The sequence below is a fragment of the Carcharhinus amblyrhynchos genome, chromosome 7 (assembly GCF_965287045.1).
Source record: "Carcharhinus amblyrhynchos chromosome 7, sCarAmb.v2.hapA, whole genome shotgun sequence".
NCBI lineage: Eukaryota > Metazoa > Chordata > Chondrichthyes > Carcharhiniformes > Carcharhinidae > Carcharhinus > Carcharhinus amblyrhynchos.
In genome coordinates, this window is record NC_137330.1 from 1,013,213 (window position 1) to 1,084,140 (window position 70,928).

The window sequence follows — 70,928 nt, forward strand, 5'->3', positions numbered from 1 at the left end:
TCCAATAATTTCCCCTACCTCTGATATTAGACTCACTGACCTGTCACTCCCTTTTTTCTCCAGACTTCGCATTTTGAATAATGGTTCCACATTCGCTTCCCTAAATTTATTCTTCTCTGGGACATGGATGTCACTGGCTGGGCCAGCATTTATTGCCCATCCCTAATTGCCCCTTGAACAGTGTCTCAATTGGTGGTTTCTGTGGTTCGGGAGTCACATGTAGGCCTGACCGGGTAAGGACGGCAGATTTCCTTCCCTAAAGGGACATTAGTGAACTGGATGGGTTTTCCAACTGTAGTTGGAACTACAAATGTAACCCCTACATTCTTCATCCACTGCATTACATGGAGCTGGGGCTAAGGGGTTAGAGGAGCTTGCAGAGATAGGGATGGTCAGGGTGTAAGGGAGGGAGAGATACCCCATGCCCCAAGTATTGCTGCCAATGATCCCGTTTCACCTTCAACAAACCCTTCAAGTAGTACTGGTACCTTGAATGAGGTTAAAAGTGTAGCTAAGAACATGAGATCATGACAATAGGCCATTCAGCCCATCGGGCCCTTCTGTGCCATTTGGTAAGATCATGGCAGATTGTGGTCTCAGCTCCCCCCTCCCGTCTGACCCCTCCCCCCAATGACCCTTGGCCCTCTTGTCAATCAGAAGCCTCTCTAATCTAGCCTTGAACATATGGAGAGTCGCAGGGGGTGGGGGGGTGGGGGGTGGAATGACGGGGGGGGGAGTCAGGGAGTATTCCTGCAGACTAATCAGTTACAGTTTTAAACTTTAAAATTTATTTATTAGTCACTTAGTAGGCTTACATTCACACTGCAACGAAGGTACTGTGAAAATCCCCTCTGAGAGAAGAGATTCCTCCTCATAAAAGCACTCAGGGCTCCAAATTTGTCCAAAATGTGGAGATGTCAACAGTGCAGCACTCCCTCAGTACTGGCACCGGGGGGGAGTGTCAGCCTGGATTATGGAGCTCAAATCCTAGAGTATATACATCTACCCCCGACAGTGCAGCACTCCCTCAGTACTGGCACCGGGGGGAGTGTCAGCCTGGATTATGGAGCTCAAATCCTAGAGTATATACATCTACCCCCGACAGTGCAGCACTCCCTCAGTACTGGCACCGGGGGGAGTGTCAGCCTGGATTATGGAGCTCAAATCCTAGAGTATATACATCTACCCCCGACAGTGCAGCACTCCCTCAGTACTGGCACCGGGGGGAGTGTCAGCCTGGATTATGGAGTTCAAATCCTAGAGTATATACATCTACCCCCGACAGTGCAGCACTCCCTCAGTACTGGCACCCGGGGGGAGTGTCAGCCTGGATTATGGAGCTCAAATGGCTCTCGTTCTCTGTAACTACAATTGTCTCATTCTGATCTGAGAGTTGCTGATTCATGGCTGAAGTGTATTTTGCTGAATTCCTTTGGAAGGGTGTGTTTGATTGGAATGTAATGTTCGTTTTCACTCAATGCCCTCATTTGGAATTCTCACCCCGTGACTGCAGGTCCAGAGGAAGTGTCAAAGTGGAACGCACACACAGTTACAGTGGATGAAGGGACAGGGCCTCTGCAGGGTTACAGACTCTCACGGTCTGTTTCTTTCTCCCTCTCTCCAGCTCCAGTGTCACAGAGATAAAGAGAACTGGGGGAGTAATGGATAGAGAGATTGAGGGAGAGAGAGATTGAGAAAGAGAGATAGGAAGATAGGGAGTTTTAGGGAGGGAATTCCAGTGCTTAGGGCACCCCCCTCCCCCCAGTCAGCTAAAGGTGGAGTGATGGGGATCGGGGGATGCTTGAGAGGATGGAATTGGAGAAGCACATATAAAAACCAGCTCAGTTGATAAAATGATGAATGTAGATTGTAGAATAATCAACTAAAATAAATTAGAAGTGATCTTTTTCTTTGTTTCATCGATGGCGCTAGTACTGAGGGAGTGCAGCACATCTCATAGGATGTGGGTGCAATGGCTTGGCCAGCATTTATTGCCCATCTCTAAATATCCCTGTCTCACTCAGTCATGGTGTGGGTATGCCAGCGTTGGACTGGCGTAAACACAGTAAAAAGTCTGACAACACCAGGTTTTAGTCCAACCGATTTATTTGATAATAGACTCACAAGCTTTCGAGGTTACCCTCTTCGTCAGGTGAATGGAGAGTTCTGGCCTCAGACAGAGCATATAAAGCACAGACAGTTTAGAGATTACTGATTAGAATGCGAATCCTTCAACCTAACCTGCTGTTCAAGACCTGAAGTGGCTGACAATGTGAGTGGAAGGAGCACTGATCACAGGTTAAAGAGGTGTGTATTGTCTCCAGACAGTACAGTAAGTGAGGTTTTGCAAACCCAGGCAAGTCACGGGGGTTACAGATAGTGCGACATGAACCCAAGATCCCTGTTGAGACCGTCCTCATGTGTGCGGAACTTGGCTATCAGTCTCTGTTCAGCGACTCTGCGCTGTCGTGTGTCGTGAAGGCCGCCTTGGAGAATGCTTACCCGAAGGTCAGAGGCTGAATGCCCGTGACCACTTGCCTGGGTTTGCAAAACCTCACTTACTGTACTGTATGGAGACAATACACATCTCTGTAACCTGTGATCAGTGCTCCTTCCACTCACATTGTCAGCCACTTCAGGTCTTGAACAGCAGGTTAGGTGTAAGGATTCGCATTCTAATCAGTAATCTCTAAACTGTCTGTGCTTTATATGCTCTGTCTGAGGCCAGAACTCTCCATTCACCTGACGAAGAGGGAAACCTCGAAAGCTTGTGAGTTTACTATCAAATGAATCGGTTGGACTAAAACCTGGTGTTGTCAGTCTTTTTACTGTGTTCACTCAGTCATTTCAGAGGGCAGTTCAGAGGCAGGTTAGGGAGATTGGCCATGGTAAATGCACGGGGATATGGCGGGGTAGGGGATGGCATGGGCCTGGGTAAGATGGAGAAAGGTGGGGACTCCGTGGGCCAAATGACCTTCTTCTGCGTTGTAGAGATTGTACGATTCTATTATCTGGGAAAAGAGATGTTTCATTTTTTGCCTTGCAGTCATCAGGTTGATCACAAGGATGTCAGCGTTGCTCTTTCGCGGTGCCATTTGTACCATTATGAAACGTCGTGATGAGTGCAAGTGGAAAAACTTCTACAAAACCAATTTTTTTGTAATATTATCTTTTTTAATAAAATCATCATCTCAATATTTAATATTCTGCATATATATTGCAGATAAATCCTATAGATATACAGGCTGTGTTTTAAAAGTGGATAAATGAGCTGTTTTAACCATTTGCAAGAAAATATCTTTTGTTCTTTTCGCCACTATTGTCCATTCTATTGTTTTAAAGGAGAGTTGCAAGTTTGCTCTCTGATTGGTGGAGAAACCTGTCAATAAAAAGATGCTGGCATACTATTGGACGCTTCACAATGTCCTCACCCACCCATTGGCTCAATGGAGGGCGGCTCATTCAGCAGAGCTGAGGCAACACGACGTCGGATTGGTTGATGTCCCACAGTGGGCGGTGCAAAGTGAATCACCAGGCGTTGATTAGTCCTCATCCACGTCCATCATGGATTCCCACTCTGTGATAGGTCAGAGGCGCGACAATCAGGAGTGTCCCGCCCCTCCATCCTCCGCGAGCGAAGTCGGAAAAGGGCTGATCCTCTGTCTCGATTGGTGCAGGCGGCCATCAATCAACTGACTTCCATGTGTATTGGGCCAATCCAATTGTCAATCACGATATCTTCCCAGCCTCCTGTCCCGCCCCGCGCTTCAGCCGTTGGGCGGGCGTTCGCGCGAGCTGAGAGGCGGGACCTAACGCAGACTATTGTCTGATTGGCGGAAGACCACGTCCATTAGGACGGACCGAAAGTGGATTGGTGGACCTAGCGCGGTGGCCGTCGGCGATTGGAGTAGAGGACTGTCCATCACCACTTTCCCCGCCCCCGGCCCCTCCTCTCCCCGCCACAGCCTCTGGTTTCGGTGGTTTCGGGGTTGCGGCCACTTGGTGGTTTCCGTTTCCAGTCTGCGGCGGGCGGCCGATCATCGGCAGATCGGAGAGCGTGGGTAGAGAGAGGGGGAGGGGACGGAGAGGAGGAACGCCTGGGCCCCGCACTGGGGAAAGGCGCCCGGGCGGCGAAGCCGGCCATGGAGGACAGCTGTCTGAGTGAGTGAGGGGGGCGGCGGCGGCGGCAGCGGGGTGGGAATGAAAATTGGGCGTGAACAATGGAGGAGGGTTTTAATCGTGACACCCATTGATTGTAATGGGGGAGGGAATTCAGAGTGACACCCATTGAGTATAATGGGGGAGAGGATTAGTGGTGACACCTATTGACTTTAATGGGGGAAGGAATTCGTGGTGACACCCATTGATTACAATGGGGTATTGGAAACAGGACTTGCTGGAAACCTTGAGCTGCTCTGGCAGCTTCTGTGCATTGTAGTCATGATGTAGAGATGCTGGCTGGGATCAGCGCAGTAAGAAGTCTCACAATACCAGGTTAAAGTCCAACAGGTTTATTTGGTAGCAAAAGCCACAAGCTTTCGAAGCGCTGCTCCTTTGTTGGTAAATGGGAGTTCGATTCACAAACAGGGCATATACAGACACAAACTCAATTTACAAAATAATGGTTGGAATGCAAGTCTTTACAGGTAATTGAGGTTTAAAGGTACAGACAACGTGAATAGCGAGAGCGTTAAGCACAAGTTAAAGGATGTGTAGTGTCTCTAGACAGTGTGACATGAACCCAAGAGGACGGCCTCAACCGGGATCGTGTGCGGAACTTGGCTGTCAGTCTCTGCTCAGTGACTCTGCGCTGTCGTGTGTCGTGAAGGCCGCCTTGGCGGGAGTTTACCTGAAGATCAGAGGCTGAATGCCGGTGACTGTTGAAGTGTTCCCCAACAGGAAGAGAACACTCCTGCCTGGTGATTGTCAGGTGGTGTTCATTCATCAGTTGTCGTAGCATCTGCATGGTCTCTCCAACGTACCATGCCTCATGGACATCCTTTCCTAAAGCGTATCAGGTGGACTGTTGGCTGAGTTGCAAATTGGCTGAGTACCTGGTGGATGGTGTTCTCACGTGAGATGGTGGCACCCGTGTTGATGATCTGGCATGCCTTGCAGAGTTTGCTATGTCAAGGTTCTGTAGTGTCATAGTCACTGTTCTCCTGGAGGCTGGGTAGTTTGCTGCAGACAATGGTCTGTTTGAGGTTGTGCGGTTGTTTGAAGGCAAGAAGTGAGTGTGTGGGGATGGCCTTGGCGAGATATTCGTCTTCACCAATGAATGTTGGAGCCTCTGGAGAAGATGTTGGAGCTTCTCTGTTCTGGGGAAGTACTGGATGACGAAGGGTACTCCGTCCGCTGTGCCCCATGTTTGTCTGCTGAGGAGATCAGTGTGGTTTTTCGCTGTGGCGCGACGGAACTATCAATCGATGAGTCCAGTGCCATATCCTGTTCTTATGAGGGCATCTTTCAGCATCTGGAGGAGTCTGTTGTGGTGGTCCTCATGTGAGCAGATCCTGTGTATACAGAGGGTTTGTCCGTAGGGATGGCTTCTTTAACATGTTTAGGGTGGAAGCTGGAGAAGTGGAGCATTGTGAGGTTATCCATGGGCTTGCGGTACAGTGAGGTGCTGAGGTGACCGTCCTTGATGGAGATGCATGTTAAAGAAGCCATCATATCGTTGCTTCAGATTGTTCACCATGAGTCCAAAGGAAAAAAAATGTCATTGATGTATCTAGTGTATAGCATTGATTGAAGGTCCTGTGTGATGAGACATCAACAAGCTCCATCCCACCATCACACTCACCGTGGACTACTCTGCAGAATTGGTTGCATTCTTGGGCACATACATCTCCATCAAGGATGATCACCTCAGCACATTTCGCCAAGGTCATCCCCACACCCCTGCTTCTTGCCTTCAAGCAACCGCACAACCTCAAAAAGACCATTGTCCACAGCAAACTACCCAGTCTTCAGGAAAACAGTGACCATGACGCCACACAAACCTGCCACACAACTTCTGCGAGACGTGCTGGATCATTGTCACGTTTGCCATCATCTCACTTGAGAACACCATCCACAAGTATACAGTACGTACACTTGCAACTCGGCCAACGTTGTCTACCTGATACGCTGCAGAAAAGGATGTCCTGAGGCATGGTATGTTGGGGAGACCATGCAGATGCTACGAAAGTGGATGAATGAACATCGCTCCACAATCACCAGGCACAAATGTTCAGCGGTCACAGGCATTTGGCCTCAGACCTTCGGGTAAGCGTTCTCCAAGGCGGCCTTGACAACACACGACAGCGCAGAGTTGCTGAGTAGAAACTGATAGCCAAGTTCTGCACACATGAGGATGGCTTCAACCAGGATCTTGAGTTCATGTCACACTATCTGTAACCCCCACGACTTGCCTGGGTTTGCAAAATCTCACTAACTGTCCTGTCTGAGACAATACACAACTCTTTAACCTGTGCTTAACCCTCTCTCTACTCATTGTCTGTACCTTTAAGACTTGATTACCTGTAAAGACCAGTGTTATAAAGTGACAGACCCATCCCCACCAGTATGTACCCCAGTGTTACACGTTGACAGACCCGTCCCCACCAGTACTGTACCACAGTGTTATTACAGTGACTGACCCGTCCGCATCAGTACTGTACCCTGGTGTTATAATCTGACAGACATGTCCCCACCCGTACAGTACCCCAGTGTTATACAGTGACTGACCTGTCTGCATCAATGAGACCAGATCTGGAATATTGCGTGCAATTATTTTGTAAATTGAGTTTGTGTCTTTTTATGCCCTGTTTGTGAACAGAATTCTCCACTTACCTGATGAAGAGGCAGTGCTCCGAAAGCTAGTGGCTTTTGCTACCAAATAAACCTGTTGGACTTTAACCTGGTGTTGTGAGACCCCCCCCTTCTATTACCCACGATCAGAAGCCTCTCTAACTCAGCCATTGCTCTTGGAGTGGGGGGCAGTAGGAGAATTCCATGCATTGACCGCTCCCCCCTCCCAAAAAAAGGAATTACTCCTCTTCGTCCTCAATGAGAGACAGACCCCCTTATTCTGAAACACTGCCCACTCTGCCTCGGCATTCTAGATGCTCTTAATATCCTGCTACTCAAACACAACCTCTTCCCCCTCAGCACCTGATGCATTTCAGTAAGGTCTGCTCTCATTCTCCTAAACTCCCAGTGGGTTCCATGCCCCAAGCTGCGCAAATATTTTGTGCTGTGATAACCAAATCCCCCAATCTGAGGAATCAGTTGAGTGAAAATTCTTTGAACAGTGTCTAACATCCTTCCTTTAAATAAGGAGGCAAATACTGCACACAATGTTCCAGATCTGGTCTCATTGATGCGGACGGGTCAGTCACTGTATAACACTGGGGTACTGTACGGATGGGGACAGGTCTGTCAGTTTATAACACTGGGGTACAGTACTGATGGGGACGTGTCTGTCGACGTGTAACACTGGGGTACAGTACTGGTAGGGATGGGTCTGTCACTTTATAACACTGGGGTACAGTACTGGTAGGGATGGGTCAGTCACTGTATAACACTGGGATACAGTACTGGTAGGGATGGGTCAGTCACTGTATAACATTGGGATACAGTACTGGTAGGGATGGGTCAGTCACTGTATAACACTGGGATACAGTACTGGTAGGGATGGGTCAGTCACTGTATACGTGAGAGTGTGATACAAGCTGATTGACTGGAGAAGGTAGATGTTCTGAGGGAAGATGTATTAGCAATGTTGAAAAGCTTGAGTGTTGATGAGTCCCCTAGGCCAGATGGGCTATCTCCTAGGATTCTTCGGGAGGCAAGAGAGGAGATTGTAGAGGCTTTGGCTTTGACCTTTGGGTCCTCACTGTCCACAGGGATAGTGCCAGAGGACTGGAGAGTGGCGAGTGTTGTTCCTCTGTTCCAGAAAGGAAATAGGAATGACCCTGGTACTTATAGGCTGGTCAGTCTTACTTTGGTGGTTGGTAAGTTAATGGAAAAGGTCCTGAGGGATATGATTTGTGACCATTTGGAAAGATGCAGCTTAATCCAGGATAGTCAACACAGATTCGTGAAGGGGAAGTCTTGCCTCACAAATTTGATTGAATTCTTTGAGGAGGTAACTAAGTGTGTGGATGAAGGTAGAGTAGTTGATGTCGTATACATGGATTTTAGTAAGGCGTTTGATAAGATTCCCCATGGTAGGCTTATGAAGAAAGTAAGGAGGTGTGGGATAGAGAGAGATTTGGCTGATTGGAAAAGTAAGTAACTGCTGTCTCATAGAAATCTCAACACCAGGTTAAAGTCCACATGGTTTATTTGTAGGAAATGCCACTAGCTTTTGGAACTGGCTGTTCCTTCGTCAGGTCGGTGGGTGTTCTGATCACAACTTTGTGATCAGAACACCCACCCGCCTGACCAAGGATCAGCCAGTTCTGAAATCTAGTGGCATTTGCTACCAAATAAACCTGTTGGACTTTAACCTGGTGTTGTGAGATTTCCTACTGTGTTTACCCCAGTCCAACGCCGGCATCTCCACATCATGTCTCACAGAAGACAGAGGGTGATGGTGGATGGAAAATTTTCAGACTGGAGACCAGTTACCAGCGGTGTACCACAGGGATCAGTGTGGGGTCCTCTGCTATTTGTGAGTTTTATCAATGACTTGAAGGAAGGGGAGCTGAAGAGTGGGTTAGTAAATTTGCTGATGACACCGAGATTGGTGGAGTAGTGGATGAAGTGGACGGCTGTTGTAGGCTGCAAAGAGACATTGATAGGATGCTGAACTGGGCCGGAAAATGGCAGATGGAGTTTAACCCTGATAAGTGCGAAGTGATTCGTTTTGGTAGGACAAATTTGAATGCGGATTACAGGGTCAACGGCAGGGTTCTGAGGAATGTGGAGGGACAGAGGGCTTCATATCCACAGATCTCTGAAGATTGCCACTCAAGTGGATAGAGCCGTGAAAAAGACCTACAGCTTGTCAGCATTTATTAACAGGGGCTTAGAGTTTAAGAGCTGTGGGGTTATGCTGCAACTGTACAGGACTTTGGTGAGACCACATTTGGAATATTGTTTGCAGTTCTGGTCACCTCACTATCAGAAGGATGTGGAAGCATTGAAGAGAGTGCAGAAGAGATTTACCAGAATACTGCCTGGTTTGGAGGTTAGGACTTATGAGGAAAGGTTGAGGGAGCTGGGGCTTTTCTCTTTGGAGCGGAGGAGGATGAGAGGTGACTTAATAGAGGTTTATAAGATGATGAGGGGGATTGATAGAGTGGGCGTACAGAGACTGTTTCCTCGGGTGGATGTAGCTATTAGCAGGGGGCATAACTATAAGGTTCATGGTGGTGATATAGGAGGGATGTCCGAAGTAGATTCTTTACTCAGAGAGTGGTTGGGGTGTGGAATGTACTGCCTGCTGTGATGGTGGAGTTGGACACTTTAGAAAATTTCAAGTGGTTATTGGATAGGCACATGGAGCACACCAGAATTATAGGGAGTGGGACAGCTTGATCTTGGTTTCAGACAAAGCTCGGCACAGCATTGAGGGCCGAAGGGCCTATACTTTGCTGTGTTTCTCATTTATGCAACACTGGGGCCGGGTCTGTCACTGTATAACACTGGGGTTCAGTACTGGTGGGGACGGGTTTTCACTGTATAACACAGGTACAGTACTGGTGGGGACAGATCAGTCACTGTATAACACAGGTACAGTACTGGTGGGGACAGATCAGTCACTGTATAACATTGGGGTACAGTACTGGTGGGGACAGATGAGTCACTGTAGAACACAGATACAGTACTGGTGGGGCCGGTTCTGTCACTGTATAACACTGGGGTACAGTACTGGTGGGGACGGATCTGTCTCTGTATAACACAGGGGTACAGTACTGGTGGGGACAGATCAGTCGCTGTATAACACTGGGGTACAGTACTGGTGGGGACAGATCAGTCGCTGTATAACATTGGGGTACACTACTGGTGGGGACGGGTCTGTCACTGTATAACACAGGTACAGTACTGGTGGGGACGGGTCTGTCACTGTATAACACTGGGGTCCAGTACTGGTGGGGACGGTCCTGCCACTGTATAACACTGGGGTACAGTACTGGTGGGGATGGGTCTGTCACTGTATAACACTGGGGTACAGTACTGGTGGGGACAGATCAGTCACTGTATAACACTGGGGTACAGTACTGGTGGGGCCGGTTCTGTCACTGTATAACACTGGGGTACAGTACTGGTGGGGCCGGTTCTGTCACTGTATAACACTGGGGTACAGTACTGGTGGGGCCAGTTCTGTCACTGTATAACACTGGGGTACAGTACTGGTGGGGACGGGTCTGTCACTGTATAACACTGGGGTACAGTACTGATGGGGATGGGTCTGTCACTGTATAACACTGGGGTACAGTACTGGTGGGGACGGGTCTGTCACTGTATAACACTGGGGTACAGTACTGGTGGGGGCAGATCAGTCACTGTATAACACTGGGGTACAATACTGGTGGGGCCGGTTCTGTCACTGTATAACACTGGGGTCCAGTACTGGTGGGGACAGATTAGTCACTGTATAACACTGGGGTACAGTACTGGTGGGGCCGGTTCTGTCACTGTATAACACTGGGGTACAGTACTGGTGGGGACAGATCAGTCGCTGTATAACACTGGGGTACAATACTGGTGGGGACGGATCTGTCTCTGTATAACCCAGATACAGTACTGGTGGGGCCGGTTCTGTCACTGTATAACACTGGGGTACAGTACTGGTGGGGACCGATCAGTCGCTGTATAACACTGGGGTACAGTACTGGTGGGGACGGATCTGTCACTGTATAACACTGGGATACAGTACTGGTGGGGACGGATCTGTCACTGTATAACACTGGGGTACAGTACTGGTGGGGCCGGTTCTGTCACTCTATAACACTGGGGTACAGTACTGGTGGGGACAGATCAGTCACTGTATAGCACTGGGATACAGTACTGGTGGGGACGGATCTGTCACTGTATAACACTGGGGTACAGTACTGGTGGGGACGGGCCTGTCACTGTATAACACTGGGGTACAGTACTGGTGGGGCCGGTTCTGTCACTGTATAACACTGAGGTGCAGTACTGGTGGGGACGGGTCTGTCACTGTATAACACTGGGGTACAGTACTGGTGGGGCCGGTTCTGTCACTGTATAACACTGAGGTACAGTACTGGTGGGGACGGGTCTGTCACTGTATAACACTGGGGTACAGTACTGGTGGGGACGGGTCTGTCACTGTATAACACTGGGGTACAGTACTGGTGGGGACAGATCAGTCACTGTATAACACTGGGGTACAGTACTGGTGGGGCCGGTTCTGTCACTGTATAACACTGGGGTACAGTACTGGTGGGGACGGGTCTGTCTCTGTATAACACTGGGGTACAGTACTGGTGGGGATGTGTCTGTCACTGTATAACATTGGGGTACACTACTGGGGGGGACGGATCTGTCACTGTATAACACAGATACTGGTGGGGCCAGTTCTGTCACTGTATAACACTGGGGTACAGTACTGGTGGGGACAGATCAGTCACTGTATAACATTGGGGTACAGTACTGGTGGGGACGGATCTGTCACTGTATAACACTGGGATACAGTACTGGTGGGGACGGATCTGTCACTGTATAACACTGGGGTACAGTACTGGTGGGGCCGGTTCTGTCACTGTATAACACTGGGGTACAGTACTGGTGGGGACGGGCCTGTCACTGTATAACACTGGGGTACAGTACTGGTGGGGACGGGTCTGTCGCTGTATAACACTGGGGTACAGTACTGGTGGGGATGGGTCTGTCACTGTATAACATTGGGGTACACTACTGGGGGGGCGGATCTGTCTCTGTATAACACAGATACAGTACTGGTGGGGCCGGTTCTGTCACTGTATAACACTGGGGTCCAGTACTGGTGGGGACGGGTCTGTCACTGTATAACACTGGGGTACAGTACTGGTGGGGACGGGTCTGTCACTGTATAACACTGGGGTACAGTACTGGTGGGGATGGGTCTGTCACTGTATAACATTGGGGTACACTACCGGGGGGGACGGATCTGTCACTGTATAACACAGATACAGTACTGGTGGGGCCGGTTCTGTCACTGTATAACACTGGGGTACAGTACTGGTGGGGACAGATCAGTCACTGTATAACATTGGGGTACAGTACTGGTGGGGACGGGTCTGTCACTGTATAACACTGGGGTACAGTACTGGTGGGGATGTGTCTGTCACTGTATAACACTGGGGTACAGTACTAGTGGGGACAGATCAGTCACTGTATAACACTGGGGTACTGTACTGGTGCGGCCGGTTCTGTCACTGTATAACACTGGGGTACAGTACTGGTGGGGACGGGTCTGTCACTGTATACACTGGGGTACAGTACTGGTGGGGACAGATCAGTCACTGTACAACACTGGGGTACAGTACTGGTGGGGCCGGTTCTGTCACTGTATAACACTGGGGTACAGCACTGGTGGGGACGGGTCTGTCGCTGTATAACACTGGGGTACAGTACTGGTGGGGATGTGTCTGTCACTGTATAACATTGGGGTACACTACTGGGGGGGACGGATCTGTCTCTGTATAACACTGGGGTACAGTACTGGTGGGGCCGGTTCTGTCACTGTATAACACTGGGGTACAGTACTGGAGGGGACAAATCAGTCACTGTATAACATTGGGGTACAGTACTGGTGGGGCCGGTTCTGTATAACACTGGGGTACAGTACTGGTGGGGACAGATCAGTCGCTGTATAACACTGGGGTACAGTACTGGTGGGGACGGGTCTGTCACTGTATAACACTGGGGTACAGTACTGGTGGGGATGGGTCTGTCACTGTATAACATTGGGGTACAATACTGGTGGGGACGGATCTGTCTCTGTATAACCCAGATACAGTACTGGTGGGGACGGGTCTGTCACTGTATAACACTGGGGTACAGTACTGGTGGGGACAGATCAGTCGCTGTATAACACTGGGGTACAGTACTGGTGGGGACGGGTCTGTCACTGTATAACACTGGGGTACATTACTGGTGGGGACGGGTCTGTCACTGTATAACACTGGGGTACAGTACTGGTGGGGACGGGTCTGTCACTGTATAACACAGGTACAGTACTGGTGGGGACAGAGCAGTCACTGTATAACATTGGGGTACAGTACTGGTGGGGACGGGTCTGTCACAGTATAACACTGGGGTACAGTACTGGTGGGGATGGGTCTGTCGCTGTATAACACTGGGGTACCGTACTGATGTGGATGGGTCTGTCTCTGTATAACACTGGGGTACAGTACTGGTGGGGATGGGTCTGTCACTGTATAACACTGGGGTACAGTACTGGTGGGGCCGGTTCTGTCACTGTATAACACTGGGGTACAGTACTGGTGGGGACGGGTCTGTCACTGGGGTACAATACTGGTGGGGACGGATCTGTCTCTGTATAACCCAGATACAGTACTGGTGGGGCCGGTTCTGTCACTGTATAACACTGGGGTACAGTACTGGTGGGGACAGATCAGTCGCTGTATAACACTGGGGTACAGTACTGGTGGGGACGGGTCTGTCACTGTATAACACTGGGGTACAGTACTGGTGGGGACGGATCTGTCACTGTATAACACTGGGGTACAGTACTGGTGGGGCCGGTTCTGTCACTCTATAACACTGGGGTACAGTACTGGTGGGGACAGATCAGTCACTGTATAACACTGGGATACAGTACTGGTGGGGACGGATCTGTCACTGTATAACACTGGGGTACAGTACTGGTGGGGACGGGCCTGTCACTGTATAACACTGGGGTACAGTACTGGTGGGGCCGGTTCTGTCACTGTATAACACTGGGGTACAGTACTGGTGGGGCCGGTTCTGTCACTGTATAACACTGAGGTACAGTACTGGTGGGGACGGGTCTGTCACTGTATAACACTGGGGTACAGTACTGGTGGGGACGGGTCTGTCACTGTATAACACTGGGGTACAGTACTGGTGGGGACAGATCAGTCACTGTATAACACTGGGGTACAGTACTGGTGGGGCCGGTTCTGTCACTGTATAACACTGGGGTACAGTACTGGTGGGGACGGGTCTGTCTCTGTATAACACTGGGGTACAGTACTGGTGGGGATGTGTCTGTCACTGTATAACATTGGGGTACACTACTGGGGGGGACGGATCTGTCACTGTATAACACAGATACAGTACTGGTGGGGCCAGTTCTGTCACTGTATAACACTGGGGTACACTACTGGGGGGGACGGATCTGTCACTGTGTAACATTGGGGTACAGTACTGGTGGGGACGGATCTGTCACTGTATAACACTGGGATACAGTACTGGTGGGGACGGATCTGTCACTGTATAACACTGGGGTACAGTACTGGTGGGGCCGGTTCTGTCACTGTATAACACTGGGGTACAGTACTGGTGGGGACAGATCAGTCACTGTATAACATTGGGATACAGTACTGGTGGGGACGGATCTGTCACTGTATAACACTGGGGTACAGTACTGGTGGGGACGGGCCTGTCACTGTATAACACTGGGGTACAGTACTGGTGGGGACGGGTCTGTCGCTGTATAACACTGGGGTACCGTACTGATGTGGATGGGTCTGTCTCTGTATAACACTGGGGTACAGTACTGGTGGGGATGGGTCTGTCACTGTATAACACTGGGGTACAGTACTGGTGGGGATGGGTCTGTCACTGTGTAACACTGGGGCACAATACTGATGGGGACGGGTCTGTCTCTGTATAATGCTGGGGTACAGTACTGATGGGGATGGGTCTGTCACTATAACATTGGGGTACAGTACTGATGGGGACGGGTCTGTCACTGTATAACACTGGGGTACAGTACTGGTGGAGACGGGTCTGTCTCTGTATAACGCTGGGGTACAGTACTGATGGGGTCGGGTCTATCATTATAGGACACTGGGATACAATATACAGTAACAGGAGTACAGAATATATTGCTAATGGAAGGACTCTTGGTAGTGTTGACGAGCAGAGAGATCTCGGTGTACATGTGCGTAGGTCCCTGAAAGTTGGCACCCAGGTTGATAAGCTTGTTAGGAAGGCATACGGTGTGTTCGCTTTTATTGGTAGAGGGATTGAATTTCGGAGCCATGAGGTCATGTTGCAACTGTGCAAAACTCTGGTGCGGCCGCACTTGGAGTATTGCGTACAGTTCTGGTCGCCGCATTATAAGAAAGATGTGGAGGAATTGGAAAGGGTGCAGAGGAGATTTACCAGGATGTTGCCTGGTATGGTGGGAAGGTCTTATGAGGAAAGGCTGAGGGACTTGAGGTTGTTTTCGTTAGAAAGAAGAAGGTTGAGAGGTGACCTAATTGAGGCATACAAGATGATCAGAGGGTTAGATAGGGTGGACAGTGAGAGCCTTTTTCCTTGGATGGTGACAGCTAACATGAGGGGACATAGCTTTAAATTAAGGGGTGGTAATTATAGGACGGATGTCTGAGTTAGGTTCTTTACTCAGAGGGTAGTAAGGAATGCCCTGCCTGCAGTTGTTGTGGACTCGCCAACTTTAAGGGCGTTCAAATGGTCAGTGGATAGGCATATGGATAACATTGGAATAGTTTAGGTTAGAGGGTCATTAGATTGGTTCCACTGGTCGGCGCAACATCGAGGGCCGAAGGGCCTGTACTGCGCTGTAATGTTCTATATTCTAATATTGGTGGGGATGGCTCTGTTGTATAAGATTGGTGGGGATATTCTGTGTGAATACTTGGTACAGTTAAGGAGTTTTGAGTGCTGAAACTGTGAAGCAGACACAGATACAAAAGCGTTGGTGAGATCGCTTCTGGAGTATTGTAGATAATGTTGCTCTCCTTCCTTAAGGAAAGGTGTAAAGGTGTTGTAAACATTTCAGAGAAGGTTTTCCAGACTAATCCCAGGATTGGGCAGGTTGTCTGATAAGGAAAGGTTGGGAGAGGCTGGGCTTGTATCCGCTGGAATTTAGAGGAGGAAGAGGTGACTCGATCCAAATCTTTTAGATCCTGAGGGGGTCTCAACAGGGTCGGTGTGGAGAGGATGTTTCCTCTTGTGGGAGAATCTAGAACTGGGGTGGGGGAGGGGTCAGTGTTTAAAAATAAGGGGCAGCCCATTTCAGATGGAGATGGGGGAAATGTTTTCTCTTGGGGGGAGGGGGTGAGCCTCTGGAACTCTCTCCCTCAGGAGGCGGTGGGGGCAGAGTCTGAATGTTTCTAAGGGAGAGTGGGATAGATTCCCGATTAATGAGGGGGTGAAAGGTTATTGGGAGGAATATGGGGACAAGGTATTGGCCGCAATCTTATCAATTGGGGTAGCAGGGCTGGAAGGGTTGATTGGCCTACCCCGATCCAAATTCAACTGTACATGCACCAGAAGTTTGAATAGAGAGAGAGAGAAGCTGTCCCTGGTTTTTGGTGTGAATGTCTTGCCTACTACAAACAATAAAGGCTTTGAGAAATTTCTTGAGAATTCTCCCATTCCCATCTCTCAGTGACAGAGGAAGGACTGTCTGTATAGAGAGAGAGAAACCCTTTCACACCCCCTCCCCCCTGTGCTGTTGCAATAGAGACACAGAGAGGTCTGTCTAGAGAGGGATTCAATATTGTCATGAAAGCATCGAGAGTGTGAGGGGACAGAGAGATGGTGGGGGTGAAATAGACAGAAGGTGTTTCTCTGGAGAAAGTGGTGGGTGAACTGCTGCTTTGAACCCACTGCGCTCTGTGTGGTGTAGGTACACCCACAGTTCTGTTAGGGAGGGAGTTCCAGGATTGTTATTGGATATCAGTCAGTCTGTGTGGTGTAGGTACACCCACAGTGCTGTTAGGGAGGGAGTTCCAGGATTGTTATTGGATATCAGTCAGTCTGTGTGGTGTAGGTACACCCACAGTGCTGAGCTTGCATGTTACTTTTTTGTGATTAGCGCATGAGGATCCCCAAATCCCTCCGTGCTGGAACTTTCTAGAAGTTTTACTGAGTTTGATGTTTCTGCAGCTGAAATAATAACAATCCTCAGCTGCCTACCAAAGTGAACAACACCATATTTTCCCATATTATATTCCGTCTGCCAACTTTTTGCCCACTGCCTTATTCTGGCTGAACACTCTTTGTGTCATCCCCTCCACTTGCATTCCCAGTTATTTTGTGTTGTCCACAAATTGGCAGATGGCATGTTTGCCTCCTTGACAATCCTGGTTCCTGTTAAATGTCAGTTTTGGCTCAATGTCGAGCAGTGGCCTGACTGACACATGACATGACCGGAAGCTGATTCAGTTCCACATGTTCTGGGATGCACCTGGTGTTTTTTCTGGATTTGCTTACTCACCAGTCCCTGGTTATAGAGCCATACAGCACAGAAAAGACCCATCCAGTCTGCACCATCAACTAAAGCTGCACTAATCCCATTTTCCTGCACCTATCCCTTATCTTTCAGTGTTATATTTAGGCTGTTCATCCAAATATTTTTTAAAGGTTGTGAGGCTTCCGGCCTCCATTACCATCCCAGGTAGCCCGTTCCAGATTCCACCACTCTCCTGAGTGAAAGAACTTTTTCTTAAATCCCCTCCGAATCTCCTGCCCCTCACCCTAAAACTCTGCCCCCTCGTGACTCACCCCTCAATCAAGGGGAACAGCTGCTCCCTGCTCCCCGTCGCTACCCCTCAGAATCTTATATACCTCAATCATGTCCCCCCTCAGCCTTCTCTGCTCTAGAGAAAACAATCCAAGCCTCTCTCTATAGCTGAAATGCTCCAGCCCAGGCAACATCCTGGTGAACCTCCTCTGTACCCCCGCTAGTACAGTCACATCCTTCCTATAGTGAGGTGACCAGAATTGCACACAGTGTTTTAGCTGTGGCCTGTCCAACACTCTGTACAAAGATCAGTGAAAATTACAGCACAGGAACAGGCCGTTCGGCTCTCCAAGCCTGCACCGACCATGCTGCCCGACTGAACTAAAAGCCCCTAATCTTCCCGGGACCAGATTTCTCTTTTCCCACCCTATTCATGTACTTGTCAAGACGTCCCTTAAAAGTCACGACTGCTTCCACTACCTCCCCCAGCAGCGAGTTCCAGGCAACCACCACCTTCTGTATCAAAAATCTGCCTTGTACATCTCCTCTAAACTTTGACTCTCACACCTTAAACCTGTGCCCCTGAGAAAATCTATCCACTCTGTCCATGCCCTCATAATTTTGTAGACTTCTATCAGGTCGCCCCCTCAACCTCCAATATTACCACCTTGCTCTTATATTCTATTACCAAAGAAGTCTCACAACACCAGGTTAAAAGCCAACAGATTTATTTGGAATCACGAGCTTTCAGAGTGCTGCTCCTCCACCTTGCTGTGTCTACCCCAGTCCAATGCCGACATCTCCACCTCACTCTACACCACAACTGACAAGGCATTTAGAACACTTGCTTTTAGCTATCCTAGTCAGTGCTCTGCTACCTTCAGGAATCCAAATCATAGAATCCCTACAGTACGTAAGGAGGCTGCTCGGCCCATTGAAGGCAGCATGGACAAGTTGGGCCGAAGGGCCTGTTTCCATGCTATGAACCTCTATGACTCTATTAGTCTGCATCAATCTCAATCTCACCCAGGCCCTATCCCTGTAACCCTGCTTGTCCCCCTGACACTAAGGAGCAATTTAGCTTGGCCAATTCTCACACCTATGGACTGTGGGAGGAAATCCACGCAGGCACGAGGAGAACGTGCAAACTCCACACAGACAGTGACCCGAGCCAGCAATCGAACCCGGGTTCCTGGAGCTGTGAGGCAGCAGTGCTAACCACTGCGCCACCTCAAGAGTTACAAAGTGAAATGCACACAAACGTACTCAGGATCTGCTGTTTACTAGACAAGCGCTTTAACCAGCTACGCCCCAATAATTACCCCAAGATTCATCCAGAGAGGAATGCGATGGTTCCGTCTTCCCTTTCTTGTTGGAACGAATCACCATGTTAACGGCTGCTCCCTGATCATGTCAGTCACCCGTTTAGGTGATTCCCGCCTGCAGCTTCTCTGTCGCTGGCGGGGAAAGGGCCCAGGATGGATCCCACGCTGGCACTGGCTGGGGAAGCACCCCCCCCCCCCCCCCACCACCACCTCCAGAACTGGCTCCCGTTGTTGGTCGGGCCAGTTCGTTGCTTGACTGAAGCAATTCTCCCCTCAGAATTCTTTCTCGATTTGATTTATTACTGTCACACGTATTATTATACAGTGAAAAGTATTGTTTCTTGTGCGCTGTACAGATAGAACATACCCTTCATAGAGGATTCTCATCCCCAGCTCTCTCGCCCTTCTGATGTCGAGATAGGTCTAATGTAACGTTTCTCTTTCTCTCCCCCCTTCCTCCCCCTCCTCCCCCTCGGCAGTCCCACCTGACCTGACGCCGGAAGAGAGGCTGGAGCTGGAGAACATCCGACAGCGGAAAGTGGAGCTGATGGTGGAGATCCAGAGACTACGCGATGAGCTGAAGGAGGCCATGTTCGAAGTGGAAGGGCTGGAGATTAATGAAGGAAGGTGGGCGAGGGCTGGAGGAGATGGAGGGAGGGGTGTGATGAGGGCTGTGTGCCAAATGCTCCTCCTGTGTAACAGAATTGAGGGGCTGAATGGCCCCCTCCGGTTCCTGTGTAATAGACTCGAGGGGCTGAATGGCCTCCTCTTGTTCATGTACAACAAGCTCGAGGGGCTGAATGGCCTCCTCCTGTTCCTGTGTAACAGGCTGGAGGGACTGAATGGGCCTCCTCCTGTTCCTGTGTAACAGGCTCGAGGGCCTGAATGGCCTCCTCCTGTTCCTGTGTAACAGGCTCGAGGGCCTGAATGGCCTCCTCCTGTTCCTGTGTAACAGGCTCAAGGGGCTGAATGGCCTCCTGTGTGTGGTCCCTGGAGATTATTAAAACTGTGGTGGAGATTTTGCAGAGGGACAGTTTTCTTGTGTGAGTGTGTGTGTGTTCTACCCACAGTAAAACTCTACAGAGGAACAAACAGGTTGCAATGGGACGGAAGAAGTTTAACATGGACCCAAAGAAGGTAAGTGAAAAGGTGGGGAGGGTTGATGCCACCTCTCACTGCCCCCCTCATACTATTCACCAGCCCCTCAATCCATTCCCCACCCTCCCGCCCCCATCCCTGAACCCACAATCTGTGTTGGACGGGACAGTACAGTGCAAATGCTGCCCTTTCCTAACTGAGCCCCTGGCCCCATAGAGGGATTGTCAGTGTGGCCTTTCCCTCCCCAGATCATTGCCTGGATCCTATTTCCTCACCTGCCCCCACTATAACCGTGCCGGTTTGATTGCACTGCCTCCCTCTCTCTCTCTCTCTCTCTTCCCCCCTCCCCCCCGCCCCCACACCGGTTTCTCTCTTCTTCCCCTTTCTCTCTCTCTCTGTCCAGTAAACCTTCCAAAGTCTATGGTCCCCCTCTCCCTCTCACCATGCCAAACTGTAGCTGTCACCTGCCTGCCCAACGCTGCTGTCTCTCTGCTGCACACTGTCCGCTGTGTCTCAGCAAACACTCCCTACGAGTGTGTCCATTCTGCTATAACCGATACATAGGATCCCTACAGCAGAAGGAGGTCATTCGGCCCATCGAGTCAGAACTGACCACAGTCCCACCCCAGCCCTATTCCCATAACTCCATTTACTCTGCTAATCCCTCTGATATTTAGGGGTAACTTACCATGGCCAATCAACCTAACCAGCACATCTTTGAACTGTGCGAGGAAACCGGAGCACCCGGAGGAAACACGGGGACAATGTGCAGACTCCGCACAGACAGTGACTCGAGGCTGGAATCGAACCAGGGTCCCTGGCACTCTGAGGCAGCAGTGCTAACTGCTGAGCCACCCCAATTTTCTCTCTCTCTGTCTGATTGTGTGTGTGTCTCTCTCTCTCTCTCTCTCTCTTTCATCCTTTCTGTCTCCCTCTGTCCCGTCTTCTCTCCATCGGTCACTTTCCCCTCTGTTGCGCTCTCTTGTGTCTGACTGTCTTCCTGCTCTCACTCTCTCTCTTTGTTACTCTCTATTTGACTCTCTCTCTATTACACTTGCCTTCTCTCTCCCTGTCTGTCTCTGTCAAATATACTTTCTCTCTCTGTTACTCTCTGATTCTCTCTCTCTCCTTGTCTAGTACACTTTCTCTTACTCTCCTGTCTAATGCTCTGTCTCTCTCTCTCTAATACATTTTCTCTCTCTCATTCTCTCTGATTCTCTAGTACACTCTTTGCCTATTATTCTGTCTGTCTGATTGTCTAACACACTTTCCCTCTCTCTTTGTCTGATTCTCTCTTGCTCTCTCTGAGCTGCAGGGTATCCAGTTCCTGGTGGAGAATGAGTTGTTGAAGAATGTCGCTGAGGATATCGCTCAGTTCCTCTACAAGGGTGAAGGACTTAACAAGACAGCGATTGGGGACTATCTGGGGGAGAGGTAAGAGGGACAAGGGGAAGAGTGAGAGGGGTGACATGGGGAGACAGGGGGTCTCATGCGGGGAGAGGGGGTGACATGGGAAGGGTGGGTGCAGAGATGGGACGTGCTGTATTAGCCACTGGGCGTAGGGGCGTCACCGGGCAGCCAGAGGGGGTGGGGATGGGGATTTTTCGACCTGAGTCTGTGTGGGTCAGAACTTGTGATTTTATCATGCTGGTTTAAACTCTGTCTCTCCCTCTGCCTCACACTCTCCCTTCTTCCCCCACCTCCCCTTCCCACCACTGTCTCTCTCTGACAGGGATGATTTCAACATTAAAGTATTACACGCCTTTGTTGAACTCCATGAGTTCACGGATCTGAACTTGGTCCAGGCTTTAGGTGAGTGAGTGCCAACTGCTCATTTGATTCCAGCGCGTGCCACATCACCCGCTACTCCCTCCCCAGCTCGTGCCCTCGCATTCTCCCCGTCCCCGCACCCGCCCCGCTTGCCCGCGCCTCCCCGCCCCCCTCGCGCCCGCCCACGCCCTCCCCGCCCCCTCGCCCCCTTGCCCGCCCCCTCCCGCCCCCCTTGCCCGCGCCCCCCTTGCCCGCCCCTCCCCGCCCCCCTCGCCCGCGCCCACCCCGCCCCCCTCGCCCCCGCCCTCCCCGCCCCCCTCGCCCGCGCCCTCCCCACCCCCCCCTCCCCGCCCCCTCCTCCCCACCCCCCTCGCCCGCCCCCTGCCCACGGCCCCTGCCCCCCCGCCCCCCTCGTGCGTGCATGGGTCCCCCCCCGTCCCCCCCGTCCCCCCGTCCCCCCGTCCCCCCTGGTCCCCCCCGTCCCCCTCGTCCCCCCCGTCCCCCCCGTCCCCCCCGTCCCCCTCGTGCGTGCATGGTTCCCCCCCCGCCCCCCTCGTGCGTGCATGGGTCCCCCCCCGTCCCCCTTGTGCGTGCATGGGTCCCCCCCCGTCCCCCTCGTCCCCCCCCGTCCCCCCCGTCCCCCTCGTGCGTGCATGGTTCCCCCCGTCCCCCCGTCCCCCTCGTCCCCCCCGTCCCCCCGTCCCCCTCGCGTGCATGGGCCCCCCCGTCCCCCTCGTGCGTGCATGGTTCCCCCCCCGTCCCCCCGTGCGTGCATGGTTCCCCCCCCCGTCCCCCCGTGCGTGCATGGTTCCCCCCGTCCCCCCTGTGCGTGCATGGTTCCCCCCCGTCCCCCCCGTGCGTGCATGGTCCCCCGTCCCCCCTGTGCGTGCATGGTTCCCCCCCCGTCCCCCCCCATGCGTGCATGGGTCCCCCCGTCCCCCCGTCCCCCTCGTGCGTGCATGGTCCCCCCCGTCCCCCTCGTGCGTGCATGGTGTCCCCCGTCCCCCGTCCCCCGTCCCCCGTCCCCCGTCCCCGTCCCCCGTCCCCTGTTCCCCAGCGTTTGCTGCCCCTCCCCCTTCTCCCCCCCTCCCCCTTCTCCCCCCCCTCCCCCTTCTCCCCCCCTCCCCCTTCTCCCCCCCCTCCCCCTTCTCCCCCCCTCCCCCGCCGATCTGACTGTGTGTGTGTTGCAGGCAGTTTTGTGGAGTTTCCGTTTGCCTGGGTGAGGCTCAGAAGATTGATCGAATGATGGAAGCGTTTGCCCAGCGATACTGTCACTGTAACCCCGGCGTCTTCCAGTCCACAGGTACATGTTGCAGCTCACTGCCCGCTCGGATCCGTGTCCATCCTCTGCCCTTCCTCTGCCCCACTGTGTGTCTCCACCTTTCCCCCCCATCCCATTATCCACCCCATGTCCCAGTGTCTCCCCACCCCTCACCTCCCGTCCCCTCGATTCCCCGCCCCCCGTCCCCCTCGATTTTCCCCCCGTCCCCCTCGATAGCTGGAGTACTGTGTGCAGTTTTGGTCGCCACACTTACGCAAGGATATTTTGGCCTTGGAGGGAGTGCAGAGGAGGTTTACTAGGCTGATACCGGAGTTGAGGGGGTTGAAATATGAGGAGAGGCTGAATAAACTAGGCTTGTACTCGTTAGAGTTTAGAAGAATGAGGGGAGATCTCATTGAGACGTATAAGATGATGAATGGGATGGATAGGATAGAGGTGGAGAGACTCTTCCCGCTCAGAAAGGACAGTAGGACTAGAGGGCACAGCCTCAAGATAAAGGGGGTGCGGGCTTAGAACGGAGTTGAGGAGGAACTTCTTCACTCAAAGGGTGGTGAATCTCTGGAATTCTCTGCCCGTTGAGGTGGTGGAGGCTGCCTCGCTAAATATTTTTAAGACGCGGGTTGATGGGTTTTTGATAAGAGAGGGGATTAAGGGTTATGGGGAGAGGGCGGGAAAGTGGAACTGAGCCACAACAGATCAGCCATGATCTCATTGAATGGCGGGCAGGCTCGAGGGGCTGGATGGCCTACTCCTGCTTCTATTTCTTATGTTCTTATGATTTCCGCCCCCCCGTCCCCCTCGATTTCCCCCCCCCCCGTCCCCCTCGATCGAAGCCCACCCCCCTTGCCCCACACCCCCCAGCCCCCCTTCCCCCCTTTTCTTATTCTGTAATCTCTCTCTTGTTCTCCAGTCTGTCTCTCTGTCTCGTTCCTTGATCTCTCTCTCTCTCTGTTCACTAATCTCTCTCTCTCTCTCCGCACAGATACCTGTTACGTTCTGTCCTTTGCGATCATCATGCTGAACACCAGCCTCCACAATCCCAACGTCCGAGACAAACCCACTGTCGAGCGATTCATCACCATGAACCGGGGGATTAACGATGGCGGAGACCTCCCTGAGGATCTGCTGCGGGTGTGTATGAGGCACTGAGTGGGTGGAGAGGACCCGGGACAGTCCAGAGCATGGGCTCTCCAACTCTGAGATGTCTAGGTGGGAGGGAGGGAGTGAGTGGAACCAGCCCATGCTGTCTGACTTGGAGGAGGAGAGGCAATCTCATTCAAATGGATCAAATTCCGAGTCCCCACCCCCCCCAAAGCCTGTCCACCATCTACAAGGACACAAGTCAGGAGTGTGATGGAATACTCTCCACTTACCTGGATGAGTGCGGCTTCCAACAACACTCGAGAAGCTCGACACCATCCAGGACAAAGCAGCCCCTGCTCGATCGACACACTAACCCCCACCTTCAACATTCACTCCCTCCACCACCGACACTACAAGATGCACTGCAGTGACTCACCAAGGCTCCTTCCACAGCACCTTCCAAACCCGCCACCTCTACCACCTAGAAGGACAAGGGCAGCAGACACATGGGGAACACCACCACCTGCAAGCTCCCCCTCCGAGCCCCACACACACCATCCTGACTTGGAAATATATCGGTCGTTCCTTCACTGTCACTGGGTCAAAATCCTGGAACTCCCTCCCTAACAGCACTGTGGGTGTACCTACACCACACGGACTGACTGATATCCAATAACAATCCTGGAACTCCCTCCCTAACAGCACTGTGGGTGTACCTACACCACATGGGACTGGAGTGGTTTCAAGATGGTGGCTCACCCACCACCTTCTGGAGGGCAGTTAGGGATGGGTAATAAATGCTGGGCCAGTGATGCTCACACCCCTTTCGAAGGGCCGAATGGCTTCGTATGCCTCAGGCAGTTTTGGCAAACCTATCTTTATGTTTCTGCTCTGCTCCTCAGAACCTGTACGACAGCATCAAGAACGAGCCCTTTAAGATCCCGGAGGATGATGGCAATGATCTGACCCACACATTCTTCAACCCCGACCGCGAGGGCTGGCTGCTAAAGCTGGGTGAGGAAGGCAGGGTAGGGGACGGGCGCGTGGGGGTGGGGGGCAGGGAATGTCCAGCCTGCTGTAGGCTGGGTGAGGAAGGCAGGGCAGGGGATGGGCGCGTGGGGGTGGGGGGCAGGGAATGTCCAGGCCCTGGCCACGGGCACTGGAGGCAGATGGGGCGGGGGTAAAGGAAGAGCCCTGTGCGCGTGCCAGACGCGGATCCTGCCCGTGAAACCCCGCAGTGTCGAATGTCCCGAGGACTCTCTCTGTCTTTGGCTCGGCCAGGGTGTTTCGTAGCATCGATGGGGGCATGGGAGGGGTTGGAGGGGGACAGGTCCCAGGTGAGGGAGAGGGGTGTGAGAGTCCTCCGCCTCACATTCCCCTCGCTGACCCCACCCCACTCAGAAATTCTCCATCCTCGCCCAGTCCCTCATGCCTGCTACCCCTGTGCCCTCCCTCCCTCCAACACCCCCTCCCAACCTTACGCTATTGAACCCCCCATCCATCCTCTCCTGGCCATCTACCACTGCCCCCCACCCCTACCAACTCGCATCTGTCCACACCCATTCCCTGTTCACCCATCCTGCCCCGCACCAACCTGCCCCGATCCCACTCCAGCCCCAGGTGAAGAAGGAGGGAGAACCCCTCCCCGGGACTGCCTCTGTCTACTCGATAATCCCGACTGTCAGGTCTCTCATTTGCAGCCAGTCAGTAATGTGGCCCCTTTTTACCCTTCTTGTAAACTTTCACCTCACTCTTATACTCCTAAAGCTGGGTGTGAGTGTGTGTCTGTAAGAGTCTGCGTTTAAGTACGGATGTGGTTGTGAGAGCTTGCGCACTGTGACTGTGGAATAGTCCAGCTTGAGGTCACATGGGAGTGTGCATGAGTGATCCAGTGACCACTTTCCTGTCTGCTGCACTTAAAAGAAGCAGGTGTGTGAGAGAGAGTGTGAATGAGAGAGGGGGGGGGGCGCGTCACAGAGAGAGGGGGGGGGCACGAGTGGGAAAGAGAGAGAGAGGGGGTGCAAGTGAGAGAGAGAGAGTGTCGCAAGTGAGAGAGAGGGTCGCAAGTGAGAGAGAGAGAGGGTCGCAAGCGAGAGAGAGAGAGAGGGTCGCAAGCGAGAGAGAGAGAGAGGGTCGCAAGCGAGAGAGAGAGAGAGGGTCGCAAGCGAGAGAGAGAGAGAGGGTCGCAAGCGAGAGAGAGAGAGAGGGTCGCAAGCGAGAGAGAGAGAGAGGGTCGCAAGCGAGAGAGAGAGAGAGGGTCGCAAGCGAGAGAGAGAGAGAGGGTCGCAAGCGAGAGAGAGAGAGAGGGTCGCAAGCGAGAGAGAGAGAGAGGGTCGCGAGAGAGAGAGAGAGGGTCGCAAGCGAGAGAGAGAGAGAGGGTCGCAAGCGAGAGAGAGAGAGAGGGTCGCAAGCGAGAGAGAGAGAGAGGGTCGCAAGCGAGAGAGAGAGAGGGTCGCAAGCGAGAGAGAGAGAGAGTCGCAAGGCGAGAGAGAGAGAGAGGGTCGCAAGCGAGAGAGAGAGAGAGGGTCGCAAGCGAGAGAGAGAGAGAGGGTCGCAAGCGAGAGAGAGAGAGAGTGTGTATGGGAGAGAGAGAGAGGCTGTCTGTATGAGAGAGTGTGTGTGTGTATGGGAGAGAGAGAGAGAGAGGCCGTGCGGATGAGAGAGTGAGTGTGTGTATGGGAGAGAGAGAGAGAGAGGCCGTGCGGATGAGAGAGTGAGTGTGTGTATGGGAGAGAGAGAGAGAGAGGCCGTGCGTATGAGAGAGTGAGTGTGTGTATGGGAGAGAGAGAGAGAGAGGCCGTGCGGATGAGAGAGTGAGTGTGTGTATGGGAGAGAGAGAGAGAGAGAGGCCATGTGGATGAGAGAGTGAGTGTGTGTATGGGAGAGAGAGAGAGAGAGGCCGTGTGTATGAGAGAGTGAGTGTGTGTATGGGAGAGAGAGAGAGAGAGGCCGTGTGTATGAGAGAGTGAGTGTGTGTATGGGAGAGAGAGAGAGAGGCCATGTGGATGAGAGAGTGAGTGTGTGTATGGGAGAGAGAGAGAGAGGCCGTGTGTATGAGAGAGTGAGTGTGTGTATGGGGGAGAGAGAGAGAGAGAGGCCGTGTGTATGAGAGAGTGAGTGTGTGTATGGGAGAGAGAGAGAGAGAGGCCATGTGTATGAGAGAGTGAGTGTGTGTATGGGAGAGAGAGAGAGAGGGGCCATGTGGATGAGAGAGTGAGTGTGTGTATGGGAGAGAGAGAGAGAGGGGCCATGTGGATGAGAGAGTGAGTGTGTGTATGGGAGAGAGTGAGAGAGAGAGGCTGTGTGTATGAGAGAGTGAATATATGTTGGATGGTGCAGAAGGGAAAGGTGCTGTCCGGTGTGTGGAGGAGAGACTTGGTTGGGGCGGGGACTGTGGGGGTGGGGGTGCGAACTGTCAGACTGAGCAGGACCCTCTTCACTCCTCATGTTTCGGGGTCACTCTCGGGGGTCACACTCACTGGGATTTACGACCCCCTTCCCCTCCTGTCTCTGTCCAGCTCCCTCCTATCCCACAGTTCAGTCACACCTCCCCCTCAGTCCCTCCCGCTGTTACCAGGAACGAGTTTGTAAATTAGCACAAGATTTTGGCTAATGAATTTCTGTACCCACTTCTTCTTTTTTAAAATAACTTTTCTTTCTCTTTCTTTCTCTCTCTCTGTTTCTATGTGCCCTTCCCTCCCTTCCCTTCATTCTTGTCCCGTGTGAATGTGTGTCTGTGTACATGTGTCTGTGTATGTGTGTGTGTATGTATCTGTGTACGTGTGTGTGTATGTGTATGTACATGTATCTGCATGTACGTGTCTGTATGTGTGCACATATATATGTTTGTGCATGTATATGTGTGTGTATGTGCATTGTGTACACATGTATTTTGCACTGGGTCTTGTGTGTGTGTGCGTGTGTGTGTACATTTGTGTGTACATGTGCGTGTTCATGTACATGTGTACATACATGTGTGTGTGTGTACATGTGTGTGTATACGTGTGTATCTACATGTTTTGCATTTTGGGTCTTGTGTTCCCTGCATTTCCTCCCTGCCACTCCCCGTGCCTCTCACCCTGTCGTTGCTGAGGAATGGCTTCCCTCGCTCTCTGTGTGCTCTGTGCTTGCTCTTTACCTTAGGAGGTAGGTAAATCTGCAATGAAACCTCACATCAAACCCCAACCATCTTAGCAGCCTGCACGCACCCGCACGGCCCCCTCTAATCCAATCCACTACTATCTCTCTCCTTCTGTCTCTCTCTTTCCCTCTGTCCTTCTCACCCTCTGCCCCCTTTCTCTCTCTACCTCTCTTCTCTTTCTCTCACCTTCTTCCGCTCTCTCTGTCGCCCGCTCGCTCGCTCTCTCTGTCGCCCGCTCGCTCTCTCTGTCGCCCGCTCGCTCTCTCTGTCGCCCGCTCGCTCTCTCTGTCGCCCGCTCGCTCTCTCTGTCGCCCGCTCGCTCTCTCTGTCGCCCGCTCGCTCTCTCTGTCGCCCGCTCGCTCTCTCTGTCGCCCGCTCGCTCTCTCTGTCGCCCGCTCGCTCTCTCTGTCGCCCGCTCGCTCTCTCTGTCGCCCGCTCGCTCTCTCTGTCGCCCGCTCGCTCTCTCTGTCGCCCGCTCGCTCTCTCTGTCGCCCGCTCGCTCTCTCTGTCGCCCGCTCGCTCTCTCTGTCGCCCGCTCGCTCTCTCTGTCGCCCGCTCGCTCTCTCTGTCGCCCGCTCGCTCTCTCTGTCGCCCGCTCGCTCTCTCTGTCGCCCGCTCGCTCTCTCTGTCGCCCGCTCGCTCTCTCTGTCGCCCGCTCGCTCTCTCTGTCGCCCGCTCGCGCTCTCTGTCGCCCGCTCGCGCTCTCTGTCGCCCGCTCGCGCTCTCTGTCGCCCGCTCGCGCTCTCTGTCGCCCGCTCGCGCTCTCTGTCGCCCGCTCGCTCTCTCTGTCGCCCGCTCGCTCTCTCTGTCGCCCGCTCGCTCTCTCTGTCGCCCGCTCGCTCTCTCTGTCGCCCGCTCGCTCTCTCTGTCGCCCGCTCGCTCTCTCTGTCGCCCGCTCGCTCTCTCTGTCGCCCGCTCGCTCTCTCTGTCGCCCGCTCGCTCTCTCTGTCGCCCGCTCGCTCTCTCTGTCGCCCGCTCGCTCTCTCTGTCGCCCGCTCGCTCTCTCTGTCGCCCGCTCGCTCTCTCTGTCGCCCGCTCGCTCTCTCTGTCGCCCGCTCGCTCTCTCTGTCGCCCGCTCGCTCTCTCTGTCGCCCGCTCTCCCCCTGTCGCGCGCCCTCTCTCTCTCTCTCCCAGTCGCGCGCCCTCTCTCTCTCTCTCCCAGTCGCGCGCCCTCTCTCTCTCTCTCCCAGTCGCGCGCCCTCTCTCTCTCCCTGTCGCGCGCTCGCTTCCCTCCTTTTCTCACCTTCACTACTTAGTCTCTCTCAGTCTCTGCCTCTTTTCCCCACTCCCCACTGCTTATGCTCCCTGTCTCTCTCCCTCGCTTTCCACCTCCGCGTTCTCGGTCCTTGCTGACCCTTACCCTGCTCTTTCTCTCTCTGCCTCTCCCTCTTTCCCATCTCTCCTGTGACCCTCCACCTCTTCCCCCACTTGCCCCCCTCTCCGCCGGGTACTGGTGTCCTCTGTCCGCTGGCCTCCCCTTGTCGCCGATCCCGCCCTCCATCTCGGGGCGGGGGGGGGAAATGGATCATTTCTGAATCACGCAGTTCCGTCTTGGGCCCTATCACGTCCATCCCTCACCAGTCTGTGAAGGCACTCGCTGACTGGAGGACCTGAGTGGAAGGTGTGCCCACTGTGAGCTGGCAGCACCCACGACTATACCCTCCTCCTCCCCCAGCCATGCAGCACAACATCTGGCCCTCCGGGGGCGGTGTGGGGGGTGGGTGCGAACTGTGTGGGACAACACCAATCAGATCAGGACTGGTGCTCAGCGATGTCCCGTATCCCCCCAACTCCCCAACACCTCGCTCTGAGATCCTGATTACTGCAGCAACTTCTGCTTTCACCCCGAGCGATGCAGCTTCCGGCTGGAATAGTGATCTCAGTGACAGGCGATTGCAGAACTTAGAGGTGCAGAGGGATCTGGGCGTCCTAGTCCATGAATCACAGAAGGCTGGTGTGCAGTTACAGCAAGTAATTCAGAATGCTAATCAAATGTTATCATTGATTGTGAGGGGAATTGATGAGAGAAGCAGGGAGGTTATGCTTCAGTTGGACAGGGCATTGGTGAGACCGCATCTGGGGTGTTGCGGGCAGTTTTGGTCTCCTTATTTAAGGAAAAGTATAAATCTGTCGTAAACAGTTCAGAGAAGGTTTATCAAACTGATCCCAGAGAATCATAGAATCCCTACAGTGCAGAAGGAGGCCATTTTGCCGATTGAGTCTGTTAGGGAGGGAGTTCCAGGATTGTTATTGGACATCAGTCAGTCCAGTGTAGTGTAGGTACACCCACAGTGCTGTCAGGGAGGGAGTTCCAGGATTGCTATTGGACATCAGTCAGTCTGTGTGGTGTAGGTACACCCACAGTGCTGTTAGGGAGGGAGTTCCAGGATTGTTATTGGACATCAGTCAGTCCGTGTGGTGTAGGTACACCCACAGTGCTGTTAGGGAGGGAGTTCCAGGATTGTTATTGGACATCAGTCAGTCTGTGTGGTGTAGGTACACCCACAGTGCTGTTAGGGAGGGAGTTCCAGGATTGTTATTGGACATCAGTCAGTCCAGTGTGGTGTAGGTACATCCACAGTGCTGTTAGGGAGGGTGTTCCAGGATTGCTATTGGACATCAGTCAGTCCTGTGTGGGGTAGGTACACCCACAGTGCTGTTAGGGAGGGAGTTCCCCAGCGACAGTGAAGAACGGTCAATATATTTCCAATTCGGCGAGTGTGGGGCTTGAAGGATTAAACCTCCAGGTGATGGTGTTCCGCTTGCATCTGCTGACCTCTCCTTGTCCTTCTAGTTGAAAGCAGCCATGGACATCTCTCATCGGCTGAATTTACCAGTGTGGGGCTGAAGGAGTAATGTCAAGTAATTAGGGAAACTAATAGAATGATGTTGTTTAATGTGAGGGGATTTGATTACAGAAGCAGGGAGGTTATGTTTCAGTTGTACGGGGTATTGGTGAGACCACATCTGGAGTGTTGTGGGTGGTATTGGTCTCCTTTCTTAAGGAAAGGTGTTGTAAACCGTTCAGAGAAGGTTTTTCCAGACTAATCCCAGGATTGGGCAGGTTGTCTGATGAGGAAAGGTTGGGAGACGCTGGGCTTGTATCTGCTGGAGTTTAGAAGAGGAAGAGGCGACTCAATCCAAACCTTTCAGATCCAGAGGGGGTCTCGACAGGGTGGGTGTGGAGAGGATGTTTCCTCTTGTGGGAGAATCTAGACTGGGGGAGGTGGGGGGGGGGGTCACTGTTTGAAAATAAGGGGCGGCCCAGATGGAGATGGGAGAAGTATTTTCTCTCGGGTCAGGGGGTGGGGGGATTAGTTTCTGGAACTCTCTTCCTCAAAAGGCGGTGGGGGCAGAGCCTGTATGTTTCTAAGGGAGAGTGGGATAGATTCCCGATAAACGAGGGGGTGAAAAGTTATCAGGGGAGTCAGCAGGAATATGGGGACGAGGTTACAATCAGATCAGCCACAGTCTGGGTTAGCAGGGTAGAGGGGCAGAATGGCCTATCCCACTCCGGGTCGGTTTGTTTGTATATTCACACACAGCGGGTCATTGGCTCCCAGTGCCCGGGCCGTCTGATAGAGCAGCGAGAGGAATTTCCGTCAGAGAGACGTTGATTGTGGCGGGAATCGATTAACTGTTTGTATTTTTGTTCTTAAACCAGGGCTGTTCGTACGGGGGAGGAGGTTCGATACCATGAGGAGGGGAGTGGGGGCATCTGGGGCAGAGCAGCGAGGGCGGACTCATTCCCCCTCCGAGGGGCTGAATAGTCGGAGTGTGAGGGTTTGAGAACCCCCGACAGCCCAGTTCGCTCTCTCTCCGGAGACGCTGACTGGCAGAGGAGGGGGTGGGTGTGATGCTCGACTCCCCTTCTCTCCCTCTCTCTCTCCCACGCGCGGTTGCCTGCGCAATTTTGGTATTACTCAGTGGTTGTCTCTCTCTCTCTCTCTCTCTCTGTCTCTGTCTCTCACTCACCCCACCCCCACCCCCACCCCTTCCCCGCCAATAACCCAGCAGGAGGTAGAGTAAAGACATGGAAACGACGGTGGTTCATCCTCACCGACAACTGTCTGTACTACTTCGAATACACTACGGTAAGAGAGATGTCAGGGGATCTGAGGGGTGGGAGAGGGCTGCATGAGGAGGAGGGGAGGGGGGAAACCATACAGCGCTCCCGGAATCGTGATCATATCCTCCTGGAACCATAAAGCAGCAATGCATCCCTCACTTCCTTCTGTTGTCCCAAACATTCCCAATACTGGCACCGGGGGGAGTGTCAGCCTGGATTATGGAGCTCAAATCCTAGAGTATATACATCTACCCCCGACAGTGCAGCACTCCCTCAGTACTGGTACCATCCACAATCAATGCCATCATGCTTCCCCCCTATTTCTCAGTGAACCCTCTTGTTTTGATCTGTGCTGCTGTTTGCTATTCTGGTGAGTTGACATCTTCAAACTTCCACAGGACAAGGAACCCAGGGGAATTATCCCGTTGGAGAATCTCAGCATCCGGGAGGTGGAAGATCCCAGGAAGCCGGTGAGTGAGGGGGGAAACGGCCAGATACAGTGTGAAGCTCCCTTGACACTGACCCCATCTCTCCACTCACCTGACGAAGGGGCAAACCCCAAAAGATTGTGGGTTTACTATCAAATAAACTTGTTGGACTTTAACTTGGTGTTGTGAGACTTCTTACTGTGTTTACCCGAGTCCAACGTTGGCATCTCCACATCATGACTCCCATCAAACACTCCCAGGACAGGTACAGCACGGGGTTAGATACAGAGTAAAGCTCCCTCTACACTGTCCCCCATCAAACACTCCCAGAGGACAGGTACAGCACGGGGTTAGATACAGAGTAAAGCTCCCTCTACACTGTCCCCCATCAAACACTCCCAGGACAGGTATAGCACAGTTAGATACAGAGTAAAGCTCCCTCTACACTGTCCCCCATCAAACACTCCCAGGACAGGTACAGCACAGGGTTAGATACAGAGTAAAGCTCCCTCTACACTGTCCCCCATCAAACACTCCCAGGACAGGTACAGCACGGGATTAGATACAAAGTAAAGCTCCCTCTACACTGTCCCCCATCAAACACTCCCAGGACAGGGACAGCATGGGGTTAGATACAGAGTAAAGCTCCCTCTACACTGTTCCCCCATCAAACACTCCCAGGACAGGTACAGCACGGGGTTAGATACAGAGTAAAGCTCCCTCTACACTGTTCCCCCATCAAACACTCCCAGGACAGGTACAGCACGGGGTTAGATACAGAGTAAAGCTCCCTCTACACTGTGTTAGACCAATGGTCCTACACTGGGTGTGGGGGACACGAAAGCAGCTAGAACATCTGTTGCTGATCTTGGTTAAACACTGGGAGTTCGGGAGCCTGGCTGTGAAGGCAGGTTTGGGCTGTGTAGCACGGTTCCACCCATGGTGGAATAGCCCAGCCCTTGAAATTTATCTCAATTGTGAAGAAGGAACTGTATGGAGCAGGAAGGAGTCATTTCACTCAGCTTAACAATCTCGCCATCTCTCTCACCCTCTCCCTTTCCCACGTCCTTCTCTCTATCCTCTCCCTTTCACGTATCCCTCTCCCTTTCACGTATCCCTCGCCCTTTCCCGCCTCCCTCTCTCTCTCCCCTCTCTCTCTCTCTCCCCCCCCCCCTCCCTCTATCCCCCACCCCCCACCTCCACCCCACAGAACTGTTTTGAGCTCTATATCCCGAATAACCGGGGACAGCTGATCAAGGCGTGTAAGACAGAGGCAGACGGCCGCGTGGTGGAGGGGAACCACATGGTGTACCGGATATCAGCACCCACCCCCGAGGAGAAGGATGAGTGGATAAAGTGCATCAAGTGAGTGGGTTCCCCGACAGTGATCCTAAAGCTTGGCTCATCCAAAAACCCCCCCGCCCCGCCAGTGTCCGGTCACCAACCTGCCCATTGCTGACCTACAGTAACCTCTCCAATCCTCCATTATACCATCTCCAAGGACACAAGTCAGGAGTGTGATGGAATACTCTCCACTTGCCTGGATGGGTGCGGCTCCCAACAACACTCGAGAAGCTCGACACCACCCAGGACAAAGCAGCCCCCGCTCGATCGACACACTAACCCCCACCCTCAACATTCACTCCCTCCACCACCAACACACAGAGGCAGCCGTGTGTACCATCTACAAGATGCACTGCAGCGACTCACCAAGGATCCTTCCACAGCACCTTCCAAACCCACCACCTCTACCACCTAGAAGGACAAGGGCAGCAGACACATGGGGAACACCACCACCTGCAAGTTCCCCCTCCGAGCCCCACACACACCATCCTGCAGTTTGTTTAAACCTGTTTGACTCTCAGGATTTTGGATGGGGGGTGGGGTGGGCGAGATGGGCAATTTGCTCCTGACACGTTTTGATGTGAAGCGGTTAGTTTGCCTCATGGTTCAGTTTCCTGAATTGTCTCTTCTTTCTCTCCCCTCCACTCTCTGTACCCCCTCTCAGGGCTGCCGTCAGTATCGACCCCTTCTACGAGATGTTGGCCGCCCGTAAGAAGCGGATTTCCATCAAGAAGAAAACCGAGCAGCCATAGGGAGCGTGAGCGAGCCAGCCAGCGATGGAGGGAGAGAGGAGGATGTACAGGATAAGGACCCAACATGCCAGATAGTCGGGAGAGGACTGGGCGAGGGACTTGGGCAGAAAGAGAGTTGGCACTCCCTCCATTGTCCTGCCGCTCCCGAGACAACGATCCATTGCGGGGAATAATCTGCACCTCCGGAGATTGCGGATCGCCACAACCTCCCAGGGGAATGCTCCGCAGCTCCAGAGATTCCGGATCGCCACAACCTCCCAGGGGAATGCTCCGCAGCTCCAGAGATTCCGGATCGCCACAACCTCCCAGGGGAATGCTCCGCAGCTCCAGAGATTCTGGATCGCCACAACCTCCCAGGGGAATGCTCCGTAGCTCCAGAGATTCCGGATCGCCACAACCTCCCAGGGGAATGCTCCGTAGCTCCAGAGATTCCGGATCGCCACAACCTCCCAGGGGAATGCTCCGTAGCTCCAGAGATTCCGGATCGCCACAACCTCCCAGGGGAATGCTCCGTAGCTCCAGAGATTGCGGATCGCCATGACTTACCGCAGGGAATGCTCTGCACCTCTGGAGGTTGCGGATCTCCCCCTCTCTCTGCGTCTCGCCGCTCTCTTGCCCCCTCAGACTTGGCGCTCGCTTTCGCGGGCTGATGCCCCTCATGGCGCGTGAGAACTCTCAGATCCTGCCAGTTTGAGCCATCGACCTTCTTCTACAGATTATGGACCATTTAATTATTATTGCTCATTGTTAATATTATTGGTTAATATTATTAATATTATTATTATTTCACCACGAGCTGGGAGTCTCGCTGCTTCCTCCACACTGCTGGACGTCCTGTCATCCTCCCTGCCGGGTACGGAAACATTTTTATTCATGGGAATGTGCGCATCATTGGCCAGACTCAGTGTTTATTACCCATCCCTAATTGCCCCCTTGGGGAGGTGATGGGTGAACTGCCATCCCATGTGGTGTAGGTACACCCACAGTGCTGTTAGGGAGGGAGTTCCAGGATTGTTATTGGACATCAGTCAGTCCATCTGGTGTAGGTACACCCACAGTGCTGTTAGGGAGGGAGTTCCAGGATTGTTATTGGACATCAATCAGTCTGTCTGGTGTAGGTACATCCACAGTGCTGTTAGGGAGTTCCAGGATTGTTATTGGACATCAATCAGTCCGTCTGGTGTAGGTACACACACAGTGCTGTTAGAGAGGGAATTCCAATATTTTGACTGCAGTGACAGTGAAGGAACGGCCGATATATTTCCAAGTCAGGATGGTGTGTGTGGGGCTCGGAGGGGGTTGGTGGGCGGCGGTGGAACCTGCAGGTGGTGGTGTTCCCCTCGTTCTATAAACGTACCACCCAACTTTCCAGGAAGCTTGGTTGACACTTTTCTGCTGATTCTGTAATGACTTTCCTCTGTCAAGGAGAGTGGTTAATAGTGAATAAGAAGGTTATAGGTTACAGGAAGATATAGATGTGTTGGTCAGATGGTCAGAGCTGTGGCAGATGGTATTTAATCCTGATAAGTGCACGGGTGATTCACTTTGGAAGAAGAAACAAGATGAGAGAGTAATTAATGCATGGTAGGATACTGAGAAGCTCAGAGGCACAGAGGGATCTTGGGTTCATTAAGATCCCTGACAGAGCAGGTGAATAGAATAGTGAAGAAGGCAAATGGGGTACTTGCTTTTACCAGTCGTGGTATAGAGTATAAGAGCAAGGAGGTAATGTTCGAGCTGTACAGAGCATTGGTGAGGCCACAGCTGGAATAGTGTGTGCAGTTCTGATCACCTCACTATAGGAAGGAGGTGATTGTACTGGAGGGGGTACAGAGGAGATTCATCAGGATGTCGCCTGGGATGGAGCATCTGAGCTGTAAGGAGAGAGTCTGGGATTGTTTTCTCTGGGGCAGAGAGGGCTGAGGGGGGGACGTGATTGAGTTGTGTAAGATTGTGAGGGGTATGGATAGTGGAAGCAGCTGTTCCTCTCGGTTGAGTATAAGACACAGTAGCAGAATTAGGCCACTCGGCCCATCGAGTCAGCTCCGCCATTCATTCATGGCTGATATTTTCTCATCCTCATTCTCCTTTCTTTTCCCTGTAACCCCTGGTCTCCTTATCAATCAAGACCTTATATATAAGACCATAAGGTAAGGCCATAGCCAGTAATGCGGGGGCAGAGTTTTAGGCTGAGGGGCAGGAGATTCAGAGGGGATTTGAGAAAAAGGGTTTTTCACTCAGAGGATGGTGGGAATCGGGAATGTACTGCCTGGGAAACCGGAAACCTTTAAAAAATATTTGGATGAACGCTTCAAGTATCAAAACATTTAAGGATATGGGACAAGGAAAATGGGATTAATGCGCCCTTAGTGGGAGATGTTGTCAGTACAGACTCAATGGGCCGAAGGGTCTGTTCTGTGCTGTACCACTATGACATCAGTGACAAGAAACAGTTCCATGGGACTTGGGGAGAGCAGGGGGGTTGGGGAGGGGGGTGGAGGGGTTTTGGGTGTTGGGGAGGGGGGTGGAGGGGTTTTGGGGGTTGGGGAGGGGGGTGGAGGGGTTTTGGGTGTTGGGGAGGGGGGTGGAGGGGTTTTGGGGGTTGGGGAAGGGGGTGGAGGGGTTTTGTGGGGTGGGGGTGGGAATGGATAGGGCGTGGGGAGTTGGAGCGTCCTGCTGGGGGAATACTTGTCCTCAGAATGGGTGTATTATTTGCAGCGACTGGCACGGCAGGACCATCGTCGAGTGTTACCGTGGAAGGCTATGTTCAGAATTTGGGGGGGGAGCGGTTTCGATGGACTTCACTGCTCAGCATCCCACATTCGATGTGCCCACACATGGCACTGTGTGTCCACCCCCACACTCTGCCTCAGAGGTGGGTGATGCTGCCACCAGGTATCAGCTGGAGGATCTTAAAGCGCAGCAGATGCAGCAATATAGGACAGAGTGAGGGAGCTGGATTAACATCAGTACAGATACAGTCAGTAACACAGGGTGCTGGGGGGAGAGGGGTTACTGAGTGACAGTGTGAGGGAGCTGGATTAACAGTACAGATACAGTCAGTAACACAGGGTGCTGGGGGGGGAGAGAGGGGTTACTGAGTGACAGTGTGAGGGAGCTGGATTAACATCAGTACAGATACAGTCAGTAACACAGGGTGCTGGGGGGAGAGAGGGGTTACTGAGTGACAGTGTGAGGGAGCTGGATTAACATCAGTACAGATACAGTCAGTAACACAGGGTGCTGACTGAGTGACAGTGTGAGGGAGCTGGATTAACATCAGTACAGATACAGTCAGTAACACAGGGCGCTGGGGGGGAGAGGGGTTACTGAGTGACAGTGTGAGGGAGCTGGATTAACATCAGTACAGATACAGTCAGTAACACAGGGTGCTGAGGGGGAGAGGGGTTACTGAGTGACAGTGTGAGGGAGCTGGATTAATATCAGTACAGATACAGTCAGTAACACAGGGTGCTGGGGGGAGAGAGGGGTTACTGAGTGACAGTGTGAGGGAGCTGGATTAACATCAGTACAGATACAGTCAGTAACACAGGGTGCTGACTGAGTGACAGTGTGAGGGAGCTGGATTAACATCAGTACAGATACAGTCAGTAACACAGGGCGCTGGGGGGGAGAGGGGTTACTGAGTGACAGTGTGAGGGAGCTGGATTAACATCAGTACAGATACAGTCAGTAACACAGGGTGCTGAGGGGGAGAGGGGTTACTGAGTGACAGTGTGAGGGAGCTGGATTAATATCAGTACAGATACAGTCAGTAACACAGGGTGCTGGGGGGAGAGAGGGGTTACTGAGTGACAGTGTGAGGGAGCTGGATTAACATCAGTACAGATACAGTCAGTAACACAGGGTGCTGGGGGGAGAGGGGTTACTGAGTGACAGTGTGAGGGAGCGGGATTAACATCAGTACAGATACAGTCAGTAACACAGGGTGCTGGGGGGGAGAGAGGGGTTACTGAGTGACAGTGTGAGGGAGCTGGATTAACATCAGTACAGATACAGTCAGTAACACAAGGTGCTGGGGGGGGAGAGGGGTTACTGAGTGACAGTGTGAGGGAGCTGGATTAACATCAGTACAGATACAGTCAGTAACACAGGGTGCTGGGGGGAGAGGGGTTACTGAGTGACAGTGTGAGGGAGCTGGATTAACATCAGTACAGATACAGTCAGTAACACAGGGTGCTGACTGAGTGACAGTGTGAGGGAGCTGGATTAACATCAGTACAGATACAGTCAGTAACACAGGGTGCTGGGGGGGAGAGGGGTTACTGAGTGACAGTGTGAGGGAGCTGGATTAATATCAGTACAGATACAGTCAGTAACACAGGGTGCTGGGGGAGAGAGGGGTTACTGAGTGACAGTGTGAGGGAGCTGGATTAACATCAGTACAGATACAGTCAGTAACACAGGGTGCTGGGGGGGAGAGGGGTTACTGAGTGACAGTGTGAGGGAGCTGGATTTTAATATCAGTACAGATACAGTCAGTAACATAATCTCGCAGTGTTAGCAATGGCGAGAGGTTTTTATCCTTCACTAGGTCCATTGCTGTGGTTCTGCAATCTTATAATGTTGGCAAGACCAGGTAAGAGCTGCTGATTTCCCTCCCCAAAGGGACATTAATGAACCTAGTTTAATTTAAAATGTAGAATCAGTGATAGCTTCCATAAGATGTAGGATCAGAAGGAGACCATTTGGCCCATCGAATCTAACTCATCATTCAATGAGATTGTGACTGATCTGATGTGATAATCCTCCACTCCTGCTTTCCTGCCTTATCCCCTGGATTCCCTCACTGATTAACAATCTGTCTGTCTCAGCCTCAAACATACCTAACCCCCCCCCACCTCCCCCAGCTTCTCCAGCCCTCTGCGGGAAAGAATTCCACAGATTCCCTCCACCCTGAGGGAAGAAATTCCTCCCCATCTCTGTCTCCAGTGGGTGACCCCCTTATTCTGGGATTCTGACCCCTGGTCCCAGACTCTACCACAGGGGGAAATAGCCTCTCAGTATCGACCCTTTCAAAACCCCCTCCCCTCAAGAATCTGATATAGAGTCTGCTCCCAGACTCTCCCACAAGGAGAAACAATCTCTCAGTATCGAGCCTGTCAAACAGCACCCCACCTTCCAAGAATCCAATGAGGTTCTTAATTTAGTTTTTAGAAGTGAGGGTGGCCTCGTGCATGTAAAATAGAGGTTGATTTGTACACAGCAACAACCCACCAAGTGAAATGTGATAGAGACCCAGATCATGAGTTCATTTTAAAAAGATGGGGCTTGTTGAAAAATGAGTGATATCTTTTACATCCTCAGTACTGGCACTGGAGGGAGGTGGGGTGGGGGGGGTGGGAGTGTCAGCCTGGATTATGGAGCTCAAATCCTAGAGTATATACATCTACCCTCGACAGTGCAGCACTCCCTCAGTACTGGCACCGGGGGAGGAGTGGGGGGGAGTGTTGGTCTGGATTATGGAGTTCATCTTTGTAGGTACACCCACAGTGCTGTTAGGGAGTTCCAGGATTTTGACCCAGCGATAGTGAAGGAATGGCCAACATATTTCCAAGTTAGGTATCGGAGGGGGAAATTGCAGGTGGTGGTGTTCCCCATGTGTCTGCTGCCCTTGTCCTTCTAGGTGGTAGAGGTGGTGGGTTTGGAAGGTGCTGTGGAAGGAGCCTTGGTGAGTCACTGCAGTGCATCTTGTAGATGGTACACACGGCTGCCTCTGTGTGTCGGTGGTGGAGGGAGTGAATGTTGAAGGTGGGGGTTAGTGTGTCGATTGAGCGGGGGCTGCTTTGTCCTGGATGGTGTCGAGCTTCTCGAGTGTTGTTGGGAGCTGCACTCATCCAGGCAAGTGGAGAGTATTCCATCACGCTCCTGACTTGTGTCCTTGTAGATGGTGGACAGGGTTTTGGTGGGGGAAGGGGGTGGGTTGGTATTGTAGAATCATCAAATCCCTACAGTGCAGAAGGGGGCCATTCGACCCATTAAGTCTGCACCTGCAGCAAATCCATTCCTGTAACTCCACTATTAACCCCACTAAGTCCCCTGTCACAAAGGGGCAATTTAACATGGCCAATCCACCTAACCTGCACATCTGTGGAGTGTGGGAGGAAATGGGTGCAGACACAGGGAGAATGTGCAAACTGCAGACAGACAGTGACCCAAGGCCGGAATTGAACCTGGGTCCCTGGCGCTATGTGACAGTAGTGCTTATCACTGTGCCACCCTCAGGGAGTCAGGAGGTGAGTTACTCTCCGCAGGATTCCCAGTCTCTGACCTGCTCTGGGAGCCACAGTATTTATACGGCTGGGTCTGGTTCAGTGTCTGGTCAATGATAACCCCCAGGATGTTGACAGTGGGGGATTCAGCGATGGTAATACCATTGAATGTGAAGGGGGAGATGGTTAGATCCTCTCTTGATGGAGATGGTCATTGCCTGGCACTTGTGTGGTGTGACTATTATTTGCCACTTGTCAGGCCAAGCCTGGATACTGTCCTGGTTTTGCTGCATTTGAACATGGACTGCTTCAGTATCTGAGGAGTTTGGAGTGATGATGAACATTGTGCAGTCAGCAAAATCCCCTCTTCTCACCTTATAATGGAAGGATGGTCATTGACGGAGCAGCTGAAGATGGCTGGGCCTTGTGTTGGGCCTAGGACGCTACCCTGAGGAACTCGTAAAAACAAAGAAACTATTTGCAGGAGTAGCCATTTGGCCCCTCAAGCCTGTTCTGCCATTCATTTTGATCATTATATCTAATTTCCTCTTAAAATCACACAACATTTTGGCCTCAACTACAGTCTGTGGTAGTGAATTCCACACATTCCTGAGTGAAGAAATTTCTCCTCACCTCAGTCCTAAAAGGTTTATCCCTTATCCTCAAATTATCACCCCGAGATCTGGACTCCTCCACTTTCTGAATCTACACTGTCTAAACCTGTTAGAATTTTATATGTTTCTATGAGATCCCCTCTCTTCTACAGTCCAGTGAATATCCTGCAGTCTCTTGTCATCTAACAGAGCTGCCATCCCAGGAATCAGCCTGGTAAACCTTCGCTGTACTCCCTCAATAGCAAGGAACGTCCTTCCTCAGATAAGGAGACCAAAACTGCACACAATACTCCAGGTGTAGCCTCACCAATGCCCGATACAATCGCAGTAAAACATCCCTATCCCTATACTCAAATCCTCTCGCTATGAAGGCCAACATATCATCTGCCCTCTTTACTGCCTGCTGTACCTGCGCTTATTTTCAATGACTGATGTACAAGAGCACCAAGGTCTCATAGACTCCTTCAGTGCAGAAGGAGGTCATTCGGCCCATCGAGACTGCACCAATCACAATCCCACCCAGGCCCTATCCCCATAACCCCATGCATTTACCCTAGCTAGTCCGCCTGACATTATGGGCCAAAAGAGAAAATCTCAACAGGTCTGGCAGCATCTGTAAGGAGAGAAAAGAGCTGATGGTTCGAATCCAGCCAACCCTTTGTCAAAGCCTGACGTGGCCAATCCACCGAACCTGCACATCTTTGAAGTGCCGGAGGAAACCGGAGCACCCAGAGAGAATGTGCAAACTTCACACAAACAGTGACCTGAGGCTGGGAATCAAATCCGGTTCCCTGGCGATGTGACGCAGCAGTGTTAACCACTGTGTCTCACTGAATATCCACATGCAGTGATGTCCTGGAGCTAAAATAACTGAAATCCAACCATCACAATCATCTTCCTTCTTATAGAGGGACAATTGACCTTAATGCAGTAACTAACTGTGTGACAGTAACATTAACTTTATAACATCAGTATTCACTTTATAACAGTAATATTAGCTTTATAACAATGTTCACTTTATAAAAGTATAATTCATTTTATAACGGTAATATTACATTTATAACATTCACTTTATAAAAGTACAATTAACTCTATAACAGTAACATTCACTTTATCAAAGTTTCCTGGGGCCCAGTTGTCTGAGCGGAATCAAAAGGCGGCGCCCCGGCGGCAGGGGGGAGGGAAGAAGAGCGGTGCACACAAGATGGCGGCGCCCATGAGGAAGGAGGGAGAAGGTGAGAGGTTAGAATAAGGAATGTGGGTTAACTGGGGGCAGACAGACAGAGAGAGGGTTAAAATAGGGAATGTGGGTTAACCTAAACCTGTTGGACTTTAACCTGGTGTTGTGAGACTTTTCTTACTGTGTTTATCCCAGTCCAACACCGGCATCTCCACATCAATGGGGGACAGACAGAGATAGGGACAGGGAGTGAGGGTTAAAATAGGGAATGTGGGTTAACTGGGGGCAATGGGGGGAGACAGGGACAGGGAGTGAGGGTAAAATAGGGAATGTGGGTTAACTGGGGGCAATGGGGGGAGACAGGGACAGGGAGTGAGGGTAAAATAGGGAATGTGGGTTAACTGGGGGCAATGGGGGGGAGACAGGGACAGGGAGTGAGGGTTAAAATAGGGAATGTGGGTTAACTGGGGGCAATGGGGGGCAGACAGGGACAGGGAGTGAGGGTAAAATAGGGAATGTGGGTTAACTGGGGGCAATGGGGGGCAGACAGGGACAGGGAGTGAGGGTTAAAATAGGGAATGTGGGTTAACTGGGGGAGAATGTTAGATTTTAATAGTTTAAATTAACCTGGAACAGAATGGGGAGTAAAACACATTTACCTTCAATATAGTTTTATATTAACACACACCAAGATAAATAGGGATTAAAACACATTTCATAATATTCACAGACATTTATTCTGATATTGGTAGCATTATTTATATTTATGTGTCATGATAACACAGTTAGATTTATATTGTATACAGAGTAAAACATAATATTTATCTTTATACACTGATTTTTATACATATAAGAAAACAGATATGAATATGCAAATTCGGAGTAGACGTAGGCCACCCTCGAGACAGCTTTGTAATTCAATAAGATTGTGGCTGATCTGATTGTTACCTCGTCCCCACGTTCCCGCTGACCTCTGAAAACCTTTCAGCCCCAGTTCTAGATTCTCCCACGGGAGGAAACATCCTCTCTACACGCACCCTGTTGAAACCCCCCTCAGGATCTGAAAGGTTTGGATTGAGTCGCCTCTTACTCTTCTAAACTCCAGCGAATACAAGCCCAGCCTCTCCCAACCTTTCCTCATCAGACAACCTGCCCATTCCTGGGGTTAGTCTAGTAAACCTTCTCTGAACTGTTACGACACCTTTACTTAAGTAAGGAGACCTACATTGTCCACAGTACTCCAGATGTGGTCACACAACATTCCATATAGCTGAGGTATCGCCTCCCTGCTTCTTTAATCAATTCCCCTCACAATAAACAATAACATTTTATTAGTTTTCTGAATTACTTGCTGTAACCGCACACCAGTCTTTTGTGATTCATGCACTAGGACTCCCAGATCCCTCTGCACCTCAGAGCTCCAGATGTTAGGGAACTTGGGGAAATGTATAGTGATGTCTTGAAGAGTGCATGTATAACGGAGCAGGAGGTGCTTGAAGTCTTAAAAGTGCATCAGGGTAGATAAATCCCCAGGACCCGATGAAGTGTACCCCAGGATGTTGTGGGAGACTTGGGAGGATATTGCGGGTCCCCTTAGCAGAAATATTTGGATCATCAACACCATAGATGAGATGCCTGAAGATTGGAGGGTGGCAAATGTTGTGCCTTTGTTTAAGAAGGGCTGCAGGGAAAGCCTGGGAACTACAGGCCACTGAACCTCACATCTGTAAGTGGGTAAGTTGTTACAAGGTATTTTGAGAGACAGGATCTACAGACATTTAGAGACACAAGGACTGATTAGAGACAGTCAGCGTGGTTTTGTGAGTGGAAAATAATGTCTCACAAATTTGAGTTTTTTGAAGGGGTAACCAAGAAGGTAGATGAGGGCAGTGCAGTTGATGTTGTCTACATGGATTTTAGCAAGGTGTTTTACAAGGTACCACATGGTAGCTTGTTGCGTAAGGTTAAATCTCATGGGATCCAGGGTGAGGTATCTAAATGGATACAAAATTGGCAATTGGGCCAGTGGGTTGACGAATGGCAGATAGAGTTTAATTTAGATAAATGTGAGGTGATACATTTTGGGAGACTGGACCAGGGCAGGACTTACTGAGTTAATGGTAGGGCATTGGGGAGAGTTACAGAACAAAGAGATCGAGGGGTACGTGTTCATAGTTCCTTGAAATGGAGTCACAGGTGGACAGAGTGGTGAAGAAGGCATTCGGCATGCTTGGTTTCATTGGTCAGAACATCGAGTACAGGAGTTGGGATGTCTTGTTGAAGTTGTACAAGACATTGATAAAGCCACACTTGGAATACTGTGTACAGTTCTGGTTACCCTATTATAGAAAGGATATTATTAAACTAGAAAGAGTGCAGAAAAGATTTACTAGGATGCTGCCAGGACTTGATGGACTGAGTTATAAGGAGAGGCTGGATAGACTGGGACTTTTTTCTCTGGAGCGTAGGAGGCTGAGGGGTGATCTTATAGAGGTCTATAAAATAATGAGGGGCACAGATCAGCTAGATAGTCAATATCTTTTCCCCAAAGGTAGGGGAGTCTAAAACTAGAGGGCATAGGTTTAAGATGAGAAGGGAGAGATACACAGGGGTCTAGAGGGGCAACATTTTTCACACAGAGGATGGTGAGTGTCTGGAACAAGCTGCCAGAGGCAGTTGTAGAGGCAGGTACAATTTTGTCTTTTAGAAAGCATTTAGACAGTTACAATGGATAAGATGGGTATAGAGGGATATGGGCCAAATGCAGGCAATTGGGATTAGCACGATCGTTTCTAAAACAAAAGGGCAGCATGGACAAGTTGGGCTGAAGGGCCTGTTTCCACGCTATACACCTCTATGACCCTGCAATCCCTCACCCTTTAGAACAGATGCACAATGTGGACAATTTTAGCTTTGACAAAGGGTCATCTGGACTCGAAACGTCAGCTCTCTTTTCTCCGTACAGATGCTGCCGGACCTGGTACAAATTTTCCAGCGTATTCCCTTCTCGTAGACGATTTCACACTCACCCACATTGTACTCCGTTTGTCAGAACTGTTACCCATTTAACTTAACCTCCCTTTGTAACCTCTGTACGTCCTCTTCACGTCTTACTGTCCTATCTTTGTGTCCTCAGCAAATTGGAGATATTATATTTACTGATATGTAATAACAACTGATCAATCAATTGGAAAAGTTGGTTTAATTTGATTTGTATAAAATTAAGGTTAAAAGCAATTAGTTTACAGGGGTATATTGTTTACATATAATGTCAAATGATAAACAATATTTATTTATCTACTCACGTATCCAGTTTCAAGGGGGTTGGAGTAAAAGGGGAGGGAAGTCTTGCTGCAACTGTACAAGGTACTGGTGAGACCACATCAGGAGAACTTTGAGCAGTTTTGATCCCTTATTTAAGGAAAGATATTATTTCAAAGAAGGTTCATGAGGATGATCCCCAGGGTGGAGGGATGTTTTATGAAGTAAAGGGGTTGGGACTGTACTCACTGGAGTTTAGAAGAATGAAAGATGATCTCATTGAAATATATAGGATTACTAAAGGGCTTGACAGGGCAAATACTGGGAGATGTTTCCCCGCATAGGAGAGTCTGGGACCAGAGGACATAGCCTCAGAATAAAGGGGCTTCCGTTTAAGACTGAAGTGTGGATTTCTTCTCTCTGAGGGTTGTGAGCCTTTGGATTTCCTTCCCACATAGAGCTGTGGGGTCAGAGTCCTTGTGTATGGGTGGCACGGTTGCACAGTGGTTAGCACTGCTGCCTCTCAGCGCCAGGGACCTGGGTTCGACTCCCAGCTCGGGTCACTGTCTGTGTGGAGTCTGCACATTCTCCCCGTTTCTGCGTGGGTTTCCTCCGGGTGCTCCAATTTCCTCCCACAGTCTGAAAGATGTGCTGGTTAGGTGCATTGGCCATGCTAAACTCTCCCTTGGTGTACCCGAACAAGCGCCCGAGTGTGGTGACTAGGGGATTTTCATAGTAACTTCATTGCAGTGTTAATGTAAGCCTACTTGTGACACTAATAAATGAATTTTTTAAGGCTGAGATGGATAGATTTTTGATCAGTCAGGGAACTGAGGGTCACAGGGAAAGGGCAGGAAGGTGAATGTGAGAAAAGTGAGATCCGCCATGATCCCATTGAATGGATGGAGCAGGTTCGAGGGGCTGAATGGCCTCTTGCTGTTCCTGGAGGGGGGAAATGAAAATGATTTGTATGGGCGGGTGTGAGAGCCGGGCTAGTTTGGAGGATTGACTGATGACCTTGCAGGAGTTTGCACTGTTCTCGAGTGTGTGTGGTGGAGGCAGGTTGAATCGAGGGTACGCCAAAGCGAGGGGTGGAATTGCGCAGGGTTAGGCTCCACCTTCTCACCCACAAGCTCTGCCCCCTGGACTGCCACCACTGCCCCTCGCTGCCTTGGGTGGATTTCTCTGCTGCCTGCATGAATTGTCCTGACTGCTTCCCCTCTCTTGGTCCTCTCTCCTCTCTCCTAGACCCGTGGTGTTGACAGAATGAGCTGTGTCAGACGGTGTGCGCTGGCCCTGGGTCCACGTGGCTCGATTTCCCGAAAGAGCCCGACTCCCCCACTCAAACCCAGCAGGAGTGTCAGTGGATGGAAGGTAGGTAGAGGGAGTTTTACTCTGTATCTAACCCCGTGCTGTACCTGTCCTGGGAGTGTTTGATGGGGGGACAGTGTAGAGGGAGCTTTACTCTGTATCTAACCCTGTGCTGTACCTGTCCTGGGAGTGTTTGATGGGGGGACAGTGTAGAGGGAGCTTTACTCTGTATCTAACCCCGTGCTGTACCTATCCTGGGAGTGTTTGATGGGGACAGTGTAGAGGGAGCTTTACTCTGTATCTAACCCCGTGCTGTACCTGTCCTGGGAGTGTTTGATGGGGACAGTGTAGAGGGAGCTTTACTCTGTATCTAACCCCGTGCTGTAGCTGTCCTGGGAGTGTTTGATGGGGGACAGTGTAGAGGGAGCTTTACTCTGTATCTAACCCCGTGCTGTGACAGTGATGTTTATGATTCCAGCATTCACTGTTGATGATGTTTATTCTGTTCCAGTCCCTGTATACCCAGCTGCCCCCCGAGAGAACAGAGGGGTTCCACACATGTGCTCCGCTGGCAAAGGGTCCCCCCAGCCCCTCCCCCACACTGCCGGATTCGAAGTGCGATAATAGGGATGGTGAGCACACGCTGGTGACGTACGAGGATCTCTTTGAGGAGGCCCGATGCCAGTCGCGGACACGCGAGACCTATGAGCGCGTGCTGCGCGCCTTCTGTAAGCGGGACATTCGCCGTCGCGGGCACGTGGAGTTCATCTACATGGCACTGCGGAAGATGCCGGAGTTTGGGGTGGAAAGAGAGCTCTCCATCTACAACAAGCTTCTCGATGTCTTCCCCAAGGAAGTGTTTGTCCCCCGGAATTACATCCAGCGAATGTTTAACCACTTCCCCCGGCAGCAGGAATGTGCGGTCCAGGTCCTGGAGCAGATGGAGAACTACGGTGAGTGAAACTCCCCACTCCCGTTCAGTCCCACTCTACACAATCCCAATCCCAAACCCCTTCCCATACAGTCCCACTCTACACAATCCCAATCCCAATCCCAAACCTCTTCCCATACAGTCCCACTGTACACAATCCCAAACCCCTTCCCATACAGTCCCACTCTACACAATCCCAAACCCCTTCCCATACAGTCCCACTCTATACAATCCCAATCCCCTTCCCGTTCACTCCCACTGTACACAATCCCAATCCCAAACCCTTTCCCATACAGTCCCACTGTACACAATCCCAATCCCCTTCCCGTTCACTCCCACTCTACACAATTCCAGTATCAAACCCCTTCCTGTTCATTCCCACTCTACACACTCTCAAGGTACCCAAACCCCTTCCCATTCAGTCCCACTGTACACAATCCCAGTGGACCCTAAGAGTGGATTGGCATTGTCGGGCCTGGAAGAGGCTACGTAGATAGGGAGGGAATTGGGACATGGGGGCAGCAGAGTTTGGGAGGGGCAAGGTTGGGATGTGGGGCTGGCGGGGATGGAGGTTGGGATGTGGGGCTGGCGGGGACGGAGGTTGGGATGTGGGGCTGGCGGGGACGGAGGTTGGGATGCGGGGACGGGGGTTGGGATGCGGGGCCGGGGGTTGGGATGCGGGGCCGGGGGTTGGGATGCGGGGCCGGGGGTTGGGATGCGGGGCCGGGGGTTGGGATGCGGGGCCGGGGGTTGGGATGCGGGGCCGGGGGTTGGGATGCGGGGCCGGGGGTTGGGATGCGGGGCCGGGGGTTGGGATGCGGGGCCGGGGGTTGGGCTGGCGGGGCCGGGGGTTGGGATGCGGGGCCGGGGGTTGGGATGCGGGGCCGGGGGTTGGGATGCGGGGCCGGGGGTTGGGATGCGGGGACGGAGGTTGGGATGCGGGGACGGGGGTTGGGGATGCGGGGCCGGGGGTTGGGATGCGGGGCCGGGGGTTGGGATGCGGGGCCGGGGGTTGGGATGCGGGGACGGGGGTTGGGATGCGGGGCCGGGGGTTGGGATGCGGGGCCGGGGGTTGGGGTGCGGGGCTGGGGGTGGGGGTGCGGAGACGGGGGTTGGGATGCGGGGCCGGGGGTGGGGGTGGGGGGCCGGGGGTTGGGATGCGGGGCCGGGGGTGGGGGTGGGGGGCCGGGGGTTGGGATGCGGGGCCGGGGGTTGGGATGCGGGGCCGGGGGTGGGGGTGGGGGGCCGGGGGTTGGGGTGCGGGGCCGGGGGTGGGGGTGCGGGGCCGGGGGTTGGGGGTGCGGGGCCGGGGGTTGGGGGTGCGGGGCCGGGGGTGGGGGGTGCGGGGCCGGGGGTTGGGGATGCGGGGCCGGGGGTGGGGGTGGGGGGCCGGGGGTTGGGATGCGGGGCCGGGGGTGGGGGTGGGGGGCCGGGGGTGGGGGTGCGGGGCCGGGGGTGGGGGTGCGGGGCCGGGGGTTGGGGTGCGGGGCCGGGGGTTGGGGTGCGGGGCCGGGGGTTGGGATGCGGGGACGGGGGTGGGGGTGCGGGGCTGGGGGTGGGGGTGCGGGGCCGGGGGTTGGGATGTGGGGCTGGGGGTGGGGGGGTGTGGGGCCGGGGGTTGGGATGTGGGGCTGGGGGTGGGGGGGTGTGGGGCTGGGGGTGGGGGGGTGTGGGGCTGGGGGTGGGGGGGTGTGGGGCTGGGGGTGGGGGGGTGTGGGGACGGGAGTGGGGGTGTGGGGCTGGGGGTGGGGGGGTGTGGGGCTGGGGGTGGGGGGGTGTGGGGCTGGGGGTGGGGGTGTGGGGCTGGGGGTGGGGGTGTGGGGCTGGGAGTGGGGGTGCGGGGCCGGGGGTGGGGGTGCGGGGCCGGGGGTGGGGGTGTGGGGCTGGGGGTGGGGGTGTTGATGTGGGTGGATGGTAACGTGCTGGTTCCTTCCTGCAGGGATCCTGCCCGACAGGGAGACCGAAGCTCTGTTGGTGCAAATCTTCGGAGCGAAGAGCCATCCCATGAGGAAGTTCCAGCGCCTCCTGTACTGGTTCCCCCGCTTCAAACATGCCAACCCTTACCCAGTGCCGGAACCCCTGCCCTCCGACCCCCTGGCACTCGCCCACCTCAGTCTGCAGCGCATTGCTGGTGACCTCAGCAGCCAGGTCACCGTCTACCAGGTGAGCTCCACCCCCGGGACTTGGGGGGGGTGAGGGGGGAGCGCAGGGATACTCCTGGAGGGGGGGTCATGGGACACTCTTGGGGGAGGGGGTGGGGGCCCGGGACACTCTTGGGGGAGGGGGTGGGGGCCCGGGACACACTCTTGGGGGAGGGGGTGGGGGCCCGGGACACACTCTTGGGGAAGGGGGTGGGGACCCGGGACACACTCTTGGGGAAGGGGGTGGGGGCCCGGGACACTCTTGGGGGAGGGGGTGGGGGCCCGGGACACTCTTGGGGGAGGGGGTGGGGGCCCGGGACACACTCTTGGGGGAGGGGGTGGGGGCCCGGGACACACTCTTGGGGAAGGGGGTGGGGGCCCGGGACACTCTTGGGGAAGGGGGTGGGGGCCCGGGACACACTCTTGGGGAAGGGGGTGGGGGCCCGGGACACACTCTTGGGGAAGGGGGTGGTGGACCCGGGACACTCTTGGGGAAGGGGGTGGTGGACCCGGGACACACTCTTGGGGAAGGGGGTGGGGGCCCGGGACACTCTTGGGGAAGGGGGTGGGGGCCCGGGACACACTCTTGGGGAAGGGGGTGGGGGCCCGGGACACACTCTTGGGGAAGGGGGTGGGGGCCCGGGACACACTCTTGGGGAAGGGGGTGGGGGCCCGGGACACACTCTTGGGGAAGGGGGTGGTGGACCCGGGACACTCTTGGGGAAGGGGGTGGGGGCCCGGGACACACTCTTGGGGAAGGGGGTGGTGGACCCGGGACACTCTTGGGGAAGGGGGTGGTGGACCCGGGACACTCTTGGGGAAGGGGGTGGTGGACCCGGGACACTCTTGGGGAAGGGGGTGGGGGCCTGGGACACTCTTGGGGAAGGGGGTGGTGGACCCGGGACACTCTTGGGGAAGGGGGTGGTGGACCCGGGACACTCTAGGGGAAGGGGGTGGGGGCCTGGGACACACTCTTGGGGAAGGGGGTGTGGGGCGCTTGTGGAGAGGGTCTGCACCCTGAGGTGTGTGAGTAGGGTAGGAGGGAGATGGGTTTATTGGGTGTGCAGCTGGAAGGTGAAGGGGGGGGAGGTGGGCTGTCCTGGGACCCCCAGGTTTGACCCAGCGTTCCCTGGGAGCCCCTACCTGATCTGGTTTTCGCCTCCCCACACCCCTCACGGCTCCTCTCTGCGATTTGAGCCCCAGTGTCCCCGTCACCTCAGTCTAACACAGCGGAAACCTGGTGTTCATTTGCAGGAGCCTCACTTGTACCTGGGAGCAGACGGCCGCAAGATCCACCTGCCTCATATCGTAGGTGAGCACTTAACGTCTCTCTTGGAGCCTTACAGACTGAGGTGGGGTGGGTGGGGGGGCAGTCCTCGTGGGGAGTGATGGCCGATTTGTATCTCGCGGTCACTGACACTCAGTGGTGACGCCAGTCCGAGGTGGTTTATTCTGAATGTCGGCAGGGTGGACCAGTCCCTGTACTTGTGCGCGTTGATTTGATTTATTATTGTCACATGCATTAGCACACAGTGAAAAGCATTGCTTCTTGCGCGCTGTACAGACAAAGCATACTGTTCACGGAGAAGGAAAGGAGAGGGTGCAGAATGTAGTGTTACAGTCATAGCTAGGGCGTGGAGAAAGATCAGCTTAGTACGAGGTGGGTCTGATGGCAGCGGGGAAGAACCTATTCTCAAGTCGGTTGGTACGTGACCTCAGATTTTTGTATCTTTTTCCCGATGGAATAGAGAATATCCAGGGTGCGTTGTAGCTAACGTGCCAAATTTCTTGAGTTTTCTGAGAAAGTAGAGGTGTTGGTGGGGCTTTCTTAACTATATTGTCAGCACGGGGGGACCAGGACAGGTTGTTGGTGACCTGGACACCGAAAAACTTGAAGCTCTCGATCCTTTCTACTTTGTCCCTGTTGATGTAGACTGGGGTATGTTCTCCTCTACGCTTCCTGAAGTTGATGACAATCTCCTTCGTTTTGTTGACATTGAGGGAGGGATTATTGTCACCGCACCAGTTCACCAGACTCTCATTCCTGCACTCTGTCTGGTCGTTGTTTGTTCATAAGGATTTGGCATGTCCGCTACGATTCTCACCAACTTTTACAGATGCCCCATAGAAAGCATTCTTTCTGGTTGTATCACAGCTCGGTCTGGGCTCCTGCTCTGCCCAAGACCGCAAGGAAACACAAAAGGTTGTGAATGTAGCCCAATCCCATCACGCAAACCAGCCTCCCATCCATTGACTCTGTCCACACTTCTCATTGCCTCAACAAAGCAGCCAGCATAATTAAGGACCCCACACACCCCGGACATTCTCTCTTCCATCGGGAAAAAGATACAAAAGTCTGAGGTCCCGTACCGACCGACTCAAGAACAGCTTCTTCCCTGCTGCTGTCAGACTTTTGAATGGACCTACCTCGCATTAAGCTGATCTTTCTCTATGCCCCAGCTATGACTGTAACACTACATTCTGCACCCTCTCCTTTCCTTCTCTATGAATGGTATGCTTTGTATAGTGCGCAAAAAACAATACTTTTTACTGTATGTTAATACATATGACCATAATAAATCAAAGGGATATAGATGGTTAGGACAGTAAAATGTGAAGGGAAGGTACAGAGGCTAAAGTATGTAAACAGTTAAGTGAGTGGGTAAAACCCTGGTAGGTGGAGTACGATATAGGGAAATGTGAGGTCATGCACTTTGGTCGGAAGAATAAAGGAGCTGAATATTATTTAAATGGAGAGAGACTGCAGAAAGCTGCAGCATAGAGGGATTTGGAAGAATAAAGAATAACAAAAACACTCATTATCTTAATGGTGAGAGATTCCAGAGCCCTGAGGTGTAGAGGGATCTGGGCGTCCTAGTGCATGAATCACAGAAAAACTCCCATACGGATACAGCAAGTAATTCAGAATGCTAATAGAATGGTATTGTTTAATGTGAGGGCTTAATGACTGAAGCAGGGAGGTTTTGTTTCAGTTGTATAGGGCGTTGGTGAGACCACATCTGGAATGGGGTGGGGGGTGGTCACTGTTTGAAAGTAAGGGATGGCCCATTTCAGGAGATCAGGAGGAGAGGTAGATAAGTGGGAGAAGACAGGCACGCGGTCTTCAACTAGAATGCAGGGTGGCACAGTGGGGTTAGCACTGCTGCCTCACAGCGCCAGGGACCTGGGTTCGATTCCCAGCTTGGGTCACTGTCTGTGCAGAATCTGCACATTCTCCCTGTGTCTGCGTGGGTTTCCTCTGGGTCCTCCAGTTTCCTCCCACGGTCCAAAGATGTGCAGGTTAGGTGGATTGACCATGCTAAATTGCCCCTTAGTGTCAGGGGGATTAGCGGGGTAAATATGTGGGGTTATGGGTGAGATAGGGCCTTGGTGGGATTGTTGTTGTTGCAGACTCGATGGACCGAATGGCCTTCTATGATAGATCAGTGCGCGAGGCAGAGTGATTGACCCGGAGCGACGGGCAGCGTGGCACAGGTATAGACACCGTGCGTGAACTCACCTCCTCTCCCTGTCTCCGTTTCCCCCTCCTAGGGATTCAGAGCCCCGATCAGCGAGACCTCCTCGCCCGACACGATTGCCAGTATCCCGTTTTTGTTGAGGGTCCCTTCCCCCTCTGGCTCCGACGGAAGTGCGTGCATTACTACATTCTCCGCAGCGACCCCCGACCCAAGGTGAGTGGACCCCACCCTCCTCCGTCTCTGCTCCTCAAGTTCAACCCGGTTGGCAAATTCACCAACAAGAAGGACTGTTCTTTGCGGAGAGGGAGGTTACTGTCCAGTCCTGGGCCCTCCCTCTCCAGCCCAGTGTCCCACCCATCCCCTCTCCAACCCAGTGTCCCACCCATCCCCTCTCCAACCCAGTGTCCCACCCATCCCCTCGTTATATTACTGTCCAGTCCCGGGCCCCCCCTCTCCAGCCCAGTGTCCCACCCATCCCCTCTCCAACCCAGTGTCCCACCCATCCCCTCGTTATATTACTGTCCAGTCCCGGGCCCCCCCTCTCCAACCCAGTGTCCCACCCATCCCCTCATTTCGAGTACAAATGAAGCTAATGGGTCAAGTAACCAATTATATTCAAGTCATATCCCTTTAAAGCAATATAGCTGTGACCAATTCATTCATGTTTTGGAGGCCGTTACGTGTAGGAGCGGAAATAGGCCATTCGGCCCATCGAGTCTGCTCTGCCATTCAATGAGATTGTGAGTGATCTGATGTGTTAATCCTCCGCTCCCGCTTTCCCACCCTATCCCCTGGATTCCCTCACTGGTTAACAATCTGTCTGTCTCAGCCTCAAACATACCTAACCCCCATCCCACTCCCCATCCCCCCCAGGCTCTCCAGCCCTCTGCGGGAAAGAATTCCACAGATTCACTCCGCTCTGAGGGAAGAAATTCCTCCCCAATCTCTGTCTCCAATGGGTGACCCCCCCCCCCAATCTCTGTCTCCAATGGGTGACCCCCCCCCCCAATCTCTGTCTCCAATGGGTGACCCCCCCCCCCCCCAATCTCTGTCTCCAATGGGTGACCCCCCCCCCCCCCCAATCTCTGTCTCCAATGGGTGACCCCCCCCAATCTCTGTCTCCAATGGGTGACCCCCCCCTCCCCCTCACTCTGAGATTCTGCCTCCTGGTCCCAGACTCTCCCACAGGGGGAAACAGCCTCTCAGCATCGACCCTGTCACCCACCCCCTCGAGAATCCGATACGCCTCATTAAGGTCTCCTGTCATTCTGTGAAACTCCAGTGAGTACAAACCCAACCTACTCAACCTCTCCTCATAAGGAAATCCCTCCCTACCCGGGATCGACCGAGTGAACCTTCTCTGGACTGCCTCCAATGCAAGGGTCCCACACAGGGTTAGACATCAAGAACTCCCTTCCCTCCCACACTCACCCCCAATTCCAGCTCAAATCCTAGAGTATATACATCTACCCCCGACAGTGCAGCACTCCCTCAGTACTGGCACCGGGGGGGGAGTATCAGTCTGGGTCTTGAAGGCATGCTTCCCATCCTTGGATCCGAGGGTCTCTCCGGGAAAACATGGTAGTCCAGAGTAGGTCAGTTGTTGCAGATTTCCAAAAGTCCTTCTGACCTTTACCCTTTTCTGGTTCTCGGGCAGGTGAGGCAGCCGGTTGACCCCGAACGCAACCTTGGCTACCCCATGGAGATGAACTTTGACCTGGAGCGTGACCTCGGAGATGACGATGAACTTGACGTTGAGGAAGGTAACCCTGACACCCCCTCCTCGGTATCCACTGGCGCCCTGGGATGGGGATGGTGGGATTCGCGGGGAGATTGGGAGGTGGGGAGAGAGAGTGGCAGATGGAATTGAGCTATACTGACACCTGTGCGCAGGCTTGACAGATACATGGGAAGAGGCGGCGGCCATTCAACCCATTGACTCCGTTCTGTTCTTGCCCACAATAGCCCCTTCCCAAGCCGCTGCCTGAGCTGTTCCCCAGACCCTGTGATCAGGTCCAGCTTCTTCCCAGAGAGTTAGTGGAAGGATGGGGGAGTCCGTGACGAGAGACCAGGGCCAATCATCCAAAACTCAGGCCAGTAGGGGGGGTTCAAGGAGCCTCTTAAAAGACGGCAGAGGGGGAGCGTGCAGGGGGGCCAGAGGGGTGGGAGCGCGGGGGGGGGTCAGAGAGGTGGGAGCGTGGGGAGGGGGGGGTCAGAGGGGTGGGAGCGTGGGGAGGGGGGGGTCAGAGGGGTGGGAGCGTGGGGAGGGGGGGGTCAGAGGGGTGGGAGCGTGGGGAGGGGGGTCAGAGGGGTGGGAGCACGGGGGGTGTCAGAGGGGTGGGAGCACGGGGGGGGTGGTCAGAGGGGTGGGAGCACGGGGGGGGGTGGTCAGAGGGGTGGGAGCACGGGGGGGGGGTGGTCAGAGGGGTGGGAGCACGGGGGGTGTCAGAGGGGTGGGAGCACAGGGGGTGGTGGTCAGACGGGTGGGAGCGCTGGGGGGTGCAGAGGGGGAATGTGGGGGGGCTGGTGTGGGGATCTCCTGTATTGGATCAGAAATTGGCTAGCTGATAGAAGACAGAGGGTTGTGGTTGATGGGAAATATTCATCCTGGAGTTCAGTTACTAGTGGTATACCGCAAGGATCTGTTTTGGGGCCATTGCTGTTTATCATTTTTATAAATGATCTGGATGAGGGCGTAGAAGGATGGGTTAGTAAATTTGCGGATGACACTAAAGTCGGTGAAGTTGTGGACAGTGCGGAAGGATGTTGCAGGTTACAGAGGGACATAGATAAGCTGCAGAGCTGGGCTGAGAGGTGGCAAATGGAGTTTAATGCGGAAAAGTGTGAAGTGATTCACTTTGGAAGGAGTAACAGGAATACAGAGTACTGAGCTAATGGTAAGTTACTTGGTAGTGTGGTTGAGCAGAGAGATCTCGGTGTCCATGTGCATAAGTCCCTGAAAGTTGGCACCCAGGCTGATAGGGTTATTAAGAAGGCGTACAGTGTATTAGCTTTTATTGGTAGAGGGATTGAGTTTAGGAGCCATGAGGTCATGTTGCAGGTGTACAAAACTCTTGTGTGGCCACACTTGGAGAATTGTGTACAGTTCTGGTCTCTGCATAATAGGAAGGATGTGGAAGCGTTGGAAAGGGTGTAGGGGAGATTTACCAGGATGTTGCCTGGTATGGTGGGAAGGTCTTATGAGGAATGGCTGAGGAACTTGAGGCTATTTTCATTAGAGAGAAGAAGGTTAAGAGGTGACTTAATAGAGACATATAAGATGATCAGAGGATTAGATAGGATGGACAGTGAGAGCCTTTTCCCTCAGATGGAGATGGCTAGCATGAGGGGAGCTAGCTTCAAATTGAGGGGTGATAGCTATAGGACGGATGTCAGAGGTAGGTTCTTGACTCAAAGTAATAAGGGCGTGGAATGCCCTGCCTGCAATAGTAGTGGACTCGCCAACATTAAGGGCAACATTAAATGGTCACTGGATAAACATATGGATGATATTGGAATAGTGTAGGTTAGATGGGCTTTAGATTGGTTTCACAGGTCGGCGCAACATCGCGGGCCGAATGGCCTGTACTGTGCTGTAATGTTCTATAATCTTCATTGTTTGTCTCTGGATTTTGTGATATTTGTGAATAGTAACCAACTGCAATCTTCTCTCTCCACTGCCCCCTCAAACCTACCCCCCCCCCCCCCATTCCACCTCATTCCCCCCTTACCCCCCTCCCCTTCTCTTCTCTTCCCTTCCCCCTGCCCCCTCTCCACTCCCTGCCCCCTCCTGACCACCTCCCCTCCCTCCACCCCACAGTTGATGAGGGTCCGATCTTCGCCATGTGTCAGGCTGGCTCTGGGGACCAGGCCTCATTGGCCAAGTGGATTTCGGGCCTGCAGCTCACAAACCCCAGCCTGGGCCACACCCCCGTGCTGTTCCGGATTGGGCCCGGATCCCGGGAGCTGGAGGCTGCGGGAGAGAGACAGCGGGACGGGGAGGGGGCCGCGGGAGAGAGACAGCGGGACGGGGAGGGGGCTGCGGGAGAGAGACAGCGGGACAGGGAGGGGGCTGCGGGAGAGAGACAGCGGGACGGGGAGGGGGCTGCGGGAGAGAGACAGCGGGACGGGGAGGGGGCCGCGGGAGAGAGACAGCGGGACGGGGAGGGGGCTGCGGGAGAGAGACAGCGGGACGGGGAGGGGGCAGCGGGAGAGAGACAGCGGGATGAGGAGGAGCTGGAAAGCCAGCGGATGCAGCAGTGAGGCAACAAGAACCCCACTTCCCTCTGGGCTGGGCTCCTCTCCCTCTGGGCTGGGCTCCTCTCCCTCTGCCCCCAGCCTGAGAGACAGGCCTCAGTGAGGAAGCGTTATTCCCTTCATTTGGGAGACTTGCTGTGGGGAAAATGTTAACCTCAGAGTGAACCCCGTCTCCCCGTCGCCCCGTCTCCCCTGTAGAGACAATGTGAAATTAAAATGTTTATTTAAATAAAGTCACAATGAAAATGTGCGCCTGAACCTCTCTCCCCCACCCTGGTGGGTTTGGCGAGTCATCTTGTAGATGGTACACACGGCTGCCTCTGTGTGTCAGTGGTGGAGGGAGTGAATGTTGAAGGTGGGGGTTAGTGTGTCGATCGAGCGGGGGCTGCTTTGTCCTGGATGGTGTCGAGCTTCTCGAGTGTTGTTGGGAGCTGCACTCATCCAGGCAAGTGGAGAGTATTCCATCACACTCCTGACTTGTGTCCTTGTAGATGGTGGACAGGGTTTGGGGGGAGTCAGGAGGTGAGTTACTCTCCGCAGGATTCCCAGCCTCTGACCTGCTCTGGGAGCCACAGTATTTATATGGGTGGCTCCCGGTTCAGTGTCTGGTCAGTGGGAGTCACTCAGCTGTTACTGACTCACTGGCTCTGAGTCACAGCTCCTGAGTAACTGACTCAGTCCTGGTGATGTGCAGCCTTTACCATCGACCGATTCCCTCATTGTTAAAGTGAGGAGGTCCCAGCGATTCCCAAACCGGGCTTGGCATTCCCACACCTACTGAATCTTTCCCCCTTGTTTCCCAGTCTCTCTCCCCTGTCCATCTCTGCAGCCTCCTCCAGGAATCTGCAGCCCCCGGTTCCCACCACACACTCCCCCGGTGCTGCTCCCGTGGCCTGGGCCCTACAGTCGCTGTTTAAACGTGAAGGGGTCTCCCATTTCCGACGGGATGCCTGGGCTGGGGACAGGCTGGGTTAGACTGGGATTGATTTCCTCAGAGCAGGGAAGGCTGAGGGGAACCTGAGCGAGGTGTACAAAATCATGAGGGACACAGACAGGAAGAAACTTTTCCCCTCGCTGAATGGGAGAATAACGGGGAGATTTAAAGTAAGGAGTAAGAGATTTCGAGGGGATTTGAGGAGTGATTTTTTTTCTCACCCAGAGGGTGGTGGGAACTCGCTGCCTGAAAGGGTGGTCGAGGTGGGAACTCTCACAACAATTAATGAGTGTTTAGATGAGCACCATCGCATACACGGCTACGCAGCCAGTGCTGGATGATGGGATTAGAATAGATAGGCCAGCACAGACATGATGGGTCGAATGGCCTCTTTCTGTGCTGGAAAACTCTGTCTCTGTGAATAAAGATGGTGTATCCGAGGTGTAATCCATCACCAAATATCCCTGACATTTAATCTGTCTCTTCCTCTGAGACTCTCTTTTAATCTATAACGGACACTAGAAAAATATAGAAAACATTAGTAAAACACTACTTTTCCTCATTTTCCTCATCCTAATTTCTGGTTAAGTTTGGTTTAGCAGAGTTCTGGTAAATCTCTTATTTGCTGGTGTGATATTAACACAATTGTAACTGATATACTGGCTCATACACAGTGTACCACACACACTGTCCAATGGTACTCATTACATATCATTGGCAATGTTACATCAGATGTATGGCCCAGAAACAGGCCATTCGGCCCATACACTCCATGTTTACTAGCCCCTCTAGCCTCCTCCCCACTTTTCCTACTCTTCTACAATCCCATTCCATCGATGGGATTGGCTGCAAGCAGAGACGGGCGGGGGGGTTTTCCCGAGTGTGGGAACTCAAAAGCCGGTAATCTGGGAGCATGGGATCAAATTCCGACTCGGCAAGCAGTGATATTCCAATGGAATTCCTCAGCCTGGGACAGACAGTGAACCTCGGATAACCGCAGTGCCATTGTTGTGAAAAACCTTAATCCTATCCCCAACCCCAATTCTAATCTAAACCTAACACTGACCCCTAATCTCAGCCCTAACCTAAGCACACCTCCCACTACCGCCCCCCCCTCCAATCTGCCAGCCACACTCCCCCCAAAACAGAGCCTGACTCAGCAACAGATACAAATTTGGCATGTCCGCTACAACTCTCTCCAACTTTTACAGTTGCCCCATAGAAAGCATTCTTTCTGGTTGTATCACAGCTCGGTCTGGGCTCCTGCTCTGCCCGAGACCGCAAGGAACTACAAAAGGGTCGTGAATGTAACCCAGTCCATCACGCAAACCCATCCATTGACTCTGTCTACACTTCCCGCTGCCTCGGGGAAAAGCAGCCGGCAGAATCAAGGAACCCCCCCACGCACCCCGGACATTCTCTCTTCCACCTTCTTCCTTCGGGGAAAAAGACACAAAAGTCTGAGGTCCCGTACCGACCGACTCAAGAACAGCTTCTTCCCTGCTGCTGTCAGACTTTTGAATGGACCTACCTCGCATTAAGTTGATCTTTCTCTACACCCTCGCTGTGACTGTAACACTACATTCTGCACCCTCTCTTTTCCCTCTCTATGAACAGTATTCTTTGTCTGTATAGTGCGCAAGAAACAATACTTTTCACTCTGTTAATATGTGACAATAATAAACCAGTTTCCGGAACACACTTCCTCAAAAGCTGGTGGGAACAGAGTCTTAATATTTTTAAGGCAGAGCGAGATTCTCAATTAACGAGGGGGGTGAAAGGTTATCGAGGGTTCAGCGGGGAATGTGGGGTCAAGATTGCAATCGGATCAGCCACGATCTTATTGAATTGCGGATTTGTCTAGCGCCTGACTTACTGAATATTAATATGTGTGACAATACTAAATCAAATCAAAACCCCCCAAAAATCTCTCCAACACACACACCACCTTGACACCCACCCCAACCCCCGGAACCACACAAACTCCCACCCCACCACCTAAAATACAGCAGAAGCAGACCATCGCCCTGTTTTTCTTTGTTTCCCCCCACCCCCTTTTTCCTTCCACCGCATGAGCGTACCCTCACCCCATTCACCACCCTGCACAAGAAAAAATTAACAGGAGTGATAATGTCTGAGTAAAAGGCCCAGGAGACAAGAAGGCAAAGCGTCACGGGGAACGACAAGGGTTGGACGTGAGCCAGAAGGAAAATGGCAGGGCACAAAGAAAAGGGGACAAGTCCCCTCTCCCTGTCCTAACCCCCAAAAACCTACCACTGACACGAACCTTAAAACGTAAACCCACTCCTAACACTGACCCTAAATATAAACCTACCCCTGACACTAACCCTCCCCCTAATCTGTGACCCGAGTCCAACCCCTAGGGGTTTCCCATTCGTCTCCTCCGCACACTGGCAGGAATCACACACTGAGGTGGTTGTCCATTGGCGGGCCCAGAGGATCCAGCCGGAAGATTCCGCCCCACGTTCCGAAAGCTAATTGGCTGGATTTTGCTTCTTGCTCCCGAGGGGAAAAAGGGAGCGGGATGAACTCCTCAGGTAAGGAAGGTCAGAGAGCGTGAATCTCCAGAGCAGGAAGTGAATGGAAGTTGCTGCAAAGAGGTTTCCTGAAATCCAGCCACGGAGAGACTCCCGGGAATCTGGGCTGAAAGGGGATGTCGGAATCACCGATGAATTCACAGAGCAGCGTCGAGAGACAAACTAACACGGACAAGCTCTCCATCATCCTCACTTTGCCTTGAAACATCGACTTTTTACGATCGGGAGCAGTTTCTCCCTCTCTGTCCTGCCCCCCCGTGAAATTGATTATCTCCATCATCTCTCCTCTTAGCCGCCTTCTCTCCAAGGAGATCAGTCCCAACCTCTCCAATCGATCTGTGTAACTGAAAAAGTTTCTCATCCCTGGCACCATTCTTGTCAACCTCTCCTGCTCTCTTCCCAGTGTGTTCACATCTTTCCCACAGTGTGGCGCCTGGAGCTGTACACAGTATTCCAGCTGAGGTCTAACTAGTGTTTTGTGTAAGTTCAGCATAACCTTTAGTGCTCTGTGCCCCTGTTAATACAGCCCAGAATACTCTCTGTTTTTATTGACTGCTCTCTCCCGCCACATTCAATGATCAATCCACATTTACACCCGGCAGCTCCCTGCACCCCCTTTAAGAATTGGACCCCTTATTTTGTGTTGTTTCTCCATGTTCTTCCCACTGAGATGCATCACCTCACACTCCTACACGTGGATCGTAAAGACTGCAGAGTAACTCGGGTCCAACTGAAACTGGGTGGCTCTGTTTCTAATCTGAGAGAGTCTGTGTTTTGCCCCCCAGCCTGGCAGTGGAACAGGTGGAGGTTCAGTGCTGTGCCCTGGCACTGGAGAATTCACTGGGACTTTGCACTGGCCACTCACTCGGTGTTATCAGAAGGTCAGTGGCCCGCAACGATTGAGCAAGTCTCGGCAGGTTCGCTGTCCCGGACCAGGATATCGGCACCGCTCTGCCGATTCGGGTGGGGGGGGGGGCTGGTGCCTGGGGTTAACCCCTTGCCCCCCAAGGGGAAGAGGGTGTCACGTTTTGCTCAGCTGGTGTTTCTCTGCAGCTGAGAAACCGCCTCTAGTTTTGATGATTGGGGCTGTAATTATGGAAAGGGGCAGAGCCAAGGTTTCTTGACCTTTGCCACCACCCCGCCGTCCATCCCATTTCCGGGTAACAGCACAATCCCCTCCCCCGTGACTCGATCGAGCCGACCTCGCCCACACCCTCCAGCGGCACCTACTGCACCCCTAACCACTGGCCGTGTGAGCAAGTCCCACCGCGCTAACCCCTGCTGTCTCCTTCACCTCAAATTGTGTGTCCCCCGCCTCCTTAACTGTTCTCGACCCATCCCCGTCACAGGGGAACAACGTCTCCCTCTCGTGACCCCCACACTCACCGTCCTGAACTCCAAAGGGTGGTGAATGTAGCCCCAATCCATCAGCCAAACCAACCTCCCATCCACTGACTCTGTCTACGCTTCCCACTGTGTTGGCAAAACAGCCGGTATAATTAAGGATCGCACACACCCCGGACATTCTCTCTTCCATCTTTGTCCGTCGGGAAAAAGATACAAAAGTCTGAGGTCCCGTACCGACCGACTCACGAACAGCTTCTTCCCTGCTGCTGTCAGACTTTTGAATGGACCTACCTCGCATTGAGCTGATCTTTCCCTACACCCTCGCTGTGACTGTAACACTACATTCTGCACTCCCTCCTTTCCTCCTCTATGAACGGTATGCTTTGCCTGTATTGCACGTAAGAAACAATACTTTTCACTGTGCCAATAATAAATCAAAATCAAACTTCCATCGAATCCTCTCGAGCTTTCTTGTCTCTGATCTACTTGGCATTCCTCACTGTCCGTCCCCCTTGGAATCATTCAGGATCCTCTTTTCCACGCCGCTCTCCAAACCATTCACGTTCCTTCCCAAAGGCTGGCCCCTGGAACTGTCCGCAGCGCTTCAGTCTCCGATCTTCTGTTTCCGATCTCTCGCCCCCTCCCCACCTGGCTGACGGGAACATTCTGCGCATGCGCCATGGCGCTGGCTACTGTTCCGCGCGGCTTACCGCACTTGCGTTTCTTCTTCCCCTTCGGGAAATCCCGACCCAGCTTCCTGGGAATTAACGCTCTGTGTTTTGTTATTTTTCTTTCCCTCGTTCGCTTCCAGTTGGGGCAGGGACACTGGCCGCCAGCGATGCCCAAGGTGAGTGTCGGGGTCGAAGGTCATCTCCGCAGGGTGGGGGTTGAGGAGGGGGTACCCTGGCAGTGTTCACCGCCACCCAACACCCGGGACAGAGGCCGAGGTGCAGGGATGTGGGGAGGAGTCCAGGCCGGGCAGGGAGGGTGGCATATCGGGTGCGTTCTGGGGGGAGGGAGGGAGGAAGGGAGGCAGGGGACAGCATCCTGGGTGGAGGGGAGAAGATGGTGGTCATTGAGGAGCGAGCACGAGGCAGCTGATGGACAGAGAGAGTCAGACTCAAGGGGCTGAATGGCCTCTTCCTGTTCCTGTGTAACAGGCTCAAGGGGCTGAATGCAGAGGTTGGGACTGTTCTCCTTGGAGACAAGACGCCTAAGAGGAGAGTCGATGGAGATGATCAATTTCACGGGGGGGCAGAACAGAATAGGGAGGGAGAAACCGTTCCTGCTCAAACGAGAACGAGACAGATTGAAAAGAGGCGATTGTGAGACGAGGGATAAAACGTTCTCACCCAGCGAGTGGTCGGGCTCTGTCGGGAAGTGTGATGGAGACAGTGCCAGGCTCCTCCCTGGAACTGATCCCCTTAATGGAGACTCAGTCATGGACCCTGCGATGTTCCGCACCATCCCACCTCCCCGTGGCAGCGTTCCTGTTTTATGAGGACGAGGAGGAGCCTGGCACTGATACCCGGGTACCTGTGTGGTCTGAATGTTCAGTAAGCTCTCACATAGCGAGGATAAACGGCCCAAGGGAAGGCGTTTACACATGTCAGTGTCAAACAAACAGCTCGGGACTCCTGCACACATCTCCCCGGAGTGAGGTGTTGGAGGTTTTCCAGTTCGGTGAGTGTCAAACCCTGTAGGGAACACGGGATGCATTTTTGAATAGAATTGTTACAGGTGCAGAAGGAGGCCATTCGGCCCATCACGTAGCGGCTGTCCAAACACGTGGTGTGACTAAGTTCCATTCCCCTGCCCCTTTTCCAACAACCATCCAATCCCCTCTGCAATGTCTCGATCGAACCTGCCTCCGGGCGGAACATTCCAGAGCCCGACCACTCGCTGGGCGAGAACGTTTTTATCCTCGTCTCACATTCACCTCTCGTTCGAGCAGTAACAGTTTCTCCCTCCCTATTCTGTTCTGGCCCCCCCGTGAAATTGATTATCTCCATTGAATCTCCTCTTTGGCGCCTTGTCTCCAAAGAGAACAGCCCCAACCTTTCCAATCAATCCTCGTAACCGAGATTTCTCATCCCTGGCACCATTCTTGCTCTCTCTCCAATGTGTTCACGTCTTTCCTACAGTGTGGTACCCAGAACTCTACACAAAATTCCAGCTGAGGTCTAACTACTCTCAGTTCAGCATAACCATATATTTATTCATTTGTGGGATGTAGGCATCGCCGGCATTTATTGCCCATCCCTAGTTGCCCTTGGAGGGCTGTTGAGAGTCAGCCACGTTGATCTGGAGTCACAGGGAGGCCAGACCGGGTAAGTTCAGCAGATTTCCTTCCCTCAGGGTGGTAGTGAACCAGATGGGTTTTCCCAACAAATGGCAATGATTGGCACCCATTCCATAAGCATTCACTCCCTCCACCACCGACACACAGAGGCAGCCGTGTGTACCATCTACAAGATGCACTGCAGTGACTCACCAAGGCTCCTTCCACAGCACCTTCCAAACCCGCCACCTCTACCACCTAGAAGGACAAGGGCAGCAGACACATGGGGAACACCACCACCTGCAAGTTCCCCCTCCGAGCCCCACACACACCATCCTGACATGGAAATATATCGGCCGTTCCTTCGCTGTCACTGGGTCAAAATCCTGGAACTCCCTCCCTAACAGCACTGTGGGTGTACCTACACCACACGGGGACTGACTGATGTCCAATAACAATCCCGGAACTCCCTCCCTAACAGCACTGTGGGTGTACCTACACCACACGGGGACTGACTGATATCCAATAACAATCCCGGAACTCCCTCCCTAACAGCACTGTGGGTGTACCTACACCACACGGGGACTGACTGATGTCCAATAACAATCCTGGAACTCCCTCCCTAACAGCACTGTGGGTGTACCTACACCACATGGGACTGATTGAAGTCCAATAACAACCATGGAACTCCCTCCCTAACAGCACTGTGGGTGTACCTACACCACATGGGACTGACTGATGTCCAATAACAATCCTGGAACTCCCTCCCTAACAGCACTGTGGGTGTACCTACACCACACGGGACTGACTGATGTCCAATAACAATCCTGGAATTCCCTCTGAATTGCTCTCACTATGTCCCGAAACTGCTCACAATACTCCAAGGGGGGGGTCTGAGCAGAGCCTCAGCAGTCCACCCCTCCTCTTGGATCATTGCCCTCTGGAAATGAAATGCTAACATTGAATTCGTCTTCCCAACTACCAACGGCACTTGGACGTTAACCTTAACGGAGTCCTGAACCAGGACTGCCAATCCCTTTGTGCGTCGGCTTTCCGACGCCTTTCCCCGTTTATAAAACAGTCTACGCCCCCATTCCTCGTTCCAAAGTGTGTGACCTCGCCCTTTCCCCCATTGTATTCCACCTGCTGTTTCTCTGCCCACTCTCCGAACCTGTCCAAATCCTTCTGCAGCCCCCCCAAGCCCCCCGGCTTCCTCAACACTACCTGCCCCTCTCGGGGACTGAGGGACCGGAAGGGGGGGGGTGGGGGATCAGGATATTGAATTTGACAATCAGCCGTGATCATATTGACTGGGAGAGATGGCCCGAATGGCCTCTTTCTGCTCCTAATCTTTCTGTTTCTCTCCTGTCAACATCGCTACAGGGATCAAAGGGTGTTTACCTAGTCTTTGGAGGGAGGGGCAGGGTGAGATGGAAGCCACTGCCCCCTCCGCCTCCCCCCCAAACTTCCGAGGTGGCTGGTGTCCAGCTTTGGGATCTGGTGTCACGTTTCAAAGCAGGACCTCTGCTTGGTGGGGTGGGGGGGGTGTGTGTGTGTGGGGGGGTGGAGGGGGTCGGTCTGGCTACAGGCCTCGCAAACAGGAACATCAAACGTTCCCGAGCGGTGCAGAATGTTCCGGCTGTTTGTCTTTCCAGTGGGTAAACAAAGGCTATCGGGGAGGGCAAAGGGGCATGGTGGGTGGGGGGGAGTGGGGGCAGAGTCCGTCCCCTCTGAGCACGCGATGGGGACATTTCCGAAGCCATCACCCTTTCCATGGGCTGCTGGCCTTCATAGCGAGGGGGATTGAATATAAAAGTAGGGAGGTCTTGCTGCAGCTGTATAGGGCATTGGTGAGGCCGCAGCTGGAGTACTGTGTGCAGTTTTGGGCGCCGCACCTGCGCAAGGATATTTTGGCCTTGGAGGGAGTGCAGAGGAGGTTTACTAGGCTGATGCCGGAGTTGAGGGGATTGAGCTATGAGGAGAGGCTGAATAAACTAGGCTTGTACTCGTTAGAGTTTAGAAGAATGAGGGGAGATCTCATTGAGACGTATAAGATGATGAATGGGATGGATAGGATAGAGGTGGAAAGACTCTTCCCGCTCAAAAAAGACAATAGGACTAGGGGGCACAGCCTCAAGATAAAGGGGGGGCGGTTTAGAACGGAGTTGAGGAGGAACTTCTTCACTCAAAGGGTGGTGAATCTCTGGAATTCTCTGCCCGTTGAAGTGGTGGAGGCTACCTCGCTCAATATTTTTAAGACGCGGGTTGATGGGTTTTTGATAAGAGAGGGGATTAAGGGTTATGGGGAGAGGGCGGGAAAGTGGAACTGAGCCACGACAGATCAGCCATGATCTTATTGAATGGCGGGGCAGGCTCGAAGGGCTGGATGGCCTACTCCTGCTCCTATTTCTTATGTTCTTATGTTCTTTCAAATGTTTGTGACAGGGCCTGTAATCGAAAGGCATTCTTACCGTATCGGAACAGAAGCAGGAGTAGACCATTCTGCCCTTTGAACCTACTACCCCATTCAGCACGAGCTCCAGGGGTTCACAAGCAAGACCCCTGGAATGAAGAGCTCGTGGAATGAGCAACGGTTGGGGACTCTGGGGCTGTACTTGTTAAAGTTTAGGAGGATGAGGAGGGGGGTAGGATCTTATTGAAACTTACAGGATACCGTGAGGCCCTGGATAGAGTGGACGCGGAGAGGATGTTTCCAGTAGTGGGAAAAACTAGAAGCAGAGGGGCACAACCTCAGGATAAAGGGACGATCCTTTAAAACAGAGATGAGGAGGAATTTCTTCAGCCAGAGAGTGGTGGAACTCTTGGCCGCAGAAAGCTGTGGAGGCCGGGTCATTGAGACAGAGATAGATAGATATTTAAGACAGAGATAGATAGGTTCTTGGTTAAGAAGGGGGTCAGGGGTTAAGGGGAAAAGGCAGGAGAATGAGGGATCAGAAAAATAGTCACAATTGAACAGCAGAGCAGACTCGATGGTCCGAGTGGCCACATTTTGCTCCAGTGTCTTACGGCTCTATCTCATCACCGCACTCCCACATTCTCCCCACACCCCCTGATGTCTGTAGAGGCTAAAAATCTATCTCTTTACATCTTTAATGGTTTGGCCTCCACAGCTTTCTGTGGTGGAGAATTCCACAGGTTCACCACCCTCCGAATGAAGAAAAATCTCCTAAAAGGCCTCCCCTGTACCCTGAGACTGTGACCCTCTTGTTCTCAACCCTCCAAACAGAGGAAGCCACATCCCTGCATCCAGTCTATCCAGCCCTGTCAGAATGTTATCTGTTTCAATGTAGACCCCCTCGCATTCTTCTAAATTCCAGTGAATACAGGCCCAGTTGTCCCAATCTTTCCTTGTATGACAATCCTGCCATTCCAGCAGTCAGTCTGGTGAACCTTCACTGCACCCCCTCTATGGCAAGCATATAATCCCTAAAATAAGGACAGCAGAACTGCACTCAGTACTCCAGGTGTGGTCTCACCAAGGCCTCTCCTGTACAGCTTTCTGATGTTCCAGCATTCTTTCACTCCTCACCTCTCCCACCACCCCCCTGTCATCTCACCCAATGAATCACCATCCTGGGGGTTACCATTGACCAGACACTGAACCAGACCCAGCCGTATAAATACTGTGGTTCCCAGAGCAGGTCAGAGACTGGGAATCCTGCGGAGAGTAACTCACCTCCTGACTCCCCCCAAAGCCTGTCCACCATCTACAAGGACACAAGTCAGGAGTGTGATGGAATACTCTCCACTTGCCTGGATGAGTGCGGCTCCCAACAACACTCGAGAAGCTCGACACCATCCAGGACAAAGCAGCCCCCGCTCGATCGACACACTAACCCCCACCTTCAACATTCACTCCCTCCACCACCGACACACAGAGGCAGCCGTGTGTACCATCTACAAGATGCACTGCAGTGACTCACCAAGGCTCCTTCCACAGCACCTTCCAAACCCGCCACCTCTACCACCTAGAAGGACAAGGGCAGCAGACACATGGGGAACACCACCACCTGCAAGTTCCCCCTCCGAGCCCCACACACACCATCCTGACTTCGAAATATATCGGCCATTCCTTCACTATAGATAGATTGAAAGAAAGAAAGTGGGTAGATAGGTAGGTGGATGGATGGACAAAGACGGCTAAGTAGATATCTGGATAGATGGATGATGGATGGATGGATGGACCAATGGATAAACACTGATAAATATATAGTTGGATGGATGATTAAATAGATGTTTAGATTTGATGGACTTACCTCAATCTAATTTAATTAAATCTTAATTAAGAAATCTCTTAGTAATCGGTTAACACAGACATCTGAGTATGGATCATGAAGTTCTGTGTTGTCTGCCTATTGGCCTTAGTGAGGTCAGTAATGTGTGTGTGTGTGTAACTCCCACCCCCTGTACTTTACCAAGGTTCAGAGTGTCCAGATCAAACTCATGACATTTCTATGTTGAAACAGCAATGGTTTGATCGGTTCCTGGGAACTGGCTATTTCACAACTGGAAGCTCACTCATTCTCAGCAGTTTGCTACGCAAGAAAAGGGTTAGTGGGTGACCAGGCGCTGGTTGTATCAGGCTGGAACTGGAAATGTGGCTCTGAATAATGTGACCGTCTGCCCACAGAGACGTTAATCGTGAACCAGTTGAGCCTTGGGCTCAAGCCAGGTTAGCATGGATCATACTGGAGAATGATGGAAGGTGCCTTTTCCGAAGAGAGGGGTTGGGAAGCTTGGTTGAGTCTGTGTGAGATTGTGTGGATTTGCTGGAGAGAAAGAGGGAAAAAGACAGAGAGAGAGAGTCAATTTGTGTGTCTCTGTAGGTGTGAGAGAGACAGGGATAGACAGATAGACAGATGGGTGGATGGATAGATAGATTTTGCTTGTATGAGATAATATGGAAGAATAGATTGATATAAATAGATTGGGAGGAGAAATGGGTAAACAAAGGGAGAGAGATAATCTGTGTGTTTGAGAGAGCAAGACAAGAGAGAGAGGGAGAGTTGGAGGGGAAGGGGGAATAGTATTGTATGTTTGCATAACAGAGAATCAGGGAGAGGGATAGAGGTTGAGATGGATGGAAATCATACTGGGGTGTGTGAGAGAGAGACAACAGAGAGAATCTGAATGTGTTGTGAGTCTGACAGCGAGAGAGTGAATCGTTGTGTGTGTGTGTGTGTGTGTGTGTGTGTTTACATGTTTGTAGAGAAAGAGATTCATTTTCTGTAACGTGTGAGAGTCTTCATTCCAGGTAGCATAAAATTAAATGTAATGATTCAGTTAGATCCCAGCTGGGGCAAACTATCTCGATCTTTTTGGTGAATTAGGATTTGTGCTTAATCTTTTTACTCCTGTTTACTTATTATGGGTTGAAAGAAGCGAGGGAATGGCTGAAATGTTTTAACTTCTTGGGAAGTCCACCTAGTTCTGTGTGTGAATGG

At 52.7% G+C, this 70,928-nt stretch overlaps 3 protein-coding genes across 3 annotated transcripts in view; all 3 read left to right on the top strand.

Moving 5' to 3' along the window:
- Window positions 1–3,953: 3,953 nt before the first annotated feature.
- On the top strand, window positions 3,954–35,716 carry LOC145344704 (cytohesin-2-like). Its single transcript, XM_080191810.1, is given in 13 exon segments — window positions 3,954–4,161; window positions 19,449–19,596; window positions 20,040–20,106; window positions 21,383–21,501; window positions 21,800–21,887; window positions 23,028–23,054; window positions 23,056–23,140; window positions 24,102–24,250; window positions 25,105–25,216; window positions 32,361–32,437; window positions 32,811–32,882; window positions 34,051–34,205; window positions 34,849–35,716. Coding segments are annotated over 13 exon segments (1,206 nt in total). The 5' UTR covers window positions 3,954–4,142; the 3' UTR covers window positions 34,937–35,716.
- A 7,237-nt stretch (window positions 35,717–42,953) lies between these two features.
- On the top strand, window positions 42,954–59,318 carry ecsit (ECSIT signaling integrator). The gene is made up of 9 exons (XM_080193112.1): window positions 42,954–43,018; window positions 47,473–47,598; window positions 48,047–48,488; window positions 50,406–50,629; window positions 51,862–51,919; window positions 54,160–54,299; window positions 55,744–55,849; window positions 57,907–58,141; window positions 59,147–59,318. Exons 2-9 carry the CDS (start codon window positions 47,491–47,493, stop codon window positions 59,316–59,318), a joined length of 1,485 nt encoding a protein of 494 aa, XP_080049238.1. The 5' UTR covers window positions 42,954–43,018; window positions 47,473–47,490.
- Window positions 59,319–61,822: 2,504 nt separating this feature from the next.
- Window positions 61,823–70,928, top strand: part of LOC145345296 (scavenger receptor cysteine-rich domain-containing protein DMBT1-like) — a 376,233-nt gene continuing 367,127 nt past the window's right edge. Inside the window, exons 1-2 of the mRNA XM_080193113.1 lie at window positions 61,823–61,835; window positions 63,994–64,029. Coding sequence (XP_080049239.1) covers window positions 61,823–61,835; window positions 63,994–64,029 — 49 coding nt within the window. The remainder of the gene's footprint in view (window positions 61,836–63,993; window positions 64,030–70,928) is intronic.

Bases quoted from the DNA above. Each gene is read 5' to 3' on its own strand.
- ecsit (XM_080193112.1), top strand. From the start codon at position 47,491: ATGAGCTGTGTCAGACGGTGTGCGCTGGCCCTGGGTCCACGTGGCTCG. The intron at 48,489-50,405 runs GTGAGTGAAACT...TCCTTCCTGCAG, and splicing joins GGAGCAGATGGAGAACTACG to GGATCCTGCCCGACAGGGAG. The intron at 50,630-51,861 runs GTGAGCTCCACC...GTTCATTTGCAG, and splicing joins GCCAGGTCACCGTCTACCAG to GAGCCTCACTTGTACCTGGG.